Source organism: Larimichthys crocea, chromosome XIII, assembly GCF_000972845.2.
Source record: "Larimichthys crocea isolate SSNF chromosome XIII, L_crocea_2.0, whole genome shotgun sequence".
Classification (NCBI taxonomy): domain Eukaryota; kingdom Metazoa; phylum Chordata; class Actinopteri; family Sciaenidae; genus Larimichthys; species Larimichthys crocea.
Window position 1 is genome coordinate 34,376,994 of NC_040023.1, and position 71,699 is coordinate 34,448,692.

General features: G+C 41.5%; 4 protein-coding genes across 7 annotated transcripts in view; 2 read left to right on the forward strand and 2 right to left on the reverse strand.

The window, feature by feature from the left end:
- The first annotated feature begins 24,454 nt into the window (after positions 1–24,454).
- On the forward strand, positions 24,455–29,551 carry si:dkey-82o10.4 (m-AAA protease-interacting protein 1, mitochondrial). 2 transcript variants are annotated; one of them, XM_027286238.1, is made up of 5 exons: positions 24,457–24,988; positions 25,589–25,660; positions 25,916–26,042; positions 26,509–26,650; positions 28,835–29,551. In XM_027286238.1, exons 1-5 carry the CDS (start codon positions 24,575–24,577, stop codon positions 28,917–28,919), a joined length of 840 nt encoding a protein of 279 aa, XP_027142039.1. In that variant the 5' UTR covers positions 24,457–24,574; the 3' UTR covers positions 28,920–29,551. The 2 variants fall into 2 exon arrangements, with proteins under 2 accessions (XP_027142040.1, XP_027142039.1); XM_027286239.1 differs by lacking the exon at positions 25,589–25,660 and having other exon boundaries at positions 24,455–24,988.
- Positions 29,552–32,613: 3,062 nt separating this feature from the next.
- Positions 32,614–37,135, reverse strand: efhb (EF-hand domain family, member B). Its single transcript, XM_019279096.2, has 13 exons — positions 36,935–37,135; positions 36,790–36,849; positions 36,557–36,700; positions 36,027–36,204; positions 35,742–35,852; positions 35,491–35,620; positions 35,325–35,399; positions 35,169–35,236; positions 34,908–35,062; positions 34,278–34,485; positions 33,924–34,145; positions 33,524–33,705; positions 32,614–32,765 (listed from the first exon to the last, which is right to left on the reverse strand). The coding sequence occupies exons 1-13, from the start codon at positions 36,998–37,000 to the stop codon at positions 32,619–32,621; spliced, it is 1,746 nt and encodes a 581-aa protein (XP_019134641.2). The 5' UTR covers positions 37,001–37,135; the 3' UTR covers positions 32,614–32,618.
- A 1,431-nt stretch (positions 37,136–38,566) lies between these two features.
- Positions 38,567–48,328, forward strand: rab5ab (RAB5A, member RAS oncogene family, b). 2 transcript variants are annotated; one of them, XM_019279073.2, is made up of 6 exons: positions 38,567–38,766; positions 41,598–41,814; positions 43,049–43,200; positions 44,442–44,564; positions 44,814–44,907; positions 46,333–48,328. In XM_019279073.2, the coding sequence occupies exons 2-6, from the start codon at positions 41,649–41,651 to the stop codon at positions 46,446–46,448; spliced, it is 651 nt and encodes a 216-aa protein (XP_019134618.2). In that variant the 5' UTR covers positions 38,567–38,766; positions 41,598–41,648; the 3' UTR covers positions 46,449–48,328.
- A 19,629-nt stretch (positions 48,329–67,957) lies between these two features.
- znf385d (zinc finger protein 385D) overlaps positions 67,958–71,699 on the reverse strand; it is an 82,826-nt gene continuing 79,084 nt past the window's right edge. For both annotated transcript variants that reach the window (XM_027287086.1, XM_019279130.2), the window contains exons 7-8: positions 71,322–71,423; positions 67,958–69,147 (exon numbers count right to left, since the gene is read on the reverse strand). In XM_027287086.1, the coding sequence (XP_027142887.1) occupies positions 68,893–69,147; positions 71,322–71,423 (357 nt within the window). In that variant the 3' untranslated portion in view covers positions 67,958–68,892. The remainder of the gene's footprint in view (positions 69,148–71,321; positions 71,424–71,699) is intronic.

The following is a 71,699-nucleotide window of genomic DNA, read 5'->3' on the forward strand; positions in this document are numbered from 1 at the left end:
TTATTTTTGTTAAATCTGCGAAAGTTTGAACTTTGAGAGTTTAAATAAGAGAGAAATGTGAGGAAATGTTAATGCCTGTCTGAGAAAAGTGTATAAAAGTGTGTGGTTAGGGGTTTTACGGCCTTAAAACATGTAGAATAATTGTAAAAAATAAAGCTGATAACTTCACGGATTTCGTGTATTGTGGGTTTTTTTAGAACGTATCCCCCGCGATAAACAAGGGACCACTGTAACCTTGAATTAATTAGCCAGCTACGTTACAGAGAAAAAATAGCTTCCTAGTAAAGATCAAATATCCATTGTTTTTAAAAAAAAATAAGAATTATAGACCTCTTTACCAGCAGTAAACAAACCAAACACATGAATTTTAAAAAGTCTTGAAATATGGCCAATGTAGAATTTAAGCGAACTTGTTATATTACAACTAAAATACACTGTATGCAGAACAACTGTACTCCGCCGTCCGCCAACTCACACCGTTTGTGATGCGCACTGGTGCGGCTCCACCAACCACCGAGCGTCGTGAGAACGCACGAGATCTCGCAAATTCACGCACAATTTATGAGCCGTGCTCCGGTGTCCGTGAAAAATATAAGGTCTGCGTATGTGTTGCGGAGGGCTGCCGGTTGCCACGGTCGTTCCGGAGACTGTGTGAGCTGACACATTGACTACAATCGAAAACGTATCGACTCCGTCGCCGCAGCGGAGCCGTTCCGTACACAGTGTATTTTAGGGGTTAGTTATGTCATACTGTTAACTATCTCCTCTATCTTACAACTTACTTACAACTCACTTCATTTGATAGCCTGATGAGACGAGTGGATGGCAGCAATCTACATTGTGCGGTACAGGTTTGTAGACTGGAGGTAGCTCGTAGCCTCGGCAGCAGTGACGAACACGTGATGGTGTAAACGTTATTTCCGAGACTTTTGCGCCTTGATGAAAATAAATCTGTGAAGGTAAACACAGATGTCTGCTGGTATTAATATCAACCACCCGTTTCTGCCTTCAGAAACCCATCACTGGTCAAAAAACCCCGATACCGAGGACCCCGTTACCAAAGATCCTCAACAACCCGTCAACCTCTCTGACCAAGACCGGGTGTGTGCACATTTTAGCAAACGTCCAAAAAACAAAACAAAAAAGAAAGCAAAAGATATTTTCCTGAGCTGAAACGAATAACATGACAAACCACAGACAAACAATATGATTTTGTTTTGCTAAAAGACAAACCACAGACAAACAATATGATTTTGTTTTGCTAAAAAAATCTTGAAGTTACTCCGCTGCTTGTAGATTAAGAGAAGACAAGTCGTCTCTTTTCCAATGAAGACGGCCAGAAACAAGACAAGACGGACGGAGGTTGTGTTTACACTACTTTGTTTTGCGTGTCATGTCACGGTATCCCACATAATTATATAGGGCAGGTGGGTATGACGTAACCATGGCGACATGTGTAGGCACCAAGGCGCACCTTTGTCGGAGTGACAGGGAGGGTGTGTATGTGTGTGTGTGTGTATGTGGACTGAACTACTTTGCAAACACGGTTTAAAGTTTAAGCTTCAGTGGAGACGTCAAAACACCGAGGTGCAGCATTGAGAAAAAAAGAAACGCTGCGTGGGGAATGTTAAGCACACAGATGTTGTTGTTAGGTATACAGTATGTTTGCACAAGAGGTTTAAATTATACTAACTAATTTCTCCTAATGTATGTTGACACCATAATCATGGACATCCATGAATACTGTCTGTCGTTATATACAGCTTTAATTAGAGTCTGCATCTATGGATGCCTCTGCAGATTTTTTTTCTTTTAATTCATATTAGAAACAAACAGAATATTTGTAATTTGACGTCACTTCATCAACCTGTAATTTACACTCTGGATAAGACCCACATTTCCTCACATTAACTGCGTTTATATTAACTACTGAGCCATTTATCCAGGTCTGCAATGCCATTTTGTACTGGTGCATCCATCACATCACCATTAAGAATTGCAATGCCTTTAAGCTTCTTATGCACATTTCCCTTATGTTGTTTTTTATTTTTTATTTCCTCTGCAAAGAGAGGAATCTCTAATTCTTTGCATAGATTTTTTTTTTTTTTAGCAAAGCTTGGCTAACCTAATTGTGTTCCTAATGTCTGTTGCTGCACAAGTAAAGATACAGCAGGTCTGGTGAGTTCAACAATGTGTGGTAATTCATTGTTGGGTGACTTAAGTTATAATGACACCTGTGCGTGAACTGAGAGTACGGTTTAAATGCTTAACGCCGCTGCAGCTGTTTTAATTCTGTCACAGAAGCCGTGAACAAAGCGAGCGCTACCATTGAGTTCCACTGAATGTGACCGGATAAGGTGGAACAAATGTTAAAAAATGTAACCGCTCGACCAATTACCAGATTTAAAAAAAAACAACAATGAGAAGTCAGTGTATCAGAGTGTTGGTTGCGTGTTCAATCACGTCTGACCCCAAATCGATGATGAGCGTTAAGTTTATGGGTCATTTAACCCAATTTACACAAATTATCTGTCTCTGTCACTCACGACACGACAAAGTCAATGGATTTTCAGCAAATTAAATGAACATTTAAGAACTTTACAGCAACATCTCCTTCCATAAACCTTGTTCTTGTTATTAAAGAAACTTCACAGACTTCAACGGACAGCTTTCATTTGAAATACTCCTGAAGAAAAAGTCCATTTACTTCCATTATATTGAGGTGGAGACGAAAAATCTCAAGATCTGACCAGTTAAATCCAAATCTATAATTACACTTGACAAGTTGGTGGAAAACAACTAAAATAAATAAACTAAAATAATTGCAGATGCAGCAAAGGCTGAAATTTCTAGATTTTTAGTCTGAAATTTGGTTCAGGCTCCCAATAAACACAACATGTCCTCATAATGCAACTAAGTAGTGTCTGGCGTTACTGGTAAATGCCTCCATGAGTGCATTAACTATGATGAGTCCAATAAAAATCTGTCCAACTTTGATATGTTTTTTTTTATTTGGGGTGACTCTTTAACAAACCCAGGAGAGAAATTCAGCTTTTTTGGTGACTCTTTAACAAACCCAGGAGAGAAATTCAGCTTTTTTTTTTAAAGAAAATCTGTCAAAAAAATCTAATTTACTGTGCATGGAAACCTTCCTTCATTTCTAAGTGTGCACGGAAGTGTCACCGGATCATCCGTCAATCCAGAGACATCTCCATACGCCGCGATGCATCACTTCATTTCCAACAATCACTCATACAGTAAACCTCTAATCCAGCTCGCACTCTTGAGTTGCCTTTGACAGCAGCTTAGCCACCCTGCCATCCAGAGTAACACAGCAGGGTGTGGAGAAGAAGCCCTCAGGGGTGAGATATCCTCCGTCTCCCCCCTCTCCACCCCACTCCTCTCCACCCACCTCCTCCACGATTGCCCCTGGTGACAGTGACAGAAGTCTGTAATTGCCACCTCGTCAGACGGCTTCATTAAGACGAGCATTGTCTGCGCAGCTGAACGGCGGCGGATGGGGAAGAGAGGGAGCGCGAGCCGAGGAGAGGAGAGAGCCCACAATGCAATTACTGCATTGCTGTGACAGGTGGGGCCTCCAATCCTCTGCGTCGATGGGGCCCTGATGCATGTTGGGGAGCCACGGTGGGCTCGCATCATTTTTCAACCCCACCCCACCACCTCCCCCTGTCATTAGTTGGTAATGATTGGATTATTTTGCAGATGAATCGCAGTATATGTCTTGCTCACAAACATTTCCTGGCTGTATTAATCAAAACCATCAAGGCAGAGCAGTCAGAGCGAATTAAAAAAACAACACGTCTAGATTAAAAATTACCGTAATCCTTCATCAGTGTGCCTTTAACCCTTTGATTGGGAAGGGGGTGTTTTGGTGTGTGGCATCTTTTAGCTGATTGATTAACTGTAAAGCAGAAATTATTGATAATGTTTAATACAGAAATAATAGATTATTACATTTCTGTGCAGCGTTATAAGGGAATTCTGCTCATAACAGACGATCCTTTCATCCCTTCTTATTCTATAGCACGCATTTTTTAATTAAATGAATTTAATTGAATGTTAACGCTCAGTGCCAGGGCAGGAAGTAAAGTGCCATTCATGCAGCAGAACTCTCAATGGACCACTATGATCCATAAGGCGAGGTTCACATGATCAACGGGGGGTAGCCCAGCTGTTTGCGGTCTAGTCTGCTACCATGTTCACAAACCACTAATGGCTGTGCGAGCTCTGATTATCTGATTACATTATCAGATAGAAACTCTAAACAGAGCTGCTGGAAGTCTTTTTCTGGGCGACAGAACCCGCACTCTAAAGAACTTGAGGGAAAACTCTGTGCCAACAGAAAGAAATATCTGATTTTCAAGGGAATACTCGTGCAGATATTCTTATCGTACAAGAAAACGAACTGCAGAGGCTACAAGAAGGACTTCAGGTGTCTCAGTACGTCACGTGGACTTTGCCTTGCAGGTTGTAGCGTAGAAAAGTTAGTAAGAATGTGGAGATGAGACCTCTGACCTTTAGACAGATTAAGTAAGTAAGTAGCTTTATTTATATAGAACCTTTCGGGATGAGGAAATAAATACATAAAAAAGTCTTTACTCGGCATATTATAGTCACCTTGCATTGATATTATTAACAATATTCTTATCAGCAATGTCAGCTGATCCCAGCTGGTATTGGGCGAGAGACGGTGTACACCCTGGACAAGTCGCCGGTTCATCACAGGGCTGACACGCACAGACATTCACACCTATGAGTCACCAATTGATCTGCATGTCTTTGGACTGTGGGAGGAAGCGAAGGAACCCACGCAGACATGGGGAGAACATGCAGAAAGGTCCAAGCACACGGCTGGGTTCAAGCCCAGAACCTTCTTGATTCAGTTGGCCTAATCTGAGGATGACCATATGGAGTGATACTAAGTTAGATGCATATATTGATATTCAACTTGGACCCTTTTTATTAGTTGTTTCCTCTATCATTTATAATTATGAAAAATGGCATGGTAGAAAAAGAACCACAGTCTAATCCTCATACTCTGTATGTAAAAGACGATATGCAGATGATGCTGTTATTGTAGTCGAAAAAGAAAACAACAACAACAGCTACTAAAACATGCCATGTTTTAGTATGGCAATTGTGCCATGAAACAAACTGTCAACGATTTTCTTGGGAACTACTTGACCTGGATGACCCGAGGTAAAGAGGCCACTGTTTGAAAGAGAAGTTGCTATTGAATTTTTGTAAATGTAGTTTCTGGGTTTGGCAACAGAAATCTCAGAATCAAATAAAACCAAAAATATTTGCATGGCAACATTATAGTAGATATATATGTGAGAGATGAGCAAAAAAAGCTTCTTTGTAATTTAGGTGGATGACCTTTAATTATGAATTATTTTTTTAAATCATGTTTCAGCCCCAGATTCACTCTCATTTCAGTGAAGTACACCTTCTTACTTCTTCTTTCTGCTATGTGACGGAGGGGGATGTGTGAAAGCAGCAGCCTGACTCGCTCTCGTTCGGTCCACCCCCAGCGAAACACATTCCTTTCATCCATCGAAATTCCACATGATTGAAATTGCCCTCGGTGGAAACATATCATAGCCATCCACGGCTCTTGGACGGCTCCCATTGGGCGGTTCGGTCCATGCCAAGTGTCTGGGTTGGCCGAGAGCCTCCAGGGAGGCCGGGGCTTATGTCTCCATGGGCCAGTAAGCCTAGAGGCCCCGTAGCCCTGGGAAATGTAGCAAATCAGGGGAGTACCTTGGCAATGCTGCCCCCCCCCTACCCTCCCCTTAGCCTTAGGACTGCCATAGCTAAAAGAAGGCTAATGATGGCCAACTGTGCAGCGAGTGGGTCTGGGGTGTTGGGGAAGCGTGTCTGTAGGTTCATCTGGATTGGCGTCGATAAGGATGTGCGCTCTTCGTCCTCTGCCTATCACTGCCATGCACAGGGTGGGAGCCGAGTGTGACGCGTTTATGTTTCTGTGTGTGTGTGTGTGTGTGTGTGTGTGCAGCAGTGGCACAATGATGAGGGACTGGCAGACCATCTCCAGAATGCCAGCAGTGACTGATGCCACACCAGACATTCCTTTCAGAGGAAACGCCGGCGTGGTCAACACCATGCCAGCTTCCACAGGCCCTTAGGACACAACCTCCCCTCTCCACGCTCCCCCCCATCCCTCCTTTAAGCAAGGACCACGGCAGTGATGGCACGAGCTTCCAATGGATGTGTGGAACTGTGCAGATGGGAAAACAAACAAAGTGGGAAGATGTGTTTGGTCTCAACTTTTCTTTTTTTCTGTATAATTTGAGTTGAGCTTCACTTTTGTTTTTCATTCGACTTTGATGGAGCACATTATATCACATGTACACTGCAGATTTCAAGGAGGAGGCTTGAAGGAAACCTCAGTATTTAGAGATTCGTCCACTCTATAAATGGTGATATTCAAAGGGTCTGTGGTAAAATATTATTTAGCTTTTTTAGCGTTCCCAATTTCCCCCAAACCTGCTTCATCTTCTGTTTGAATTAAGGGACAGACCCCATGTACAGTTATGATTTGTTGACCGAGCTTCCTTAGAGATTACACCAAAACTGCACCAAAAAGAGCTCCATCTTTCCAAATATTTCATTATCTTAGTGCTTAATACACTTTTGTCTTTATTTGGTAACATTCGGGAACATTGTAGGTACGGACGGGAAACATGGGACAAAGAAAGAGATGACTGTGACGTGCAACAAAGGACGTTACGGTCAAAAGTTATTCATCTTAACCAACAGGCCGGGGAAAACCCAGTCCAAGGTAATGCAATGACTTATCTGTGAATGAAAAAATCCATTAAATACTTAAAATAATTGTAATATGGTAGCATTTACATCAGCTACTGAGTTTCTAAAATATTTTTCTCCGCGATACAGACCTGAGACCTGTGGTGGTAAAACCTACGTGGCACGATAAGACTAAGGTCTACTGGGTTCGAGTTCCACATGACAGATCACAGATTTCTATATTTAGACTATGAAGGCGTCAAACAATTAACCCATAAGCCTAAGTTGTCCGACTAACCTTAACCCCCATTTTTATTTCTTACCTTATATAATTACCTTATATAATTTCACCTGTGTGAATTTCGGCACGTTATGATGGCACCATGTTGGACAGGCCTGGACTAGTTCATGTTCAGATGTGTTTATGGATTATTTTCCTGGATGAATAAAATATATAAGATAATATTTTGAATATTGGTAATTAAAATAACTGGAATTTGGACTATCCACATGACATCTGGATCTGTAGTGTTGTTTTTTCACTTTCTTTACTTGTTTTTCTTTTTTTTTTTTGGACTGCAAACTGCAACATGAAATATGAATATTATAATGTTATTTGAGTTCCCACTGGATTCGGAGGGGGTTTGACTTGTGCCAGATCTGTAATCATATTGCACCTACTGTTCGGCGCTGTCTACTGTAATTATTTGCTTCTTCAAAATGTGCTTTTTCACGACTGTCAAGATTAAAAACATTTGGTGTATTTTAGGGGAAACTCATTGTTTGCATCCTGGCTTTAGAGATTCACTGAAATATGTTTAGAACATCGTGTTCTGTGTGGCAGTGAAAACTCTTTACTTTACTCTTGAGGTAGATTTTTCGCTGTTCCCCTTAAAAAATAAAAAATAAAAAGCAGAAGATATCATGAGCCACCCGGCACTCTTCCTGTCAGACGAGCCTCTCCATCTCGTATCTCAAATTATTTCAGAGGTTAGGAGGGTATTCAATCGCCAGAGCCCCTCGTGCTCCACTAGGGCTTAAGTGATGACACAGAATGATTATAGCACAGTTAAATACCTGGTCTAATGAGCCAATTAGCCCTATTGACATCCATGGCTGTCTCGGAGGTGGAGCGAGTACCACGTACATGCTCCTTAATCAGAACCGATAACACCATTTAGCCTTCAAACGTTAATCCTGACTCCCGGGCTCTCTCTCTGGAATCCACTGTGATTTCTCTGTACTCACGCTGAGAAACTTCACGCCTGATTCATTTTCAATTCCGCTCTTCCTGCACAGTTGTACAACTTCGCTGTGGTTTTACAACCATTATGACTGGTGAGTTCTGATATGATTTTTGTTTGCACAGGATGTCTCTTTGCTCAATATCTTTTGAAGCGATTCTTGCAGAGAGGATCCCTTTTGCACCTCATCGTCTAACAAGTGTTCACGCTATATATATTTCTCTATATATACATAAATATAGTTTTTTTTTTGAAGATGTTTTGAAGACGTCAGAGCAGACAGTGGAAAACTGTATTCTCAGGTCGTTTTTTCCGTTTGATGGTCTACAAAAAATGAAACTGAAAAAGTGATGAAAGCACTTCAGGTAAATTTGGGGCATTTCATTAAAAACACGTGCCACAACAAAGAGACTGAGAAGACATAGTTGTAGCCGCGGGGCACTTGTTGAGTCACAGCGGTGTGGATGTTTTTGGATATTATTCAGGTTACTGTAAAAATTATGCATCCTCAGCCTTTTAGGACCGTGAGAATATCTCAGCATATGCATACGAAACTTTTGTCTTTTCTCGGTATTGCAGATTTATCTTAAAAAGTGTGAATAGAAAATCCGTTTGTCCGGAGGCAGACACACACACACACACACACACAAAAAAAAACTCCACTGCCTTCCAGCTCCGTCACAAAAGTTTACCCAAAAAGATTTAAATGTCATATTCGAGGAAACGTGCTGGTTTTGATATCGAGCGTACACACACACAGGATGCACAGAGTGAGTGAATGTCAGTTTGATAGGGAATAAACGGAAAATCATGTGTGTGTTTGTGGTTGAAGGGAAGCGAGAGAGAGAGAGAGAGAAAGAACAACCGGGGTGAATGTCTGCTGCCTATCTGCTCATCTTCACTTCTGAGTAAGACACATCAAGGTCAGTTGCACAAACACGCACGAATGTCCTATCACACACACACACACACACATTGCACGAGCGCACACCAATAAAAAGACATTTTTTTTATTTTGCCACGTGTGACAGACACTAAACACCAATTCACACTTCCTCTACAAACTTAAAACTTGAGTGAGCCAACAACCCTAATGACACCTCACTGTCATACACCTACATGAGCAGTCGCCATGGCCACAATACACATGACCTTTAAATCATCCCATATACACCCACACTCTCTCTCTGTACTTTTTTTCTATTCTCTCTCACACACACACACTTTTGTTCTCAACCCCAAACTTCAACCTATACCTATGTTAACCCTTCAAAGCAATTCTCCAACCCTTTGTCTGGCCTCCGCTTTCCAATAACAGTGCTCCGTTTTCAAAGAAAAATGTCTTCCATTTCCGAAATTGTTTGCGCTTTTCTAAAAAAAATGTCCACACCTTTTCGAAAGTGTCCTGATCTCGCTAAAAATAAAAATGTTTTACTCGTTTTACAAAGATGTCTTCAACCCCCCAAAAACGTCCCAATCACAAATCAACACCATCAACGCTTTCCAAAAAACATCCTCATCCTCTTTTACACTCACTCCCGAACTCTAACACCGGGCTTCACGAGGACAGGAGTGCACAAACACACGAACACACCAGGCTGAACATGCAGAGGTGTTTGAAAATCACGTTCAGTCTCGCCGGTCTCAATCGGTTTGTCAGTAAATCTGGTGTCCAGATGGTGAAGGAGGGAGACATCAGACTGTCGTCCCCAAAGAAGCAGATCCACAGAGCCGCGTAGTCGACATGAATCTCTTATCTGTGCCGCCGTCCCAGTGGACCGGCAGAAGTGTCTACCGGGCCACGTCTGCCTGCTTCTCCAAGTGGCCACTGGGGACGGCCAATTAGCAGTTCCCATGGAGAGGCGCTGTGGCCCTAATAAGAGACGGAGGGAGAAGGAGAATCAATTAAACCTGCGCTGACCCCCCAGAAACAACACGAGAGGATCCGTCTACACAGAACCTCGGCAGCTCGGCTGAATTTTTTAACTCTTGTCCCGCTGAATTTGACGACAGTGGCCTGAAATCAGAAATCAGTTGGAGGGGGAAAGAAAGATGAAATAGTGCAGTGGAAAGTAAGAGAGTGGAAGTGATACACATAAGTTTGGAGCACTTTTGATGCTTTGAAGAACCTTTTTATGTTTGATAATCTTTATTTTCCTTGGAAAAGGTTCTTTGGGAATGCTGATCACTGGTTCTTTAAGTCACATTTTGCAGCAACGTGACTCGAGTTTGTGACCCGGTATAGCTTTAACTAACGGCTGCTATATAACCTACTGACTAACTTGTGGTTATGTGTAGAAATTATTATTGTGGTGCCATTTATAATTGTTATTCTACAATCGAGCAGTTAGTAATGTGATCATAGTTTATATAAAGCAATCCATAACTTTACTGTATTATTTATGAAGTAATTTATTAAATGTTGCATTTAAAATTAAATATTTCCATTCAGATTATTATATATAGCACCACTAGATAATATAAAAAGTTCCCTTATGGCTTCGCCATGAAGACCGACTTCAGGTTCTAACTAGAACCTTTATAACTGGACTGTAGGATCCATAAAATAAAGATCCATAAAGAGGATTCCACTTGGATTTAAGTTTTAGCGTACAGACGTGTTTTGTTTTTTTCAAATGTATCAGTTGAAGAGAAATGCCCTCACTTTCAGAAAACTGTTAAAAAATGCTCTCGCTTTCGAAAAAAAAAATGTTTTCACTTTCCAAAAAAATGCTCTCGTTTTCAAGAACGTCACGCCGCTCGTAAAAACTCAGAATCTTGTTTTTAAAGTCGATGAGGTTCAGGGCGTATTGATTTATCCGGGGCGTGTTACGATGATCACGGAGTAAATGAAAAGTTTCTGACACGTCAGTGGAATTTAAAATATCACCCTGATGGCAACAACACTTTTGAGACAGTTATCTGCTCCAGACAGAGGGGGGGGGCCGCAAATGGAAGCTTTTGTTTGTTAAACACACACACACACACACACACACACACAAAAGAGGGAAGTTGATGTATGAGAGAAAACTTGTAGATACGCGGTGCATTGTGGGTAGCTTCCTCTCATTTATGTTTTGGGAGTCGTCAACAAAGAAAGCAGCGGCGGCTCCTCAGGAGGGAAGAGAGGATAATGAAAAGTTTGATTATCTGAGTTGCACTCTGTTTTCCACAATAATTCATACCAGAAATTAAATTCCGCGTACAGTTCTCTTAATTTGACTTTAATTAAACAATACTCCTTAAATGGTACTTTCAATGACCAAATGTTCCCACGTAGCCAGGCAGTGGGTCCCCCGCCAATAAGACCGATACACAGTCGGTCTCGCGGGGGCGGGGCGGCGGAGGGCGGACCGGAGTCTGATTTGCGGGAATGACAGCTGATGACTTCAGAAAGTTAATTAACTTTTCAATTAGGAACTGCGTCTGACAGTGCAGTCGTGTCTGCTATAGAGCAACTAGACTGCTGCTCGGGGAGGAGGGAAAAAAAAGACTCGTGCAATAGATTGATGCACTTCACTGTCTTTGAGCACACGTAATGTGAGCACGCGGCATTAAAAGTGGTTAGACGGCGTGTTTGTTATTAGATGGTTGTTATCGTTAAGTTTGAAGTGGTTTGTTTGGTTTGAGATCACGCCGAGTTACATTTCACGCCGTAAAGATACAGAAGTTTGTATAAGTGATGAGTTTTGTTCACTGAAATGTTCAACAGGATAAGTATGATCTGTTCGATAGGTGCATTTATGATAGAAATAAGTCAAAGTTTATCCTAAATTTATTAAAGAATCATAATTAACGTCATCTTTGTATGGCGTTCATTCATTATCGGCACAAAATGCAGAAACTATTTATGTCTGAATACATATGACAGCATGAAAATATCCTCATTCTTTTAATAGTATTTTAACTTTAACACTTGGTGCAGATATAGGGACATTATAAAGAGATATGAATGACTCCAAATGTTTATAAATCTGTTGGCTGTTAAGAGGCGAAGCAGACTCTTAATGTGACTCGTTCAAACCAAGAAATGTTTGAACAGTTTGTCACGTCGGATGTTTTATGGCGCTTATTGAACAACTTGTCATAACGCAATGAGACGGACAGCAGGAAAAATTCGAGCCCTACTCACCACCGATTACCAGAAGAAACCAACATGTGTGACCTAAACATATATATAATATATATATATAGAAATAAGTATATATAGTATCAGAATTATATATATTTATATATACACCACAGACATATAGCCTCTACGACGTTGAGCGGTCATTCATGATCTTAACTTAAAGGTCCACGCACCAGAGTTCTTCCAGAGCTTTCAGAGTTTGCTCAGTTGTCACAGAAAGTGAGGACATCTTAAATAAATAAAAACTAATTAATTAATAAATATAATAAATGAATATTTCATAGAATTTTGAATGTCATTATCAATCATTCATTAAGGTTAGATCTCGACAAACGCATCAATAAAAACTAAAAAAATAAAAACTGTCCTTACGTCTGCTCACATATGTGTTCTGAACATATTTACTTATAATACCTACAAATACTAAACGATAGAAAGCATCAAAACTCTGCATCATACTCTATATTTAATAACCATTTGTGCCTCCTTCAGGGTATTAGTTTGGATATCTCCATCATTTGCTCACGGCCTCTGTCTCTCTTCTTGAATGCAATGTTTTCAATTAGCGCACGATCCCTTCACTTTCCAGCTAATATTAAAGCCTCTAATTGAAGTGGCTCGGGCTCGTCCGTGTGCGGTGACGTGTGGGGACGACGCGCCATGCGGCGGCGGCGGCGCTTACTCATTAGCCCGACGGTGCCTTACACCTGGGGTTCATTCAGAGCACGGGTCAGAGGGCAGGAATTTGTACGATAATTATTGACAAGCAGATGTTATAAAATCATTTATGGTAATGCAATCATAATAAATGGGCTTTGTGTGGCTCGGGCAGATGAGCGGAGGAGGGGGGAAAAGTTGATGTGAGAAGGAGAGAGGAGGGAAATTTACACCAAGCTTTACTAGAGTGATTGCATTAAAGCCTGTGTGGATGATGGGAAAATATATAGTGTGAAGAGCACCTGCACACATACACACATTCATAATTTTTGTAAAGAATGGGGCTTCAATGTCGTCGTCTTTGTCGCCTGTAAATTCAGAGGGCAGGATTGGCGGCTGTTTAGCACAGACACTTTTAGACGTGCTCTGTAAAAGAGGCATCATTTTCCTGATGTCTGCAGAACTACGGCCAGACCCGAAAAATGTGTGTTTGCCGCACGTCGAGTCGCTTTTGATCAAAACGAAGCATTATAAAAATAACCTCGATCCCCGGCGTGAAGAGGCTCCTCACAAATAAAATATTAGGAACTAAAAAGGGGGGGGGGGAAGCTAGGTGTCTTTACATATATTGTCATTTGCTATAAGACACCCTATCTGTCTCTCGAAATGTGTCAGGAATTACCGCCAATTCCAAAAACATGCATTAGCCCCCACCTTAGGTGCAATAGTTCTTTTTACGGCGGGCAAATATCGCAGCGAAACACGGGGCTGTGCGAGGCAGCTAACCTGGCAGCTGGCGGAGAATAACCCTGCACGGGAAGAAAGCAACCATGTTATCATGCACACACATGTGGCCTGGGTAAAGATTAAGCCGTATTCATCCCTGGCTGCTTCGCTCCTCTCCTGCCTCAGTCCATCACAAGATATGGCAGCCGTTCAGCCAGGAAGCCAGGAAAAGAGGTGCCACGGATTTCACGGGCGTTCCCAAATCAGGGGCCGTCTGGAGACTCGGAGCGAGGTTGCTCCACCGCTCCCGCAACTCAGCCTCAGCTTTCCCACAGATCATAAGCTCTGTACTGATGCCGGGGGTTTGGAATTTTGTTGGATGGGAGCGTCGGTGCTAACAGAGGCTCCCATCCACCCAGCCTAACCTAACACACACACTAACACACACATGGACTCAGTACAATCCCCTGTTGTGTGCATGGATTTGGGAATCATGCTGCTGATTCATGATTTCTGGGGACTATTGTTCGACAGCGTGTTAATATTTTCGGGGAGTTTTGTGTGTGAGGTGGATTTAACTTGAATGAAAGACAGAACGTAAAGAAAGAAAACGATCATTTAGCATGGAGAAGTGAGGGATCATTGCATGTCCCTGCTGACATGTACATTATCACTGACAGAGGGGTGGAGGTGGGCTCAGAGTGCTGTTGGCCTTGACTTGAGGGAGAGAGAGGCTTACACCCTGAGAGCTACTTAGGGGGCCTCTCGGTGCTTAAGCCGCTAATAATTCCTGCAGTTCCCTTAAAAAAAAAAAAGAAAAAAAAGGGAGAACACAAAAGGGGGAAACAAAGTGATGAATGCAGGGTGTATGGTAATACATCGGGCCGGTGTTCAGGCGCTTTTCACGGTGGAGGTGAGAGCGCTGGGGGGCAGCAAGACGGGTCGACATTAACGACAATGGGAAACACATTCAGCGGGCAGTTTGCTGAACGAGGTACAAAATATAGATGAGCAATCAAAAGAATATTTAAGATCGTTTTGTTTAGTGATTTCTGATTAATTTTCTGACTTTGAAGTAATCGATTAATCTGTTAATTATTCAAGAGCCTTTAATAACTGCTTATAATGCTCATTTATGTATTTATTTATTTTTTTGGCCTTTTATGCCTTTATTGATAGTACAGCTGAAGATAGACAGGAAGCAGAGAGGGGGGGAGCGACACGCAGTAAATTAGCCGTCCGATGTGGGGTTCGAACCGGAGCCAGCTGCAGCGAGGACTATAGCCTCCACACACGGGGCGGCCGCTTAACCCACTACGCTACCGACCGCCCCATAATGCTCATTTATTTGAGTTAAACGTATTTATCTTGTCATTTTTATTCCATTTTTGTTGCTATACGTCCTAAAAATGCCTTATATCGACTGACAAATGACAGCTGTGTCATTAAAACCTAAGAAAAAGGGGCCAAAATCGTGATTTAAAGCTAATTAAATCAAGTTTTTAAGTTAATCAAAGAGGCACGTTCGCAGTAGTAGCGCAGCGTTGGTGTAGAAGTCACTGAAATCTTGCTCATTTGCACCAGCTGTTAGGTGGTAAAAAAAAAAAAATCATCTCCCTCTTCTTTTGTCATTTGAGACTCACGCTCCTCACCGAGGGTGTTGGCCACAAAAAACAAAAAAGTGGAGACTGGTTTTGCACTTTGCACGGTAATCACAGGTTGTTAAAGCAAAAAGAAAGAAAAGAAAAATTACATTTATTGGCGTGCGTTTATGGCGTGAACTCGGCGATGGGAGTCTCGTTGTGTGGTCTAAACTTTTTAATGGAAGCGGATGAAAAACAAAAGGCACTCTGCGTCGCCTTGAGAGAAGCTCAGGAGATGATGCCAAAGGAGCCAGGTAATCACAATGGTGTATCCAGGCATAAACGATTAGCTTACCCATCTGAATATTCAAGGTGATGCCCGAGCCATTTGTGTTGTGCTTCCTACATCCTCGCTTCAGCACACACAGATGAGGAGGAGGCGGAGGAGGAGGGAGGTGCACGGCGCTGCAGTGGCGAATCCAAAGTGGTTTCCCTGTGTCAGTAATTTTTTATTTTCGTAAAAGCCACTGGTGCAGTGTATTAGTCATAATTTATGTTTATCATCGCTTGTACCCCGGCTGACTTCAACAAACCGTTTAACGCTCCGAGCATATGTGCATATGGCTGCTTTAATAGCTATTCTGCATGGAGGAGCACTTTAAAGACTCTAAATCATTTCTTTGGACAAACACTAATGAATTATGTCACCACCAAGTGCAATTCAAAAGTGCAGAGGGGGGGGAACCAGTGGTAATTATTGAGGAGGCTTGGAGATTTTAATTATAAGGAGTGGGCTCCTTTTTTAAAGTGTAACTAACAGGATTCGGAGGGACGCGTCAGTCACGAGGTGGACCGTGAACGCGTGCGAGTTTCACTCCAAACTGAGACGTAAACTGTCTGAAAAGAAGCCGGAGATTCTACTTATGAGACCAAATATATGATTTTAACCCCGTCAACACGCCTAACAAGTGTTTGTTCATCTGCGTTTCTCTGAGGTAAACACAAGTCTTTCCTTTTGGTTAGTTAAAGCTCCATTGTTTCTCCCCCTCCGTCATGAATTATTTAAATGTTTTGTTTGTTTCTTGCGTGCGGCGAAGGCCTCGTGTCTCAGGACGAACAGTAGTTTAAGCGTCCTCTTGTATGTCGTCTATTAATAAATCATTACCTTTACTCCGGGTTTGAAGCTGGCGTGTGTTTCTCTGTTACACAAAACAAAACAATAAACCTTTTTTTTTTGGATTTTACCTTTAAAATGTGAGAGGAAACATAACTCCACAGCAGCAGACATGTTAATATGTTAATGAGGAGACTTCTATTATTGTATGTGGACACATTTCTGCTGATTTTTAAGCGCCTTCTCTTGATATAGTAACTTGTCAGGAGCAGCGCCTGATTTTTTTTTGTTGTGCTTAATGCATTAAATTCTGCTATAATTTCACCTCCTAATTATTATTTTTTTCTTCCATCATATTTACATTTTATCAAGTTTGTTTATGAAGCTAGTGACAGCTCGGATGGCTCTTCACGCCGCCTATTTATGTCTGAATACGTAAGCGGGAGCCATTATGAATGTCCTGAAATCAGATTTATTCCAGTAAAAATATCCTCATTTCAAATCATTAAAAAAAAAAAATGGCAACAAGCTGTGTTTTTTTTTTTTTTTCACACAAAAAATAGCTGAAATATGGCATGTGAGAAATGTGCAAGGTGGCCGTCTTACAGAAGGTGTAGAGGTGGGATAAATTTAATTACAGCTTCAAATATTCATTTGGCAAATATATCAAGGTTGGAAACACAGGCCCAGAAATGGCAAGCCAGCCTGGCAGCCGCTCACAATAGCGGATGGCAAATGACAGTAATCCATGAAAAGAGACCAGACATTTATAGAATTTATAGAGAAGGACTCGCCATCCCAGATCTCTGATGTTTGTGGGATTTGCTCACTGGCGTGTTAAATGTGGGGAAATATATATATATAATAATCCCAACATGTTTTTTCTTCACTGCTAAGTTCTAAATTTCCTAAATTGATTAAGATTCATTATTGAGCCACGGTTTGTGACAACTTACCCGACTCCTTTCTTTCTTAATCGACATGAATTCATGCCGTTTGAATGTCTTCTGAGATGTAAATATTTTAAGTACGTTTTTTTTGGATTGACTTCTGTAAAGTGAGTTTATTTCAGTGTGACGAACACAGCAGCGAACTTTCAAAGAGCCGGTTTGTCGTTTCAGTTAAGGCACAGCCATCTTTCCTTCTCTGTCTCTCTTTTGTTTTCCGAGGCCTCAGATGGTCACTCAAACACAGGAAACACAAGACGTGAGCGCCGCTGCTCTCTGATCTGAACGCGCTCGCTGTCTCGTCTCCAGCTGTGCAACACATTGTGTAGCGGCGGCAGCAGCAGCAGCTCCAGCGAGGCACCAGGCACAGGTGAAGGTACACCAAGGCACTTCCTCTTCCTGTGACAGCGAGTGAAGGCGGCCTACTTTGCCTCTGTTATCGCGCTTTGCCCTGCATAGGGTTGATTTAATCAGTATGTTTGGAAGGGGTGGTGGTGGTGGCGGTGGGGGGGTGGATGTGTAAGGGTGAAGGTGGGGCTGAGCCTGCCTCACCTTCCCGAGCTTGGAACTGGAGGAGAGCACGGGGGCGGTAAAGTGGTTCTCCGAAGACCACACAGTCGCAGAGAGTCCCGGTACTGATGCCAAACAACTCCCCGTCTGCCGTCTCCTCCTCCCACCGACAACCAGATTAGAGTAAATCAAACCCCTCACTTCCACCTCCAGGGGGCTCCCTCCCCCAGCTCCGAGCAGGAATCGCCGTCGGGAGCTCAGGTGCCGGTTCGGTTGAAGTCTAATAGCAAACGGGTACAAAACAGTTAAGTCAAAAGGTGGAAACTGACACTGACCTACATTGCCAAAGCCACAAGCCGTCTTCAGTTCACACTTTTCCGGCACGCATCATTGTTATTTCATACTATGGGCACGCAGTGGGTGTAGAGCTCGGTGGTGTGAAGAAACAAACACAGAGAAGTGTTGTGTTCTTCTTTTTACCTGACTGATGTGAGCGAACTTCATGACTGGATTTTACATCACGGCGTGTAAGAGCTAAACCTGTTTCCTAATAAGGCAGACGTGGAATATGAATATTCATGTTTCATGTTAACTATGTTTTCATGCACCTGAAAATAAGAAGTTTTTATTTTTGTTACTTCTCCTTTTATATCTACAGTGGGAGAAACACCATGTTTCTACAGTAGCCCAGAACAGACAAACTAAACGCTGACTCTATACGAGGCCTTTCAAGCATTGCTTCTCCTTTACACCGGGAAGGTGAGGGTGATGTGAGGAGATTGCAATGCACGGATTGTCACCAATAGATGCAAATAAATCCAACACACACACACCGGACCTTTAAATTGTGTCAGCGAGTGCAACAAAGCAAAGGTTTGTGCTCAGGTTGCACGGACGACACAATACGGGAGACTACAGTCCGTTTCTGTAACCTTGTGTTTGTTATTGTAACCACGACAACCCGAATCATGAACTTTCCCCAAACCAAAGTTAAGTTGATTTCATGCTTCGTTATCCGTCACATCACCAAACTCATTTTTCATCGTTGATTTGTGGCGGTTTTGGACGGCGCAGACAAACGTCAGATCACAGAGCTCTTCTCTGCGTCGTCCTGCAGGGCGGACGAACAACGCGCTTTAATCATGTACGTTTAATTGGGACGACTTGTTAATTATCGTGGCTGAGCACCACCTACGGACACTTCGATCGAAAGAAAAGGACGTAAAAGTGTTGGACACCGTGGTTTGATTGGCACATCAATGAGTCCTTCAACACCAAAAGAAAAAGCTAAATTAAAGACGCACATGCTGAAATCGTGGCGTCAAACCGCTCCTTCTGCTGCTCGAACTTTCCGACGAATGCCTGCACCTGTACGTCACGTCTGCACGCGTTCACAGCGGCAGATGTAGCTGAGCTCGTCACACCTCTGGAATCAAAGTAAGAACTGAGAGAAACGCGTCCGCAAACAGGAGCCAGATCATCAAAGGGGGGCCTTCAAAACACCTCTCGCTGCATGAGAGCGGTCCGTGTGGAGGTATGGGAGACGCTGGCGGCAGGAGTGGGACGGGCGGGGTGGAGGTGGTGTACTAATCGGGGAGGGAAGGAGGGATGGATGGATGTAGGAGGAGGAGGAAGGGAGGGATGATAAAGCCTGATCTGTGCCACGGGGCATTTATGGCTGTTGGGGAGGCAGGGGGACGGGGATAGGGGGAAAACGGGTGGGAGGAGGCATTGTCTGCTGTGTCCGCGCGTTTATAGGATTGAGCTCAAGTTTCCTTTGTGTTTCCATTTTGTTGAGGGATTATGTTCTTTGAGAGAGTTGTGCAAGCAGGCAGGCGCACAGAGTGGAGGCGGAGAGAGAGAAGATGGGTGAGGAGGGTGGAGGGGGGGGGGACACGAGCAGGGAGGGAGGATGTCTTTGTTCAGAGCGTTGATCATGAACAAGACAGATAGCAGAGGGTGTGTGTCTGCATGTGTGTGTGTGTATGTTTTTAACACCAGAGAGAGTGTGTGTGTGTGTGTGTGTGTGTGTGTGTGTGTTTGAGAGAGTGTGAGAGCGAGCAAAGCGAGATGTCAGGACATGTAACCAGCCATGTAACAATTTAAAATCAATTTGCCTCCCAAGAAGGAATTGCTCCGCGAGACATTTTTCCCCCTCCGAGCGTTCGCAGGACTTTCATTCTATCTAAATAGATATCAATTACATAATCGCTTTTCTTCTCTCTCTCCGCCCGCCCCGGCCGCTGCCGCCGCCGCCGCCAACTGCAAAGTTTGTCACACACACCGAGCTGCTGCAGCGTAATTGTTCCCCCCCTCCCTCCGCAGCGTAATGTTGTGTGATTGCTCGTGACATTTGCAGTGTCATTGATCAAACGGGGCAGAGTTGTAATGAAGACACACACACACACACACACACACAGAAAAAAAACTCTGACTTGAATCGAGGAGGGGTGGAGGTGGAGGTGGTGGTGCTGCTTGGAGAAGGGAGGTGTGAGAGTGTGAATTGTGTCAACTGAAGCAACAGTTTCATGTTGGAAACCGCCTCCTTTTACCCTCAAACAACCGACTCCCAAGTCACATCCAAAAGCAGTGTCTGTCTCTCTCTCTTTAATTGATTGGTGGTGGATGAAAGTCGGAGCCTCTCCATAATTCATCAAGAAATTCAAAAAACTGGAAGTCTTAACTGGTGATAATCTGAGCGCTGAAAGTTTTCCAACTCCTCTCATTTAAAAAAACACAAACACACACACCCTTTACCTTGTTCCAACCCCGCTGGGTAACCGTGCGCCCATTGTGTTTTCCACCACATGGTACATTTGCATAGGATAACCAACATATAGCAAATCATTTGCATGCCTGAAAGTGCACTTGAGTAACCGTAATTACACGTGACACCAATTACTCTGTTACTTTGTATTAAATTATAATGGAAAATTCCACTAGAGAATTGGAGCCTAATTGCATCTTAATTTGCATAATTTTGCATATTAATCACATCTCAGATGAATAATAAATTTCAGCAGATTTTTTAATTTATGCGCAGATATAAAAACAAGTTGAAAAATAATTTGAGTGAGTGTGAGAAAAAAAAAAATCAGGAACTATTACTTAGAGCATTTGTGATAATTTCTCTCATTACCCCACGCTCGAGTCAAAGATATCTGTACTCTTGATCAACAAGCTTCTCCAAAAGTTTAAAACCTTCAGCGAAGAAATAAAGAAGAAGAAATGGAGAAAACATGAATTTTTTTTGGGAAATATCCATGCATCAATTTTACATAAAACTTTGTGGCTCTTTCATTGCCGAGATGCCAAATACATCCTACGATGATAATTCAAATTTTCTCTTTTCTTTCTTTCTTTTTCTTTCTGTTTTTTTTTTTTCCTGGTCAACACCTGTGCCTGCTATTGTGCGTGGCTCCCTGCCAACAGACACAAAATCCAAAACCTGTAGCCCAGATTAAATTCAAATTCACAAAACAACATTTCCTTTCTTTCTTTTTTTTTTAAAAAACAGATTTAACATGCCATGTCTTTGCAGCGGGAAGTTATTTTATAAAAAACCTGATAAAAAACAAATAATATCTGCTCCTCACTGTGGAAGATTTGAAAAAGAAACTGGAATCAGGACAAACAAAGTTACGGGAAAACAAGAAAAATGCATTAATCAGTTTTATATTATGCACGTTGTCGCGATCTTTCCCAACCTTTTGTGGCGTCTGACCCGTAAAATAAAAAAAAAAGAAGAAAGAAGTGTCTACCTGTGACTTGAGTTCTACAATTTTGTTTTTGGGGGGGAAAAAATTACAATAATTTAAAAAATAAAACAAAAATTTAAGGAAAATATGGAAAAATGTCATTCATGTATTCACTACAGTATAATACACACTCCAGATTCCATCTCATAGAGAGAAATAAATGGAGTTTTCAGACACTTTGACAGATGTAGACGTCGTGCTACACAACTGTAATTTTTGCATCTATAAATGCATTATGGGATTATTACTGTTCATGCCACAGAGACTACTTTTCCACTTTATTAGGGGAATTTTGGAGGGCAAGAATTCCCCCATTAGACTCACAATCGTACATATTGTGCACTATATATTAAACAGGGATTTATTTTAACCCTGTGAAGCTCTTTCTTATCCTCCACCTCCATCTGATGTATTCATTTTCAAACATTTCCCTTAAAGCAGCAGAAAAAAAACATAAAATGAGATATTCCAGAGCAGCGTGTCTTATTGATGAGTTAGCCTCATACACTATTGATAAAGCAGGCTCCATATTTAACCCATGCTCCACTAGTGACCTGCCTCACACACTCTGGAGGTTTGCCTCGACACGACATCTTCATCTGGATGTTACCCAGGAGTTCACCCGTGGACAACAGTGCCTTTTAGTGGCACAGCAGAGGAAGATGAAGCTCGGTGAAGACGAGACGCGCCGTCTCCACGACGCTGAGTCACATTCGTGTGTGAGACCGGTGACGCTCTGGGCAGGAGAGTCCAACAGCGTGCAGGCAGGATGTTTCAGAAAATAAAGAATTAATAAAAATCTGTAAATTCAACATTTTTAAAGTCATTTATTTGGACATGTGTTAATTTCATCTGTAGATTAATGTTCTAACTGCTACGTCAAGGAATTTTCCAAACTGCTGTGTGTCTAATTGTTGTTGTTGTTATTCTTAATTTGAATTGAACTTAATTGATTTGCCAAAATAAAGTTACATTTAAAGAAAAAGCCTGTGAACACAAAGGGATGGGATGGGAGCCACACTGCTGTTTCCAATGATACTAATTAAGGTTCAGTTCCATTTATTGCAGCGGAGACAGGGGCCACTCTGTTTGACCTGAATGGAACGGAGCCTTAACACCTGTGTTGACCCTGCTGCTGTGGAAAAGGTTCCTGGGTTGGGAAAAGCTCTGATAAAGTGAAAACTTTGTCCGTCTCTGCAGGATGTGAACTCGTCTCACCAAAGAGACGCAGAGGACGTGACCTCAGAGCAGAAACTGACCCGACAGGCTTGGATGAACTGTTTTAAAGGAGGTTTATCTGCTTAATTCTACATTAAAAGGACACAAACATCTATTTTCTGACAGTTTAGAGGCTGTTTCATGACACGGATCACGTATTAATCATTCACACATGATGTTTCATGACACGGATCACGTATTAATCATTCACACATGACAACAATCATCATTCCTGACTCCACTCTTTCATATTTTTCCTTCGCTCTGCTGAGGGTGTATCTGCACATTCTACCCCAACAATTAATCCCAGCCGGTGTGGAGTAATATTAATATTCTGCTCCATCCGACCAGCAGATGTAAAAAGACACACATAATTGCTGCTGAAGGTTTCCGTGTCTGAGCACAGTTTCATATAAAGCCAAAGTGCTGCGCTGCTAATTACTGATCAATAAAATTAGTTTGAGGGAGAACTTCAGGTGGGCGGGGCCGCGCGCAGGTGTGTGCCGCGTGCGTGTGAGCGCGCGTAGAGAGAGAGAGAGAGAGAGAGACGCGGGAAAACAAACCGGGAGCTGACCTGTAATCACCGGGAACAGCGGGGATTTAATGATGTTTTGGTCTGCTGATCAAATTTCACATTTTCGCACAATCATTTTTGGGCACCTGCGCAGAAAACAAAGCCTGGGCGGGAACCGGCGGCCCGCAGGAACAACTGTGCGTGTGTGTGTGTGTGTGTGTGTGTGTATGCACTGCCTTTTTACATGTTCTCATTTATTGTGCTAATAATTCATGCACTTAAAGTTTGTTTTCTGTTCATACTTCACAAACACACTCATGGCACGAGGCTGATAAATGGATATGTGTCTCCCTCTACCGGCGTCTGTCCGGAAAAACACTTTGCTGCCTTTAGGTGCTCCCTGTAAGTTTCGATTCTCAGTCATAAAGAGGGAAAATCAGCACAAATATCAGTATTTGAAAACCTGCTACTACTGCTGCATGGAACAGCACACGATAAACAAAATAAATCAGTTCCAAATAAAAGTTTCTCAAACTTTTTTACACCGTGTATCACCTCAGAAAATATTTTAAAGAACCAGCATTATGACCTTACAGAGCTGCAGACAGTCTACACAGGAGGCAGGTTCATGTTGTTCATTGTTGACTGTTGAATCCTGAATGAAACCGGTTCAAGAACCAGAGCTGAACTGTTGGAAAGCAGCACTCCTGATCCTGATCCTGATATTTCCAGTTTGGAGCCACGATCTGCAGTTTTTGAACTTACTACCTACTATCATTCACAGTCGATCACATCTGAGCTCATGTGTGCGTTCAACGGGTAAGAACGTGACTATGTTTTGCTTTGCAGGATGTTGATCATAAGATATGTTTTTAAATTAATTTATTTCATTTAAACTATATCTTTCAGAAGTTCCTCCAAGTACCACTGCAAGCAGGCCACGTACCACTACTAGTACTCGTAACATAGTCTGAGAAACTGTTCTAGAAGATATTTGTTGGTAAATCATAAGTCGTCCTGTTGTATCTGACAGATAATATTACATTTTGAATGTTTCAAACTTCAGTTGATAGATGAAGTAATGAGCAGCAGCAATCTGATAGTTATTAAATCATATAAAATATATTCAGATACATTAAACAGAAATGAATGATAATTAAAAACAGCAGCAGAAAAGAAGCAATCCTGCAGTCTGGCTGCATTTAATGTGCTACCACTGATTATTCCGGCTTTTCTAACGGTACCTGAAGGCAGCAGTCATGTGTGTACGTCCTAGGCATTGTGGGTACAGCATTGGGTGAGGAGGTGTCTGTGCGCATGGTGGCTGGTCCAGCTCCGGTCAGCGCTCCAAACGGCTTTTACGCAGCGTCCTCTCCGCTCCGATGCAGCGCGTCTTCAGCCGCGCTTCATGCCGGGAGCTCGGCGGCCTCGCGGCTTGCTCGCCCGGGCTCTGCGGCTGGAAGAACGGCCTGACCTGCAGGAAGCAGCCGGTGCTGCACCGGCAGTGGTCGGGGGTGTGCGTGCGTCCTGCGCGTCCTGCGCGTCCTTTCACCGGGGAGCAGGGCCGGAAGCTGTGCAGGGCCAGGCTCGTGTTGGCCGGGCAGAAACACAGACTGTTCGGCTCACAGCCTGGAGACAGCGACCCGCCGAGGAGCTCCAAGGACGAGCCGCGTATCGCCGTGGTCGGCATCACGAATCCGATCACATGGCTCCGGTGTAAACTCCTCATATTTCTCATCAATCTACACTTTGACTTAGACATCGGCTCTGTTGAGTTTGGCAGAGGGGTGAAGCAGGTAAATACTGCCACAGGTACCAACAGGCCTCCTACCAACTGCTCCTGCATCAGTAATAAACAGCTGGTAACATTTGTCCATATGTGGCCGATGAAAGGATTCATATCTCCAAAACAGTGCCCTCTATTCTCCCAGTCAATGAGGCAAACATGATGTGACATGAGCATGAAAACATTCCACAAACAAACACGACATCAGGTTGAAAAGCTGAGCTCGAGCTTTAGTAATCCAAAAGGATGAAGACATCCCAAAATGTGTGATATATAAGTTAATATCAAAATAAATCATTCCTGTTTAGAAAGCAAGCTCAAAGCTGAGATCCAGGTCCTTAAATCACTCTGGAAAAATGGAAATTTTAACTTCTTAGCTGCTCAATAGACGATTGTTTCCTCAACCGTTCTTCTAATGTCAAGAATTAACTTGTGACCTCATTGGAAAACTAATTTTAAAGTCTATGAAGAGTGTCTGATTTGAAAAAAGCTTGGTTTGAACACGAGGTGACACGGTTTAACAGTCGCGGGCGAGGAATAGGTGCGATGACGTGAGGCGCTCGACATGACGCAGCAGAATAAATCACCTTGTTGTATCTCGTCCGTCCAGGCTTTGGTCCACATCTCCAAGTTGATGTCCAGTGGCCAATACCACAGGATGGTGGGGATAGTGTCCACAGAGGTAACACACCATGCACACAAAGTAGAGATATATTCAACTGACTTCATAGAGCTTTCACAGCCTGCTGAACCTGTATGTGTTAATAAATTGAACTGTTTCATCCACGTTCGATGTCGGACAGTCCGACAATGTCATGAGTCCTCCAAAAGTGTAGGTCCACATTCACCTTGAGTGTCTTCCAATCAAATGTAGTCCATTTGTTTTGGTTATACGTGTCCGTTTTCTTAGTTTTGATAATGTCTTTTGTCATTTCAGATGATCGAGCACATTGAGAAGCAGTGCAGCTCTCTCAGCGACGCTCAGAGGCAACAGTTAGCCGTCACCATGGACGACATTTTAGTTACGCTTCCGGAAGACGTGTCTGTCGCCTTCGATCAACGCGGTGAGTTCGGACCATTAAAGTCACGTTTGAGTTGCAGCTTGCATTACATCAAGGGTTCCCCTGTTGGTCAGTCTAGTTCTTTCACCACTTGGGCCAACCGGCTGACCTCTACGGCAAAGTTAGAGTGTACTTCTCGAAACGGATTTGATTAGTCGAAGGTCGTAAAGCTGTCCAAGGATGAACTTGTGACCTCAGTTTCAGAGCTGGAGCCTCATTGTCGAGTTCTTTTTTTATTTATCATCAGTGCCCCTTCAGATCTTGAGGTCACGCTCACAAATGTGTGTCTTGCATTTGAGCAGAAGCACTATATATCTTCTCAGAAACTACTTTTAAAGGTGCACTCGACCTTTGGCTGCTGCTCACTGCCCACTCTCAGGTGTAACTGAAGAATGTTGCTTTCAAGACTTTATCTCCACTGCTAACTCGTCCGCTGGACGCTCTCTGGTTTCTGTCTTTTTCTTTGCAGGTAGAAAGTTCTGCTCCATAGTTTTGAGGTTTTGGTTCCTGTCAACATCCGAAGGCCCCGATGACCCCAAGGCCAGGATCTTGAAAGTGGCCCCTCGTGAAGATGGCGCCCCGCAGAGGAAAGTCGCGACAGCAGTCTTTGAGTAAGCGCTCAGTCTGTCGTGCACACATCTCAAATGTGGCGATACATCCAAAAAGTATGGATTACGATCAAATCTTCCCTCGTTCAGCTTGGACATGTTCAAATCTATTTCATGCAGTGTGTGGTGACTCTTTTTTTGCCTAAAGCTCATTTCTGATCATTAATTTGCTCCGGCGTTTGGTTTATTTCTCTCATATAGAGCATGTTAAATCACAATTAAAGGGTACAGATATTTACTTAGAGAGATAATTATATGTTGGCATAAGCTCAAAGTTACCTGCAGGCTTTCCAACATATGGCATGTCTGTTTTTGTCGGATCCACAGCTGATGGTGGTGAGTTAAATGTTTTTTGGGGGGGTTTTTTCTTCAAATTTATGTGGATAAATTTGGATAAATGTTCCTAAGTGTTATGTGTGGGTGGATGAGAGTTCATCTTTAAAGCCTCGTTTGAGGAAACGGTGAAAGTGACTTAAAAATTCACTTTCAAGTGAGAAATACAGGACGATCCTTTGACTGTATTCACTGTAACTTCAGTGAGACATGCTGGCACACTTTCCAGGTGGTCAGTGTACCGTGAAGCTCAAGTAGTGACTTATTAAGTCCTTTTTCAGACATGCACCTTGTTACGTGAATGTAGTGGCAATGTAACATGTTGATGTTAAGCTAAAGAAACCCCCAAAATCAATAAAGCAATCTCACCAGGTCGGCCAGATTTACTAACATGTTTGTGTCACTTTCAGTAAGTCTGAGTTGAATGTTGTCAGATTAATGTAAAACCTCAGACCGCCTTTTTCTATCTTATCCAGCAAAACATTTCACATTCAGCTCGTGAGAAACCTCAAGTCCTGTCATGACAGCTTATCTGACTTTAGAAAATAGGCTGTCATCCTGTGTGAGAACAAAAAGCAGCTTCTATCCTCTACTATTTAACTCATGGCTACTCTCAGCGGTGCTACTGCTTGTTCCAACAGCCCATTATTCTAAAACCCCAATGGTCTGAAAAATGTCCCATTGGACCAAAAGCCCATCTGTCTGACAGTCAACAAAAACAACAACCAAAACCACTGCTCAGGCCAGTATCTCACCAAAGAGTGTAACACGCATGCTGGTTCACCATGTGCTTTTCATGCCAAGGCGAGTCAAAATATGACATTGACACAGCATCCTCAGGTTAGTCTTTGAAAATTACGCTTTTTAGACTTACTTTGTTTAGGTTCTGGCACCAAAAATACTTTGGTTTAGGTAAAGGTAAACACAGCCAACGACTCTGGTGATGGGGTACGCACCAACTCAGGTAAAACTTTGCACCAACTCTGCGTTTGTCATCTGGTGGAAGGCAGGAAAGATAGACTACATGGGGAAAACCCCCTTCGGGTTTAGCACCACAGGCAAAAGGCAGGAAAGGCAGCTGCAGGGAGAGTGGGCATTTCTTTTCGGGATAACAGGATGTGGGACAAATGAGCTTTTGGTCCAATGGGACATTTGTTTTTTAGACTGTTGGGGTTTTAGAATAATGTGCCGTTGGAACAATGGCATGGCACCCATTGTCGTGACTCTTCACTGAAATGTCTCATGTCATGAGGAAAATTAACGTAACATTCACCACGGTCATCACTTTGGCAGAGAGCAATGTTATGTGTTCCATGTCTGAAAAGGGCCCCATGACCGAGTCCAGTTCTGATTAGATAAAATTCTGTTACTGCATCACTTCAGTTGTTCTAATTTGGGTCTAAAGAACCGCTAATATGATTTGCCGCTGAAACAGAAAGGGGAAATGATTTCACTCCCAGTGCATGTAACAGTGAAAGCCTCTTTCCATTTCCAATCAGTAATCCAGTTAGTTGCGGGACCACATGGTGTGGCTATTCTACCTAATGCCCACCTATCTAGTTAGCCAGATTCTCTTTCCTATTGTTTCAGGTCTTAGAATCCCCTCCGAGAAAGCCTGTTACACTTCAAATGTTATCCCAAAGGCTAGCAAACCGGCAGTTTGGCAGGATAGGAAAGCTCATTGTTTTCAAGGTGAGACAAGAAGAAGAACTTAGTTTGAGTTGAGCTTTTTCCTCCAGGATTTTTAGTACTACTAAGAAGAAAACACAGGGTCTGCATGATGTACTGGGGAGCTGTTCATGTTTATAATGAGAATAAACCATCATAGCTCCTGTTTGTCTGTTTTTTGTCCAGGTTCCACGGCGAGCTGTTGAAGGGAACCTCGCCTGACTGGACGGTCACAACTGTTTGGCACTGGCATTGGAATCAAGCTGAGTGATTTGACTTGACACCACGAGGCCATTTGTCAGACATCGGGCCTCAACAGGGGAGTCGTGATTGGCTCGATTTACTTGAAACTGGACCACAGGCAAAGTGAGATGAAGACTGATTGTTACACAGTTTGACTGTCTATCAGGATGACATGAAAGAAGAAAGAAAGGAACCCTACTTGAATCATCCTCAGACCCTCAGATAGATGCCTTTTTAAAGCCTCCTTTGAATCACCTGTTCAACACAGTCAGGTGTTTTTTTTTTTTAGCTGTGATGTGAACAGAGTGATGAGAAAGACTGTTATCCAAAGTGTGTGCTGCCAAAAAAAAAAACACCACTTCAGGTACGTGTACTGGCTTTTTCAAGTTTCTCAGTTGTCATGGTGATGGCTCAGGTGTTGATGCCTTGGTCATGTGACAACGGGTGCTTGTGTATATATATATGGTCACTGTTTTCCAAAGTTCCGTACTTACTGTAGGTCATCTCCATCACAACTGAGAAAGACCATGACGCAGCTGAAAGTTCCAGAAAAAGGTGGTAGGTGGACCTGGATTCCAAGGTCAAGTCCATTAAGTTGTTTTTTTAAACCAGTACTATATATTTCTTTAATAAACTGCCTGATCATTGCACCAAACTGAACTCTTTGATTTACTCACAATCTCATCAACAGTACACCTCTCTGACAGCGCACTGATAAACTAAGGGACTGATGAAATAAAGGATAAACTAAGGGTCTGAAAAAAAAAAGAAACGCTCTCTCAATAATTTCCATACAGTCCCTAACTTTGACTTAAACATCAACAGGATAATGGAACGGCTGACTCTGCATTAAAGGTAAAATCCTTAATTTTCCACATGTGGTTCATGAAACATACGTATCTGTTTTATGTAACCTCTTATCCGGATTGGGGTCATAGGTGGTGCTGGAGCCAGCTGACTTAGGGCGAGAGGCGGGGTACACCCTGGACAAGTCGCCAGTCCATGACAGGACACAGCCTAGATATTAACCTCTAAAGTTCATGTCTTTGGACTGTGGGAGGAAGCCGGAGTACTCTGTAAGAACCTACACAGACACGGGGAAAACATGCAAACTCCAGCTGAGGTTTAAACCAGAAACCTTCTTGCTGTGAGGCAACAACACCAAACCACTGACATGAAACGTGTAAACAACCAAACATATTAGTGTTGAGCAACAGGAAACAAGATAATCCATTTTCCATCGTAAGCAGGGGGACGCGCATGTTCTGGTACACGGCTGTCAAGAAAGTACTTAATGGATCAACAAGAGATCACAACACGAGTCTCGCACCAAATGAAAAAAAAAAGTTGTATTGCATCGCTGCGAGCGAGACTGACAAATTCTAGCAGGAGATTCTCCACCCTTTTAACTAAAACTCAGACGCAGGCCTGCGTCTGAGCCCGCGGTCATTGCCAAGGAACATGTCGCTTGTCAAAAACATCACGTCTGACAGGCTCTCGAATGCCGCGTGTCATCCCATTCTGTTAAAAGCTCGCTTGCAATATTATTAATGTTGACAACGTATCTGACAAACAGAGGATTCTGTCATTAGCGGACGCTAATTCATGCATAATGAAACACGCAGAGGATTATTCTAATTTTTGCTGCATAGTAATATGTGGTCTGTGGAAGTTTGCGTGGGGGGTTTTTCTGGTTCCAGTGGAGCATCTCGCGGAGTCGTAATGAGATTAAGTGAGTGTGGTTAGCTCAGCACATGTCAATATGCTCGTGGATATGGTGAGAGCACATTAAACAATTTACCACGCCTGTGCATCACTCAGTTTAATGGAAATTAACAAGAAAACAAAAGCGAGTGGTGAATGTACAAAAAGCTAATGGTTTTTTTATTAGTTATTTTACTGTTTTGTGATGTTCTGACATGTGGATCAGTCGAGGCTGCGTGCCAACCTGTTTTCATTAATCTCGTTAGCGAAGCAGATTGCAAACAATTCCTCATACCTCTCTGCATCTGTATATCTGCATGAGTCTCGGCTCTGGGAAGCCATAAATTAATTGCGGTATCTCTGTCAGACTCCCATTTTAAGGCTGATTAATAGAATTACAAGATAAATATGCTTGGAAATCAAATGTGATACTCTGACAGAACAAATGATAAGGTGCGGAGGAGGTACCTCTCAGAGTCTTCCACCATCACAGAGACAGTCACACCGGGTTTAGTCCAAAGCAATCAACTGAAGATTTAACACCGCTCACAGCAGCTTAGGTGTACTAACAACAGATGACGTGTCCCCCCCAACAGAAGAAAGGTGACATGTTGACATGACAAATGAGCTGCTTCTGTGCATGAAATTCTATTTTTCATTTTAATAGAGGAACTGATCTCTGGGTCTTTTGTTTGTTGACATGTTTATCTCTGAATATGTGGCCGTGTTAATATTGTGTCCTGTGCTGACTGCTGAACACTTCGACTTGACAGCGATACAAATCCTCTTAAAGTACATGTATATTGTTTTTCTGTGCAGGGAGGTTAAATAAAACGAAAACTCGCTTACTTTGAGTCAGTCAGTTTCATATTCAGAAGATTTGGACTTTGTTCCTTTGTTTTCTTTTCTCCTTTGTTCATTTTTTTTTTTTATGATTTGAGACCGGAAACCAGTCTTTATAATCAGGCCAGAACAAACAAGTCGAGACTGAGACTACTTCAAAACAATCACAGCAACATTAATGATGATGGTAAACACATTCTGCTTTCTAACACCAATACATGTTTGTCTCAGTTCCCTGCATGCTGATGTGCCCCCTGCTGGGCAAGAAAATATGAACCTGGACAGTGTCAGAAAAGCATTTCTATATAAGAAGAAAACCCTGAGTATGTCCTCTTTAAGGGATTCTGAGGACACCAAAGACGAAGTTTTCTTTGGTGTAAAATGTGCTCCGTGGTGCATTCATGGCTGCATGTAATACTGCATCAAACAAGTTGTTTGTTGCTTTTTCCATTAAAGAAGATACAGCATGATGAAAGTCAACATGTTCAGTGCAGCGGGTACAGTGTGTTTCTTCACATAACCCTCTTTTGGTCGAGCTGCTCTGCCAGGAACTGTGAACTGGCTTCCAGTGAATTCATGAAATAACGGGAACACTCCGAAAGAAAAACGGGTCAAGAGGATGCTCAGATAAAGACTCATGGTGAAACACATGGGTTCGTTTTGTGTGTTCCCTCTCTGTATTTACTTAAACCACAGTCGTGATATGGTAACTGTGAAATGAAGGGTTAAGTCAGCTGAATAGAAGAGCAATGGAATACGTGACAGCACAAATGAATCACGTGCAGAGGGTGTTGTTCTTAGTATTTAGTTAGGTCACCTACCAACTCAAACAAACTCTACTGGCACAAAAAGAGAATGAAATGGACATATTCACTGGGAGAACTCTTGTTAATACAGTGAGTGAATAATTTACAAGAAAGCAAAGCTCAAATATGTCTCCATATAAACAATAATGTAATGACAAAAAGTGTTATATTGGTCTAAAAGTATAAAAAATAACCTGATTTTGTGGTTACGGAGAAAAAGTGTAAAGATTTTTGCATTATGGTTGTCTTTGTAACAGCTCAGCTGCCACGTGCTCGATGATTGTTTACTATGTGGCTTGAAATCCACGACGGTCATTATCAAACATGCACTCATATTAAACTAAAACAGTCTGAAGTTTACTGCGATGAGTGTTTTACATTACTTTTATTTCCATGAGTACGTTACGGAAAGCCTCGACACAAACTTCCCCTGCCGGATGCTTCATGGACGCCAGCCTCCAGGCCTCCTCGAATACTTCCTCAGAAATGTTCACGCCCACATTCCTGAAGATCTCTGCAATCTGTGAAGACCAGGGGGGAAGACGAGTGTCGGTATCAGACACCAAGTCATGCTATAACTGTGAGATTTATGTATTTTTGACTTGTACTGTTTTAGGCCGTGCTGCAGCACCTATGATGATTAATCAGGAAAAAATAACTGAATGAAAATGAAACTGTCTGTGTTGGAAAAGATAAAAAAAAGAAAAACACCTTCTCTTGACAAACATTTAAAGAAAACAACAAATAGAAAAGAATGAAAGAGTGACACAGAGAGTGCTCTGCGGGTTTTAACAAAACAAGTCTCATACCTTATTTGTCATAAGCTGACTCTGTTTTTAAAAATAGAAACTGAAATTTAAATAAAGTCAATGAAGTTCGGATGTTTTTCTGAATATGTAATAGAGCATAAAAACAGGAAAGACTGCCTGCTATATTCAGCGTTTGTCAAGTACCCAACAGTGCATTCAGCTGTGAACATCATTTCTGCCAAGATGTTTCATATCTTGCTTCTCGTATAGAAATAAAACATTTTCAATAAACAGGAAATTAAAAAAAAACGTATGGGAAGAATGAACAGATTCTATCTTTCTGGTGTCAGAGAGGCTTAAAACTAAAGATGCACACACTGCATTGAAAGCTGCTTTGAATAAAAGTGTGTGCCAAACGAATGATGTGTATGGAATGGAATGAAACGATGTGATTGGTCGTAAAAACTGGATTAACTACACTAATATTCAGGGTTCACTGTAGCTACACTGATCTATCTAAAGTCGCGTACCTCCTTTTTGGTGCGGGGACAGAAGAAGTGTTTCTCATGAACACCCCTGAGTGTGTGAACTGATGGATGCAGAAGGTCCCCAGCCGTGGATGTATCGCCGTAGTTGGTGGTGTCACTGACTCTCCTCAGGCGTGGAGCTGGAAGGTCGGAGCGCACGGACGGGATGCCGTAGGCGCGGCTGCCTAAAGTAACGAGCGAGAGAGACCACGTGGTGAGTAAGGACTGAATATAAGTTCAATTAACACAGATAAAACTATTGCATTAGTAAAACAGAACTAGAATATGAAAAAATGTATTTAGTATTTTGCTGTTCTTGGTTATTTCAGCCTTGTTGTGTGTCACTGTGTATGCTTTTCTATTGCACAGCACACTTATCATCACATTTCTATTTCTGTCTCACCTGATGGACGATCACTGGCGGCCCCGATGAGGGAAGAGGAGGTCACGAAGTGGTTCGGGGCTGCTTTGGGTCGCCTCAGGGTTCTGATGGTCTTCAACGAGCTGCCTGGCTCAACAGGCTCCAGGTCATCAGGCTTAATCAAGGCCTGAGAGGCAGGAAGCTGTGCCGACTCTGACGAAGGTTTCCTCTCTACGTTGGCTGGAGCCGTGCTGGTATGGCGCTCTGCAGGAGACAAAGTGAACAGAAAATGCCTTCACACACAAAACCACATCACCCTGAAATCTCAACGAAGTCGTTTTAACTCTCCTGACTTGAAACCTAATTCTGATGTCAGTGTTTTCCCATTTAACTGACCATTCGTCATAAGGAGTTGCTCTCGGCTCTTGATGGGCATCTTGCCCTTCCAGTTGAGAAAGTTAGCAAACTCCAAGAAGTTAATGAGTCCGTCCTTGTCCGCGTCGCAGTAGTCCATCAGGTCATCCAAGACCGGCCCGCTCACATCCAGCTGGACTTGTCGGCACACTGCCTGCAGGTCCTCTCTGTCAATCATCCCCTTGCCTTTCTAGTGTTTACATGAACAGAAATACACAAAAAGGCTCAATGACTTGTGTTTTGTTACATTATCACATGACACTGTGTCACATCTCTGGCCTTATCTTGACAGGTGTAGCCAATAACGTGACAGCTGTCAGGGTCTAAACGGGAATTTCATTCTGGAGAAAGACTGCTGATATTTGAAAATATACGCCGCCCACCGACGCTCCTTCAGAAGCTCTGACCCCCAAATTCACAACCTGCCAACCCTAAAAACAAGCAGGCTAACATGGTGTGGAAGTGGGTGTCTCTTTCTCATAGCTGTAGTAAAACAAACGTCATCAAGCATGCAAAATGGAGCAAAAACTAGTGTGTTAATCGTTAGATTGTTTTTGCGAAACAACAGTGACTGAAAAGTGAAATGTTGCTTTGTACACTTTGTCGTCGTACCTTGTCATAATGTTTGAAGGCCTGCAGCAGGGAGGGGAAGTTGTGGAAGTTGACCTTCTTGAGGTGGTGTTGCACTGCGTTAACAAGACTGCGCTGTCGGTCTCTGCCTCTCACGAACTGGCCCGGCTCAGTGGAGTGAATTACTTCTCCAACACCTGCCCAGGAAGCAGGGGGAAAAAAAACGTCTGATGACTTGAACAAAACAAAAAAAGAAGCCACACCATGACACACCATATCTGCTGATACGTATTCAAACTCTACCGAATTCATCTGCAGACAAGACAATTCCAAAGGTGTGGTCTGGAGGAAACTTCAAGGTATTTCCTCTCCTGAAAACATTAAATTAAAACATATAAGAAAATAAAGTACAGAGAGACTTCACAGAATAAGGTCAGAGTTAGTGTGACAGAAACTTACAATCTGCCATGTTGTGGCAGCATCTTTTCCCTGTGGTCCCCAGATCTCTTCCAAACTGCCTTTGGATTGTAAAACCTGTGGCAAAATAACAAATATCGCAGAGTATAGCAGCTACGTCGCATAGTATTGTGGAAAAACACGCGTTCCCACTTATTGCGGCGCTTACTTCTGCGGTTCCCCGAGCCAGTGGAGAGTTTTGCAGAGATCACGGCCGTCGTTGTGATGAGGTGTGAGGATCCCAAACCTGCTGTCTTTACTATAGCGACTCCAGTCGTACTTCCTGTCGATGCGCTCGCCTGGATTTGGAGAAATCATATTTGTAAATGATAAACAACAACTTCAGAGCTACATTGATAGGTCGCTGGTATTAACAGTAAAGACCTTATGCATGCATAACATATATTTCTCCATACTTACCAACAAAATAGGCGTTGTGGCTTCGAATGTAAGCCTCGTGTTGATCCTGAGCCTCCCTCTCCAGCTCCTCTGCTGTTTTTGAAGGGTTAAGAAGCTCACGCACATCAAACCCTGCACAAAAAGGAACATATTACTATAATTATTACAAATATTCTTTAAAAATTGGAACATTTCGAGCAACATAAGTACACGGGTGACTTCCTTTTCTAAATATAGTAGAAATATTTGCATATTTACGTTACCGTTATCTTTTTTTCGTCTTTTTGATGATGATTCGACACCTACCTCTAACTGTTTTCACACCATGCGTTGTGTCGTCGTCATAACAGGCGGGAAGTCCATCACGCTGATCATGGGACCTGCCCAACGGTGCTTTTTTACTGGAGGCGTACACCGCTTCATTGAGCTCTTGTAACTTCGCTTCGAACAAGGTCTTTTGTGGAGGATTTAGTGCGCCTCCACCCTGTGGGGAATCATGCAGAAACTGTATCCACGTGTGTGTGTGTGTGCATCATCAAGATTTGTAATGTTTAAAAGTGTGTATGCAAAGTCAGCATGTTCCACTGCCACTGATCTTTTCTCAAACTGATCCATTGGCTATTCCCAAAAATAACACGTGAATTAGGCGTTGAGTAATTAATCAGGAGCATGAAGAATTACAGATTTAGGTGAGACATAAATCTGCAAGCAGAGTCATAGATGATTCATCATCAGCGATCTAAATATATATCAACCCACCAAATCTGGGGTAGTAAACCGCCGTTAATGCCCCCTTTGAACCAGGGGAAGTGGGTTTTCTTGTGTGTGGTACTCACAGTGAGGGAGGATTTGGTGCTGATGCCATGCACGAGCGTGCTGGCAACATCTGGATCATATTCCTTCCAGTTGTGCACTTTGACAGCTCCCGGCTCTGGTTGGTGTCTGTTACGAAAATTCTTTACCACAGGTGGTGTGGGTGCCTGAGAAGTAAAACTCAGATATGAAACATATAATGCATTTATTAGAAATGAGTCGAAATGCTCAGACAAACACATAAAACTGGACTTACCCTTGCCTCTTCTTGTAAGCAGGTCTTAGCTCTGTCTCCTTTAGGTTTTAGTTTACCAGCCTGGTGTTAAACAGAAACACAGTAAGACAAACATGCATTTAAAGGCCACACAGCTAACTTGACGTTATCTAACAACTTGACTTACCGTCGGTATGTCTGGACTTCTGTCAAAAACATTAACGCTTTGTGTATTTCCGTCGGTCATGTTCATCTTGAATTCACATGCAGCATCAAAACAAGTCAAATAATGTCCCAATTATGATTATTTCTGCCTGGAACAAGTTTTCTTTCTTCAGCTGAGACGTTGAGTGGCGCAGCTGTTTGAGTTCCGTTGCCTAGCAACAGCACTAAACGTGTAAAGAAAATACTTTGTTTTCAGGTGAATATAAAATAGTTTTAGTCAATGTAACTCTGATATTTGTGTGTTTAAGTTATTTCAATTAAGAATTTATCACTAATGTGAGAAAATAAACGTTTTTGGTGTTTCTTTATGGTTTTTTGAATTCATAAATATTAACGTTTAATTCCCCCTTTTTCCTTCTGAGACTCTTCTAAGTATTTTTTTTGCAAAGATATATACGAGTAAATCTGAAATTTACCTGTATATATACGAGTAGACGTTGAGTGGTGCACCTGTTTGAGTTCCGTTGCCTAGCAACAGCACTTTATACTACTATAATACTTTATTTTCAGGTGAATATAAAATTGTTTTAGCTAATGTAAAATGTGATATTTGTATGTTTATGTTATGTAAATTAAGAATGAATCAATAATATAAGATAATAGACGTTTTGGGTGTTTCTTTATGGGGTTTTAAACTCATAAATATTAACGTTTAAGTCCCCTTTATGCAGCCTAGTATCCTTCTGAGAGTCTTTTTATTGATTTTTTTTTTTTATTGATCCCTCTGAGAGTCTTGTTAGTGAGTGAGTGAGTGAGTGAGTGAGTTAGTTAGTTAGTTAGTTAGTTAGTTAGTTAGTTAGTTAGTTAGTTAGTTAGTTAGTTTTATTGCTTTTTTCCAAAGATATATACGAGTAAATCTGAAATTTACTAGTATACAGTATATACGAGTAGACATTGAGTGGTGCACCTGTTTGAGTTCCGTTGCCTAGCAACAGCACTACAAGGGTAAAAAAAATACTTTATTTTGAGGACAATTTTTTTGTTTGTTTGTTTTAGCTCATGTAAATGTGATATTTGTACGTTTATGTTATTTGAAATTAAGAAAAAAAAACAATAATATAAGAAAATATACGTTTTGGTGTTTCTTTATGGGGGTTTTAAAATATTAAATATTAACGTTTAAGTCCCCTTTTTGCAGCCTAGTATCCTTCTGAGAGTCTTGTTAGTTAGTTACTTAGTTAGTGAGTGACTGAGTGAGTGAGTGAGTGAGTGAGTGAGTGAGTGAGTGAGTGAGTGAGTGAGTGAGTGAGTTAGTTAGTTAGTTAGTTAGTTAGTTAGTTAGTTAGTTAGTTAGTTAGTTAGTTAGTTAGTTAGTTAGTTGGTTAGTTAGTTAGTTTTAGCTCATGTAAATGTGATATTTGAACATTTACGTTTATGTTATTTGAAATTAAGAAAAAAATGAATAATATAAGAAAATATACGTTTTTGGTATTTTTAAACTTCCCTTTTTTTCAGGCTAGTTTCCTTCTGAAGGTCTCGTTTTTATCTTTTACAAAGATATTTACGAGTAGATTATTAGAATAAAGCCTGATACATAACAAACACACAGGATTGGTCCGCGGGGCGGATTGTCAGCTCCAGTCATACGATCTGTCATCATCGCTCGTACAATGCGAAAAGGGAAGTTAGAGAGAGAGAGAGAGAGAGAGAGAGAGAGACCTAACGTTACAGCTGGCTGTGTAGCTACTCGATCACACAAAGTGAGCCAGCATAATATCATTAATCCCGGAGAGAGAGAGAGAGAGAGACAGCGCTCACAGTTTGAAGCTTCCTCCTGTTTTCCTGGAGGTGGTGGTAGGTGAGTAGCAGCTAACAGATCCGGGAAAGGCTCCTCCCGATGCGGCCAGCAGCGTTAGCCCGCTGCGTTAGCCGCTGGAAGGGCCACAGCTAGTTAGTTAGCACACACACACACACACAGTTTAAGTCGGACCTTGTTCCTGCTGCTGAATCCGCCTTGTCACTGTTTTTTAAAACGCTAATATAAATAAATATTTAAAATAAAACGTGAGTGATTTTAAAGTAACGTCACGGCAGCTGTAGCCGAGGCTAGCTGTCACTTTAGCTCGTACACACCCAAAACTGCATCATCTCTGCTGGCCTCCTTTAAAACGTTTAGGTCAGATTTTTAATGTTTGTACACGATGTTAACCTTAATTACAACTAATTATTACTGGAGTGTACTTTGATAAAAGTAGAGGTTTGTTTAATGGACGTTTTTTTTTCTTAAACTTAAGGTGAGCTATGCGGCTAACTGCTAAGCTAACGAGCCCAGTCAACAAAAACAACATGACAGGTTATTTGTGTCTGACTGTGTTTGTGTCGTAATGCGATTTCGACAAAAGTTTGACAGCGGTTTTTGTGTCGTAATGCGATTTCGACAAAAGTTTGACAGCGGTTATATTCGTCTGTGTCGGTTTTTAAACAGAGGGGGAGTGTGTTGTGGTTCTTGGTGTTTTTTTTATTCACCACGAATCAGCAGGAAAGTGTCTGAACTGACTTTGAAGCTACAATCAGGGAGGTTTGTGTTGTTGTTGTTGTTGTTGTTGTACAATCAGGGAGGTTTGTGTTGTTGTTGTTGTTGTTGTTGTTGTTGCAGACTTACAGATGTGTTAAAGCATTTTTAAAATTGGCACAGGTGAGAAACTTCCCTCAGCTGCCAAAGTGTTAGTCAGGTGGACTGAGTCATACCTGTTACACTTATTTGATCAGCCTGGTTATGGCAAACACCCAACTATTGTTTGGAGAGGAAATAAAAGTGTGGCTCGGTAATGTGAAACTCTTGTTACTACAGTAAATTTCCATCCACGGTCATTTATTGTCTATGATACTTTGGCCTCCGGGGTTTGGACTGTTCATTTTGCAAAATGTGTCTAAATATTTCAGTGTTTTGCTTTTTAGTCTGTGATTTCTGAATGCACGTACGTCATTTTGTCAGAAAAAAGTTATGGTATAATATATTTATGTGCTCTGAATTACAGCACACAAATATGAGTTGCAAGAACTACAACATAAACTAGGTTCAGTGCTTAATACTCTAGTACTTTTTGTAAGTATGTACACTTGTGTTTCCCTCCTTGGTTTCTATTTTTCGCTGCTGTAATAAGTGAATTTCCCCGTTGTGGGATCAATAATAATAAGTATTATGTTATCTTATCTTAATTTAAGGGTTGATTGTAACCGTGATTTGGAGTATTCTGCTTAATAATAGACACATAAAGCAAGGCAAGTTTGTTTGTATAGCACAATTCGTACACAAGGCGATTCATAGGGCTTTACAGAGGCGAGGAAAAACATTGGACATTAAGACAAGCAATCAAAATAAAAAAGAGAAGAATGTAATTTAAAAACATCAGAATGTCATTTAAAATCATTAAAACAGCAAATTTTAAAACATTAAAGCAGTGGTTCTTAACCTTGTTGGAGGTACTGAACCCCACCAGTTTCATATGCTCATTCACCGAACCCTTCTTTAGTAAAAAATAAAATGATTTTTTTACTGGTGCACAAAATGAACCGTGCATTAACATCACCTTGTTCAAATAACAAAACCAACACAGTGCATGAACTCACAACAACTTACCTCAGTGTGACTTCTGCTGTTGCCTTTGAGAGACCAGTTCAGATATGCGTGGCTTCACCTTGGCAAGTGCCAGTCTCATGTCATTTTCACAGCAAAGTCTGTTCCTTTTCTTAGTTTTTATGTCCAGCATCCTCAAAAAACGATTGCTCACAAAGATATGTTGTAACAAATGGTATAAAAAATTCCAGGGCGGAGGCTCCACCGAACCCCTGAGACCGACTCACCGAACCCCCAGGGTTCGATCGAACCCAGGTTAAGAACCACTGGTCTAAATATTTCAGTGTATCAGGCGTTTTTTGCTTTTTAGTCCGGGATTTCTGAATGCACGTACGTCATTTTGCCAGAAAAACTTATGTTATAATATATTTAAATCTCTGAATTACAGCACACAAATTTAAGTTGCAAGAACTACAACATAAACTAGGTTCAGTGCTTAATTTGGGGTTGATTTGTAAGCATGATTTGGACTATTCTGCTTAATAATAGACACATAAAGCAAGGCAAGTTTGTTTGTATAGCACAATTCGTACACAAGGCGATTCATAGTGCTTTACAGAGGCAAGGAAAAACATTGGACATTAAGACAAGCAATAAAAATAAAAAGAAGAAAATGTAATTTAAAAACATCAGAATGTCATTTAAAATCATTAAAACAGCAAATTTGAAAACAGGATTATGATTCAAAATTCTTTAAAGCATTGTGGTACGTCTCCATCAAGTCCTGTGCATGCATCTTCTCTTAATAATCTCATAAATAGTTAAAACAGGACAGATTTTTTGTTCTCCGTGCTATGGCCACAATGTTTTTTTTAGGCTTATTTATGTAGCTGTAAATCACAAGATAGCTATGTGCCCGTTGCCAAAAAAGCGTCAGCTGATTAAGTTCAGGAATCCTCACGTAGCGTTTTTGCTTTTTGAAATCATGATTTGTAGCTGCGAACAATAAATTGTCAAATTGTACGCTGTGATTTTCTAATAAACACATTTCAGTTTGAACAAACACTGATTGAATCATTTAGATTCTCTCTCTCTCTCTCCTGCTCAGGTATTTCCGACAGCACATCAGCGTCCAGAGGAAGAGACCGGACAGTGTGACATGGCAAGTAGAGGCGGAGCTACGCGACCCAATGGGCCAAACGCCGGCAACAAGATCTGCCAGTTCAAACTTGTGCTTTTAGGAGAGTCGGCCGTGGGGAAGTCAAGTCTTGTTCTTCGTTTTGTCAAGGGCCAGTTTCACGAATTCCAAGAGAGCACAATCGGAGGTATGTGTCCTGCAGAACTGTGTATGTTTGATCACAATGACATACTTAACTTGCATGCTTGCAATGAATCACACAGTAGCAAAAAGCATCAAATATCATCATCATAACCACAAATAAATACAAACAAAAAGTCATAGCTCCCGGTCTGTAAACTGATTACAAAATGTGAGAATGAAATCAGCATTTGTGGTGTCAGATTATATTGTATTTTATATATATGACACACAATATCTGATTCAACTGAGAAGAAGAGGAAATGATGCGATGAGTTTACTTGTGAGCGTGTGATTATGGCCGATAAAAACAGAACTGTAGGACTAACGAGGTGAATTCCTGATCGCCTGCCAATAGTTCCTCCTGTGTCAAGTAGCTCGCGTGAGGTTACAGCCGCCTGTTATCAACAATATAATCATGCACTCATTTCCCTTAGGCAAACACACTGTGTCCCGGACATCGTATTATAAAATTACATCAAACTCGTTGCAATTGACTCACCTTACTTCAACTTTATTTATTTATATAGCACCTTTCATACTGAACTGTAGCCCAAAGTGCTTCACAGAGCAGAGTAAAAACAGCTAACAACAGTTCCATGAAAAACTAGAGATTAGAAGACGAGTAAAAAGCATAAAACTGCAACAACAAAACAGATAAGAAGTAAAATTAAGAGCTATAGGGTACAAAGCATCATTTAAGAACAGTTGCAGTAAGAGTAGATAAGACCTGTACAGTAAATACGCACCAGAGAGAAAAGTAACAGGGAGTGTTCAGGACCTTTTAAAAAATAAAAGCACCTGTACATGTGTAAAATTTGCCATTAAATGCAGAGTAAAGTGACAAATAACATTAAAGGAGTTTGGGTAACTCAGTGGACGGTGATGACCCTGAAGGTTCGTCCATTCGATCCCTCAGACTGGTGAAAGTGAAGTTTCCAGGTGTGAATGTGTGTACCTGTCAGTGAAGGTTAAAAGTGTGTTTGTGTCGACTCCCCTCGACTCACTGCTTCAGCACGAATCCAGATTTGTTTTTGGTTTGTTCTGTCTAAAACATGTTTGATATTATCGAGGCTTCGTTTTCCAAATGTGAAAATGTGGACTGAGTCAAGCAGATAATCCTCCTGTGTGTGTGTTTCCAACATTGGTCTTAAATTATCACCTTCACAGAAACACATTTCGTGTAGCTCGGTAGCGACAGGCCTCATTGTCATCGGTTTGTCTGCTTTGTGCCCCCGCAGCTGCTTTTCTGACTCAGACGGTATGTTTGGACGACACAACAGTCAAGTTTGAAATCTGGGACACAGCTGGTCAGGAGCGCTACCACAGTCTGGCTCCCATGTACTACAGAGGTGCCCAGGCAGCCATTGTGGTGTATGACATAACAAATGAGGTGAGTCAGGTGCCAGGTTTGCTGTTATCCACAGAGCTTTCACTAACCCGAGCTGGAACAACATTGTTGTCTGTGATGAGGAGATAGTGGTGATTTCCGTCTTAAATTTTGTGCAGGCAAGTCAAAAAAAAAAAAAAAGGACTTTATTTTGGTCTCTTGACAAATTTAGATGTGAGTCATAACTTGACACAGTCTTTTATAGACAGTGTGTATATATAGACCTAATATCTACACATATATGACTCAGAAATCTGTATTTATACAGCACGTGCTGATGAATTTTCAACTTCCACATACTTAGTATGTACTTAATGTAGTCTTTCTACTATCGCCTGCACAGGGACTACAGATGCAAACTGGTTTTCAGTAATTATTAATATCTACTGTCTCTTTTTATTGAAGTAATGAGCTAAACTCTACACAGCCACTTCATTCTTGTATAATCCAGTATGATCAAGTACAGCAGCTCTGCCATAAACTCTACTTTTATGGAGCTTATAATGTTTCTGTTTTTGTTGACGCTTTTCTGTTTATTACTGAGGTTTGCAGTCGTGTTAAACTGAACTGAATTATATTCAGAGGTGTTTTTTAATATTTTGTTGACATACATCAGAGGGTCACAATATTAGAAACACCTCTCACACCAACTTACAACCTCGATAATAAACATGAAGTAGAATCATGACCTCTCTGATAGTGTCAACAAGAACTGAAACATTAGCTTCATAAAAGTAGAGTTTATGGCAGAGTTGTTGTGACATTGGATTGTACAATTGTACCTAATGAAGTGGCTGCTTGGTGTCTATGAAACAGCTAGTGTCCACACACAGAATATGAACTGTGTTCACGTCTGTGAAACGCTAAACATTCCTCAGTGACAGCAGCAATCTAGTTTAACTGCAGTTATGAAATACCTCCTCTGGTCAGCTCGCTAGAGGAATTTACTTTAAGACTTTAACAAAGAGAGTCTCAAAGGACAGACGCAGCCTACACTTAAAGACAAACACGTATTGTGTCTGTCTGCGTGACAGTGTAACACGCTGTACAACACGCTGCCTTCACTGTACCTGAGCCGAGGATGTTTTAGTTTGTTTCATATCCTTCAGACTCTCTATTCAAGGCCTTGAGCAGAAGATGAGCAAAGGCTTTGTCCTCATCTTTCCATCACATGGATCTTACTGTTATTTTTCACTGACTGACTCACCCCCATCCCCTCCACCCCTCCCTGTTTTGTTTGCCAGGAGTCATTTGTACGGGCGAAGAACTGGGTTAAAGAGCTTCAGAGACAAGCCAGTCCAAATATTGTAATAGCTCTGGCTGGGAACAAGGCTGATCTCGCAAACAAGAGAGCACTGGACTTCCAGGTTTGTGTTCTTGGAGTCCTTATGAATTAACTGGAGGATGCTGTGTCAAGGTTCCACGAAACATTCACAGAGCTGATTATTATTTATGACACATGTCGACAGGATAACACAGTGTCTCTGTCTAGCACTTGGGACACACTGTACCTACATTGCTTCCTGCACATTTATTTACTTTTCATCAGTGCAAACTGTGAAGTGCTTAAAGTCATTTGAATAAATGATTTCCCGATGTCTGTCTCACTTTCATAGGACGCACAGTCGTACGCAGATGATAACAGCTTGCTTTTTATGGAAACATCAGCAAAGACCTCTATGAACGTGAACGAGATATTCATGGCCATTGGTAAGTGTCTCTTATATCCTCAGCTGCCCTAATAATTGTATCCGAATAGAGATTTTAACAATTATCATATGAAACAAATAGATTATGTTCGACGTGCCTTTGAGCAACAGACTGTGATTGTGTTAGTAGCCTCCAGTTGGAGTTAATTAACGCCCATGATTGTACTTACTGCTCTTTTTGGAAACCTCATGGTGATTGTGTTGGAAATAACAGTGAACGTGGTCAGACCTTCTCCGAACGCAGCTGTGGTTTCGTGAAGTAAGACTCAGCCGAGCCCTTAAAGCCGAGTCACAACCCCTCAGAATAATCAGACCAGTGCCTGAATTTGCCGTTAATTAGTGCTTTTAGATTGATTGAAATTACGGCACATTCACAGTCAACATGATTCAGGCCTAAAACAACAATCATAGATAGAATTACATTCTCATATTACTGAGGTAAGTGTTTCGAGTAGACAAAGAGACTCAATCAGTCGACCAATCAATCAGTTAATCCTGAGGGAAAATCAAGCATCCAGCAGCATGACACGCAGGAAACACACCTATAACCTATATTACAGTGAACATTTGTTAAAGTCAACCTATAAGATAGATGTACAAAGAAATTAAACATGTGGTAGGAGAAAACTATAAAAACAGAAATATTTCTTTTTATAAAAATAAGAAACTATATCAAATTAAATCAGGCTGTAGACACTGAATGAGTAGAAGTCACGGCATTAGCAGAGGTAGTGCAGATTGATAACAGAATGACAGATTGTCAATAGTCTGTTGTCCTCTGCGTCCCACCGGCCGTGGCTGAGAGCTGTCGTACAGTCTCGTGCGTCAGCGGGGCGAATCAGTTCTCGAGTCTATTGGTGGAGCAGGAAAGAGACACGCACTCCTCTGGCTGGTGATGACAGACGGTGGACGTCTTACACTCCCTGTCTCTCACTCTGCACTGCTTGCCACAATACATTGTGAACAGCAGAAATCATCTCACATCCCCCCCTTTGAGTCCCGACCCCGATTTGGTTGAGAAGCGCTGGTCTAAAGGACGCTGCGGCCTTTTGTAGTAGGAAGCCTCTGAAAGCTTTAGCCCCATTATCACACACAGACTTCACGGTCGATATCTTGGCCACATTCAAACCTCTGCACACCCACACATCTGTTTTCATTTAGGCTGACTGATTCCTTATCACTTAAGACTGTATTTAAAAACCCTGCCTGTGTGGGCGTGCAGGGCCGGAAGACGGACAGGTGTGCGTGTTGTGTAATTCCTTTCTTTTGTTATTTTATTTGTATCTTTACTAAAAATGCAACAACCATGACAGGTTTAACTGTTAGTTTAGCAGGTGCAGCAGAAGCAGTGGATTCATGGTAAGGTTATCTGATTTAATAATGCGGATGTCATCACTGATCTTATCTTATCGTTGCGTCACTGCAGCAAAGAAGCTACCCAAGAACGAGCCTCAGGCGGCCGGAGCGAACAGCGGACGGAACCGGGGAGTGGACCTGACAGAGACGCCTCAGCCCAGCAGCCGTCCCTGCTGCAGTAACTAACCCCAGCTCTTCCTGCTCATCCTCCCCCCTATACACACATACACACACCTACACATACCCCCCCTACACACACACACAAACCTTTCACCTGAACAACATCTGGACATCGGGCTCCTCGGCTTCTTGACATCAGACCTGACCGTCAACCTCACTCCCCCCTGGAATAGCTAAAAGACTCTGTATAGCTGCATTTCTAATACCTTTTTTTTTTTTGGTTTATGTTTTTTTTTTTTTTTTTAACTTTTTTTAAGAAGTGTATATCAGTATAATGGATGCATGTATCACTACAACGCCTAAAAAACAAAAACAAAAAAAACACATTTTTATCTTATTCAGTTGGAAGACTAACCCCATTTAAGTAAGATGAGCGAGAGAGAGCGAGAAACCTGTGAACGTGTGATTGTGTCGTTTGTGAATTTCCACGTGTGATTTGCTGATGATGAGAAGGTGTAGCCTCATTTGTCACTTCACAGGGTCGACTGGATGCGAATGATGTTGCCTGTAATACTGTAATTTTTTTTTTGTCTGTTTTTCTTTTCTTTGCGGATTAAGTTATGCTCACAATCAGAAGAAGAAAAACCAAAATTGTTCCCATCTCGAGATGCCTGGCTTCTCAGACTCTCTGTTGCGAGGCATCGACGTATTGAGATAGTGCCAGGAAAAGACTTGTGCAGGAACCTAGAATCTGTCCCTCCACACACATCTGTTACGAAAGAAGACATCTTCATCCAAGGCTCTTAATGGAAAGTGCGGAAAATAAATTTGGTACTGTCCAGTCTTTGGAAAACACAAAAAATGTCTTTTTTTTTTTTTTTTTGAGAGTATAGAAGACAAAAACCCATCGATACACATCTGGCTTCCCATTATGTGCAACCATCTGTAGAGCGATATGAGCTTGTCACTTTGCCATACATCACATTGAACAAGTTTTTTGGAAGTGCGGGAACATCAGGAACCGACAGCTTCGGGGGCCGGCGTGACAGGATTTTAAAATTCGGCTTTTTGCTATTTAAGAAATACTTTTCAAGTTTGCGGCATCAAGTGCACCACAGAGGTCTTGTGTTAAATTTTTGACACATGGAAGTGAAAATCAACGGGAAACTTGAAGACTGTCGAACATCCTGCTTTGTGAGTTGTCTTGCAAAGACTTCAAACATACGACTTAGTTCTCTGTCAAACTCTTGTCTTTGTTAATCCGCTCCGCTTTCTGTTCAGGCCAGTAGTCAGCCTACATCAATTTGGGTCAATCAAAGTTGGGGGATTGTTTTTTTGTTTTTTTAGAATAGAGTTCAGACGGCACACAAACAGAAAATTGGACTACTACCCATTGTCACGAGTCTGTGGAAAAAAAATATACTCTAATGTTGTTATAGGGTGCAATGTTGTCTTCTTCCTCCTTTAGTACAGCTTGCAGAGCTCACCAGAAAATTATCTAGAGATTCCGAACAATTGTACAGTTCAACCTAGGTCTGCTTTTTATCTTTATTTTTTAAATTTTCATCCTAGACCTTGTCACAAACTGGTCAAATGTTAAGCAGTGGTGGTCTTTTTAGGTATATGTAGTGTTATTAACAAAATCCCTCTCTGGTGTCTTGTTACTTTTCTCAGAAATGGTCCATGGTCATGTTTGAAAGGAACTTTTATTGCATTGCACAGTGTTGATCATGTTTTAATTAATGACTGCCCTTCAATTTTATATGACGGACTGTATTGGACTTGCTAACCTACGGCTATAAGCAGGTAGCATAATTAACCTTACTGGTGGTCTCTCATACAGCTCAATGAATTTTAATGATGTAAAACAGCATTACTAGTGATGGGCTGATCAGTTTTGAGTGTCTGAATACAACTTAATAAATTCAATAAAGAGGTCTCTTGTACGCCTTTTTGCTCTGAATATGTCACACGTCAGGGAAGTTTTGAAATATGATACAAGATTCTGCTTTTATTGAAAGTAGAGTTCATGTTGAACGACAAAGTCCAAACCCTTTACCCTCAACCCTCTTGAATGCGCAAAATGTGTACAGATCTGAACTTTAAGGTTCTCGTAATCATCAAGAGGATTGTGAAGATTTCTAACCAGAGCTACAGTGTTGAGCAAATTGAACAGTTTCATCCACCAACCAACTACATCTTTCCTAATCAAGAAATGTCACGGATACAACAACCTTTCTTTATACAGTCAGTGTGTTAAGCAGGTCTTTTTGCCATGTTCGTCATAGTTTAGCATGATAACTTGATGATAGTGCTAAGTCGAGTTGTATCACATGACCAGAAACTTTCACGGTCATGGTCGGTGGGCCTCATCTCCAGGAATTGCACGTTCTGCATCATATCATTGGAAAAATCTTGATTGGAAAACACAAGCAATTTGAAGACAATTAGAAATCGTGATCTGCATGTTAAGACATTGACCCGTAATGCAACTTGATAGCATCTTTTCATTAAACCTTACTTGCCTGGGAACCACCCACATCTCTCAAGGTCTTCAATGCAGTCTTTCCATTAAAGTTGGACTGTGAGCCCGAGCCCAGAAAAACACAGAAGACGTTTTAGAGCTGTTTAACATGTTGAGTTAAAGCTCTCGCCTTGATGATTACAGTCATGTTTGAGTGTAGAGTCAACATGTTCGTCAACAATGAAAATAAATGCCCTACTTCTGACCGCATTTTTCATTTTATTGGTTGACCTCTGTTGCCAGCTCTAGGTCCCATGTTTCTCATGTATATCCACCATCTGCCTCCTCTTTCAGCTCTTGGCTGTCTTCCATCCTGACACTTAACACACTCCCTGTCCTCAAAGATGACTCCTCTGAACTCTGAACCAGCCTGATCGCATGTTCGGCCAGGACTCATATCTCTACAGAAATGACCTCCTGCTCCTGTCAATTACAGTCCTTAAAACCTCATTTACAGCCTGTTCGTCCAGCACCGCCCACACTCCACTGGAGGCAAGAGATAGCGAGAAGAGTCATGAGGGTGATCAATAACCGATTATAGTCTTCAAAGTGGCCAAGACCTCTGGTAGTTTTGATGAGATCCCTCGACTACCCAACAGCGTTATGCATTAAAAGGTGGTCTGTCCAGGTTTTGAGATTTTTACCGTCACCCCAATGTAATGGAGAATGAAATTTGTTTTGGGGCGCTCACAGCATTGAAAAATAATACCGAAGAATTCAACTGGAACATCTATTTCTACAAATAGTGCAACTGTTACTCTGGACAATCAACCCTACACGCTGTCAAACGTTGTTAACTCAGAGGGACTATTTCTTTAGAAGACGCTGAAAACTGTTCACATTGCGTCCGTGGATTATCTTGAGTAACGAGGACAATGTTTCTGATAAAAATTTGTGTTACAAATGGGATACAGTTTTCATTCTGATGGTGACGGTGCCGATGAAGGGATATGATCAGAATCCATAGGACTGCTACGAAATGGACCTTGTGGTTGGACTACTGTTTCCAAGGGAGCAAATTAACTTTGAACCTTAATACCGAGACTATCTGTATGAATAAATGTCACTGTATGTGAGAAATATCCATTCATTATTCATTCATTTTCCATTTTTAGTTATTTCAGTGTGCAAATGTGTTTTAATATGTTTAATTTGTGGGTAGACGCTTTATGGCCGACCATTCAAACGACAGCGTCCGTGGTTATGAAGTGAATGCCACAAACTGCATTCTCTTGAATGACCACTTGAGGCTGGCTACAGGATAAGTCAGTCTCCATAAGCCCCCATATTAAAAAGCCCAACTTCACAGCAGAAATAAACATGTTTTGCTATTGTCTCTTGAGGTTTAAAGTTGTATTAAAGGTAATCTCTGCAACACAATGCACAGGCATATTTGACGTACCATCAAACTGTATTTCATTTTTGTTAATATAGCCACATGTAGCTGGTTAAATGACATTTACAGAGTCATTTATGTGGTTATGTGGCACTCTGCTTTCCCACAATGTGCCCTTTCTTCATGTCGACAACCGCCACTAACCACAGAGAGGCACAAGGCAACTTTTAGCACGAGTCAGATGGCACTTTGCTTTCATCACAGTGAAGCATGTTGCCAGTGAAGCTAAAAACAAACGTTGGACTAAATGAATCACTATGTCGCATGCTGCTTTACTGGGAGAGCTGCCCGATCGACTTTGTCCAGAAAGTTAAATCACAGCCCTTTGATGAAAAGTTCAAATATAAAATGAATACCGACCACAGTTTTGTGATCGCAATCTTTCCACTGAGAGATTCTGCCTCCTGATCTTTCCCACATTACTGTGCAGCCACTCAAACAGATCCTGGAAATTTAATTTCTGCCTAGTGAAAGAATGTGGTTCATCCTGTGGAAGGCAGTAGCAAAGGCTTCACTCACTGTGGTTGAATTATCATGGAGAAGCGTTCTCCCTGTGAAAGAGCCCTTTACAGATCAGGAAAGTGGGACTCTCGGGTGTTTTTCCAGGTCCGTGCATGGTTTGAAAAGCAGCAGTTTGCTGGATGTATCAGATACCAAGCTGCTTTTGTGCCAAACATCCCAAAAAAACTTTCTGTTCATACATATTGATAACGTATAACATCTTTTCTACGTCGTCTGTGTCTTTTATCTGTTCCAAGCTATAATCAGTCATTGTATATTAACAATAGATCATCCTCCCCTCAGTGTTTATCTTCCTGCTTGTTGTTTTTGGTTTTACAGCTGCCCTCTTTACTCGGTCAACCTCTATGTCAACGAAAGTTTGAGTTCCTCATGGCTCCAGAACAAGTCAATCATAAGTCCCCAATGTTAAAATACCCAACTGCCAAGGGCTGCCAAGATGGTGACGGCTAGAAACACCACACAACCAGACATAGTATGTCCATGTTTTATACTGTCTATGGGTCACTCTCGCTGCTCTTATCAACCTGTTACCAGCTGCAATAGTCTGATGGTACTCTACCTGCACCATCAAATAGCAGACAGACAAGAGGTGATGGAGATCAGAAAGAGACTGAACATTGGACTTCTGGTTGTCTGGTAACCAGAACACCAACTCCAATCGATGTGATAATACTTTATGTTAATGTTGTGGCCAAACATAGACAGAAGAATTAATGCAGGTCTTGTTTCACAAACTACACCTCTATATCCTGAGTGTATTGTCTGCTGTAGAGAAGGGTTAGTTTGTCTCTTAATGCTCTCCGGAAATGATCCGTAGATGTGTCGGTATGCTCGAAAATGAGCTGGTTCATACGGCTTGTTGTCAACCACATCTAAAGGCAAATCTGATTGTGGTGTTACCAACTCAACACGCGACAGTGGGTTGAAAAGCTCAAGCAGGGATAGCGGCGTACACTTTCAGACGGTCTCTCTTCATTGTGGTGCACCACCTCAAAACATTTTGATTTGCTGCATAAAGATGTCGGTTTTGGAAAGTTATATATATAAATATAAAAAGAAAGTTGGACACAGCCCTCTGCTATGATTCAGACGTTGGAATGGTTTGACGGGAGACGGGGACAAACGCTTTGTTTAAAGCACACTGACAGCACATTTTCATCAAAGGTGTAAGAGGAGCACTTCAGAAGAGCCACTTTGAAAGCCGATGGGTAGATGGGTTTCTGGATGGACGGACAGTTATATTATCCACTTCTCAGACTCTGCAGCAGCCCATAATTCTATAACGGAGGAGCCCATCTCTGTTTGTCTGAAGATATCAAAGTCTTTTAAGCTGAATTCAGCTGTTTGTCAACCTTTTCCACAGCTTCCCTGGTAAAAAAAAAAAAATCACTTTTTGAACTGTGCAGGATGCGACTGTCTGCAGCCTGTCAAAGAAGAGGATAAAGTGGGAACAAAATTGTTTAGTGGTTATAAGCCTTTAAACAAATTGAATTAAAGTTTGCACATGCAGAGTGTGAAAACTGTGCTCTGAAGTTCTTGACGTGTTAAAACATTTCATAACTCAAACTGGACTCTCGCTGTGGTCGAGACTGATCGTATTATTCGGCGCTTGTCTGTCTGTCATAGCTAGAGTTGATGGTGATTGTTTCGCTTCCAAATCTGGCTCTTCACACTCTCTGGCAGAGCTTTTGAGGTGGAATTGGAAAATACTCAAAAATGTGAATTCAACTTTCCGACAAACGTGACAGACACTAAGATAAGAAGCTGCCAGACAAGTAGAGCGTGAAACAAAAGGCTGAAAGACAGGTGACAAAATGAGCCTTTGCAGTTGGACTAGTGTGCAATATTAGCTGGCTGCTGTCGTGTTGTTGTTGTTGTTGCACTTGCTTGGTTCATGTAGTCTTAACGGGCTCTAAAACACATTTCACATTTTGAAATGTCACCATAAGAAAAGCACAGGTGTACATAATAATAGTTATCCAATTCAGGGTCCTTGTATTGTGCACAATGGCTCACTGTCACGCTGTCGTGACGTACTGGGACGCTTGAATAGAACAGAGGATTAACGTTGGTAACACCTGGGCTTTTTTTCCTGCTTGGACAAAGTCAAACTGGGTGTGGTGAAAAAAGGCCTGCACATCAGCTGAACGTATGGGAAACACACCTGGGTCAATCAATTAGTTCAGACACAGGCTACCTAAAAATACTTGCAGGCAGGTGGTTTGCATTTCTGTTGATAAGCAAGTTGTCTTTCATGAAACAGTATTTGGGTGGTTTTATATACTTAGTAAAGGCTTTAAACCAGGCCAAACACATACTGCAAAATATATTTCCAATTGCTCTTTAAACCATGCATGCTTAACTTCTCATTACTGGCTCCTTAGACGCTTTGGGTTCATTACTTTTAACTGCATTTCACCCAGGTTTCCATGTGGGGGCAGCAGTGCACTGCATCTATATCATATTCCCATTAGTCCGACCATCTCTAGAGGAAGAAAAAGGGCCCAGAAAATAACATCATTCATCCTCTTACGAAACAGATGTATTTGCACTTAAAATGTCGACCTTCTGGATTGATATCAACATTTCACAGCTCATCAGTTTCATCAGCAGATACATCAAATGTCAAATCTTGAGTTGTGTGAATTGAAATGCAGCTTTAGAGACATATTAATTATATTTTTTTTTTTCCACAGGGTAGCTCGTGCTATCTATTTATTCATCAATGCTTTTCTCTTTTTTCACGTTCACATTACACCTGGAAGCTGTCCAGTGTAACCGCTGAGCTGCTCCACTGGAGCAGTTGGGGTTAAACACCCTGCTCAAGGGCACCTTAGTGGTAGTGATGAGGGGGTAAACGCTGCCTTTCACCCAGATTCATCCTGATGGGCTGGAGGGACTGAAACCTAAAAAAAAAAACTAAATGACCTTCTGGTTACACGCTTAGTTCTCTAAGTGTAGTAGCTCAGTCCATAGAGACTTGGCATGGGAAGTCCAGCATGGACCAAAAATATGGAAAGTGGACTGGTAGCTGGAGAGGTGCCACTTCACTGGGCACCTGGGCACTGCAGAGGTGCCCTTGAGCAAGGCACCAAACCCCCACCCAACTGCTCGCAGGGCGCCGCACTGGCTGGCTGCCCATCACCATCTCTCTCCACATTCGCATATCTATGAGCCTCTTCTTCTTCTTTAGGCCAACACTAGCACTGCAATGTTTACAACTGAAATAGAATTAAATCCTAAAGAAGAATCAATGAACATGTTTATATTGGGGAAAATGTGCAGATCAGTCTTAGCACTGAAGATGACCTGAGTTTTAGTCTTTGGTAATACTGGTGTGTCTGGGTGTGCACTGTCAGGAAAAGGGGGTGAAGTGGAGAGCAACTCCAGTTGGTACCATTCCCAAAGGAAATCAGTCATCAAATGAGTCACTGACTCATGTTTTAACAGGCAATTGTTCATCAGGTTTTGCAACAAGTGATCATCGGGGTGGTGTTTACACTGCACTTATCAGATATCACTTATTCCAAACACAACTGTTTTGTGTTGGAGCTGACACTGAGCTCGACTTTCTGTGAAATCACCACACTTAGAAATGTGAAAGAAAAACACATGAAGAACTGACGAGCTTATGTCAATATTTTTGAATCTAACAGAGAATAGAGCTGTGATCGCGTTATGAAGATGAGTTGTAATTTAAGGCAGACAACAGCCCTTTCCATCTTCTCCTGTCAGCGGACAGGAATCTTGGCAGACAGGTAACATCAAAGAGCCTGCATGTGAAAAACACAAGGTCAGACCTCCTGAAAGTCACGGCTGTTGCCCGCTGTGATCTCCAGAGCCGGCGGCACGCGTCACCTGTCCTGGCTGTCACCGCTAACCCTGGGACGTTGCCACAGTGACAGCCTCATTACAGTGATAACCGTGCCAGGCTGAAAATATTTCCGTTATGTTCCTCACAATGTTATGATGTGCAGCGTTCCAGCGCTGACTGCTAACTTCTAACTGCAGTCTGTGAGATATTTCATCCATGTGTGACCTGCAGGGCCAAAGAAAGGGGGCAGAGGAAGCGGTTACCACAGCGACAAGCCTCGCCTTAGAAGCTTCTGTGGTTTATCACTATGTGGCTGATGCTTATCTAATCCAGCCAGCTCTCCAGTGTCTCACACCTCAAGAACAAACAGGTCGTGGTGTCACACTATATGTCCATACGAAAAAATCAAGTTCAAAGACGAGGCTTAAGAGAGCTTAGGAAAGTTCAAGCACATGTGTGCTACTTATAGGTGAGAGGGGAAGTATTTAGATCCTTTACTAAAGTAAAACCACTGTGAAAATACTCCAAAAGTATGTGTATCATCACCAAAATGTACTTAAAGGCAAGGCAAGTTTATTTGTATAGCGCAATTCGTACACAAGGCGATTCATAGTGCTTTACAGAGGCAAGGAAAAACATTGGACATTAAGACAAGCAATAGAAATTAAAAAAGAGAATTTTTTAAAAATTTAATTAAAAACATCAGAATGTCATTTAAAATCATTAAAACAGCAAATTTGAAAAACATTAAAACGAATCACAGGATTATGATTAAAAAAGAGCTCATAAGCACGTGAAAATAGAAAAGTTTTTAACCTGGATTTAAAAGTGCTCAGAGTTGGGGCTGATTTTAGTCCTGCTGGTAGTTTGTTCCAGTTGTGAGCAGCATGGTTTGAACTCTGTGCTCCACTATCTGACCTGAGTCAGTAGATCTCAGAGCCCTACTGGGTCTATATTCTACTAGCATTTCGTTTATGTATTGTGGGCCTGAACCATTCAGTGATTTGTAAACTAGTAGCAGAACTTTAAAATCTATTCTGTGGCTAACTGGGAGCCAGTGTAAAGACTGTTCTGATCTCTTTGTTCTGGTCAAAACTCGAGCTGCTGCGTTCTGAATGAGCTGCAGCTGCTTGATACTTTTTTGGGGGAGTCCAGTCAAAAGACCATTACAGTAGTCAAGTCTACTGGAGATGAAAGCGTGGATCAGCTTCTCCTGATCTGTTTGGGACATAAAGCCCTTAACTCTGGATATGTTCTTAAGTTTGGTGACTGATTGTATGTGACTGTTGAAGGTCAGATCTGAGTCTATCAACACACCAAGGTTTCGGACTTGGTCTTTAGTTTCTAGTTTAGTTTTTAAAGTATCAAAAGCAGGGAAAGGAATTACCCCTGTTAGTTGTTTTACTACAACAATACTCTATATGATCCTTGTGGATTAATATTACTTCTGCATTTCCAGCTAATGTTTCTGATTTTTAAATAATGTATTTGTTTTAAGAAGTAGGAGACCCATAAAGTAACACTTCATCCTTAGGTTTATCAGAAAATATCAAACTTAAAGTCAACAGATATGGATTTATTTGTGTTATTTACCAGATAGGATGAGTATGAAAATCGTAATCTGAAAATAAAGATGTCAGACAAATGTCGCAGAGTAAAACATGCAATATTTAACTTTGACATGTCGAGGAGTAAAAGATGTAAATACTTATGTAAAGTACAAGTAATTTGTACTTAAATGAAGTTAACTACATTTCTATGTTTGACATATTCAACATTTTGTTGGCCAAAACCAAAGTTTAAACTTACAAGCACACACTGAACATAATCAGCAATAAATGACCTCATTGGCTGCAGGTGGTGCAAATGTGAACCGCACCACCTGCAGCTTGTCACATGTAAAACTGATCACATGCGACTGAACAGCTTCCCCATGCGGGGAAATGTTGCAGCTTTCAGCGTTTCAGCAGTATCCAGTCGGACGGTTAAATCACTGTTTCGAAGTGAAAAACTGTCCAGAATTCATTCGACTGCGTCGTCTAATCTACTTCATGGGATGTTTCAGCTCTTTAATTATATTTCAGCAGCTTCTCCACACTGCTCACAATATGAGCCTTCTGGATATATCATGACCTGGATGGATGAATCTTCACAGACAATATGACAAAGAGGAAATCTGAATATTTTAATTCCATTTCGTTTAGTTTTCATAATTAAATTTGAAGTTTGAAGTTTTGTGTTAGTTGATAGAAACAGGAGTGAACTGTGGAAGGGACTATTTTTAGCCGTGGAGTAACTGCATTTGGTGCTGCAGTGATAGTGCTGCATATGTGGGAGTGAGTCAAAATACAGTAAAATACAGTCCACGTTTTCACGATAATGAGCAGACTTGTCGCTCAGTGCAATGAAACGGTGTGACTCTTTTATTTGTGCGATCTCAGGCTTGGTTGTGGCGTCATTGGTCTTTTTATGGGACCATACTTATCACCATACTGGAATTATCTAACAATATATGTAAGATCCAATAATTCAGCATATATACCTTACACATACATTTTAAACAGACACTTTTATCCAGAGCTCCACAAGTGCGATGAATGAACATGCGTTGTCAGCCTCAGTGGCCCTAGAGGGAATAAAAGCTTGAACTCTGAGAGCTTTAGTGCAGCTCTCGACCAAGTGAACTGACTAAAATAAGCTCAATAAGCCCGAGCAGAAGATAAAATCACTCTCTAAGCTGAGCTTCTTTTTTTTTTTTTTCACTCTGCAGGGCTTCAGGAAGGTTATATTAAGAGATTGTGATCTTCCAGCCGCCGCCACCTTGCATAGCACCAGAGGATCCTTCATCCGGTATCTCCGGCTCTTTTACAGATACTTTCCCTCCATATGGCACAAATTAAATGCGTAAATGTCTTCTACTGGGATGCTTATTTGGTTCCTTGAGGTGAAATGGAGCAAAGTTGAGTATTTATGCCATCATACAGGCTGATATATGATCCAATCATTGTCAGAGAAGCTCTCCTTTTTTTTTTTACTAGTTCCCCGGCCTTGAAATTTATGGCACCTCTCAAATGTGTTCATACACGAGTGCTCATGGCTGAACGGTCACACGGGCTCGCTGTGTGTTTATAGCTCGGTGTTATTCATCAGGGTCAAAGTGTCCGTCTCACTTGATTGACATCTGTTCAAGCCAATAATTAATGGCTCAATAATTGATGTGCCCGTCATATGGGCGAGGAGATTACGGAGAGGTTAGGTCAGTCTGTAACGCATGCTAATGAGAGGTCACCAAACAAACCTCTGCAGTGCTGGATGCTGTAGCGCAGTGTCCATGATGTGATGAATATTTCACTATGAATCATTAATATTTCTGCTTTTAATACAGTCAACGCTCCTTTGTTGTTGTTTTTTTATGTATTGGCTGAAAGTTTTCAAGGACAAAAATGTATGGTGTCTGGAAAGAACATCTTATATAATAATTAATTTATCATTTCAATAATTGAAGCCCACAGATTACAATATATTACCTACATTTAACAAGGTATTTGTGTTTTCGACACTCATTTTGTTTCTATGCCCTGAAATTACTCCTATAATTAATCCTCAGTAAATGATGTCAAATAATCCATTTATTTGTTTACTCCTTGTCAGATTTAATTGTTTATTTTGACTGAGATATTTAATGTAGATCAGACTTTGATGGCTAATCACAATGTTTTTACATCTCTCGTCATTAAAGGAAAACTGTTTATGACGAAGTACCAATTAATCTGCCAGTTATTTTTCTTCCAAAATCGATCTATAAAATCGTTGGTCTGTCTGTCAGTCCACTTGTTCTGGTCGAGACTGTTTGACGGATTGTAGTGAAACTTCATAGAGATATTCCTGGTCCCCAGAGGATGTGACTTTGACCTTTGACCCTCAAAGGTTATATCTACAGCTGTTGCTGGTCCTGTTCCGTGTTGAACCACCATGTGGTTCAGAAGGACAAACCAGACACTTGTTTGCATGTTTTGCACCCTCTGTAGTTTGTCTTTCGTGCTACACAGCAGAAGATGAAGCGAGGGGAGTTGCAATAAGCACCTTCACTACTAAATCCGACACACTGGTCCTTTAACAGGCTGCTGCATCCCATGTGTAACTCTCCAGAAAGTGAATAAGTGTGCTTTCCAAACTGTCAAACAATCCCTGTAGTCTTGTTTTGAGAGACTTGACTTCAGGTCCAAGACTTGAGGGTTACTTGTGACTCCCAACACGATATCTTCATCCCACCTCTGGTTCGTGTCCACCGCGGTACAGTTAGTGGACTACAAAGAACGTCAGAATCTGAGGGAGACGAACTGCTTAGTGTGAGTCACGATAACAGGAGTAGGCTGTCTATATTCATGAGCGCTGTGATAACACAGCTGTCAGACAAAGTCCTTGAAATCTTTTTGGATTGCACTCGTACTGTTCATGTACCCGCGCTCTCAGTGAAGTCGCAGTTGGGTTTTCAAGAGTCAAACGCGAGCCAGTGTCTTGGAATCAGACACTTCACTAGCTTATTAAACTCAGTCACACAGAGGCAGAAATCCTCTGTCTGTTTTCTGTTATTTTTCCAAAAGGAAAAAAAAGGGTTGGAGACGGGGAGACATGGAGCTCCAATTTAGTTTGGATTAAAAGCAATGTGTTCAATATGTTTCACACTTTTCCTGTGCTTTATTTGAAGTTTGGTGTTCCATATAGTTTCACATCTTCTCTTTCACACTCTATCCAAACGGGCCGTGTGTGTTTTTTATGTCTCTTTTATATTAAAGAGCCTCTCTGATTGGACAACCGCTTGTATTTGTAATTTGGATCGTAGCCTACAAGGATGGTGCACCATGGTGGGGGCGTGACTGTAGAGCTGTGACATCATAACCTTGTTTAAAGGCACACTTACTGGCATTACTTAGCATTTCAATACTTTCATAGTATTTCTTTATCACCTAGACATGCAAGGAAATCTCACTTTCTACAATATGGGACCTTTTAAATCTTAAATGTCTTTCCCATATTTCCATGTCGTGGCAGTTGAAAGCTTCATGGAACCGGATGAGATAAGAGTTTGTTTGTTATGGGGGAACCTCGGATGTTGTCATGTCCTGGTCCCCGCGCATCACTAGTGTGGAGTCGAATCTTGGGAGTTCGCCCCGGAGAAACTACTTCGGCTCTGGAGAAGACGGATCTCCCCTGTGTTTCCCGACCACGGTCAGGAAACGAATAGCGGGAATGGTTAACAGAAGTCATCTCAACTAGCTAGCAGCAGCTAGGAACTTTCAGAGCTGGCCAGCTGGGATTCAAACACGGAACATTTTGGTTTATTAATTACATGGAACTTTTCTGCTGTTAGCTAAGTGTTACTACCAGCAGTGATGAATGCTTACTTTCTTGAAAAAGGCTCTAATGTCCATCCTTCACCCATGCGTTTGCGCTCTGCTCTTGCCGCTGTGAGGTTCGGCTCTGTGTACTTCAGAAGTAAACACGCAAGCGGCAGTGGCAGGGTCGCATGGAAAACATGGACTGGAATTTCAGTGATGTGGGCGTTCTCTATATGAAAAAGTGGAATGGATTGTATAATGACGGCTGAAGCCCCCCTAAAATAGGCCTAGTGACGCCACTGTTTAAGAGTCTCTCTGATTGGATGTATTTGTAATTTGGATTGTAGCCTACAAGGATGGTGCACCATGGTGGGGGTGTGACTGTACAGTTGTGACATCATAACCTTGTTTAAAGGCACCCTTACTGGCATTACTTAGCATTTCAATACTTTCATAGTATTTGTTTATGCACACACATGCAAGGAAATCTCACTTTCTACAATATGGGACCTTTAAAATCTTAAATGTCTTTCCCATATTTCCATGTCGTGGCAGTTGAAAGCTTCATGGGACCGGATGAGATAAGAGTTTGTTTGTTATGGGGGAACCTCGGATGTTGTCATGTCCTGGTCTTGGTACAGTGCAGAGTCTTCTCATGAACTCTTAACTTCAACAACTCCTCTTGAGAAAACACATTTGTACATTCTTTGGTTCTAAATGTTTACTGTATAACACTGGGGAACACAGTTTTTGTTGAGTTCGGTCTGACAGCTGTTTTTAACTAATTTCTGGGTGTGGAATCCAAAACTGATCTCAGTTTTTCTCTATCACGTCAAGTTTTTGAACTACAGGATCCCTGTTTTCCCTGTCTGTGCAATGATCTTTTTGGGGATACCAAACCATGGGGATACCGTAAACTCTCCACACACTGCTTGCACACTTTGTGAGGGGCCCATGTCTTGTTGTCTTGATCTCCGAGTTTTACTTTAAAATATGCAAAATATACTTGTTTGACAGATGCACTGATGTTTGCTTTCCTCTGACTGAATGGTGAAACTAGCACAAATACAGCAAAAGGAGTCCGGGTTGTTTAGGCGTTTACGACGAGGAGTAGCAAGAGCAGACGTGATCTGGAACAAAGGAAATATAAAACACTAAGATGGAATAGTTTGAGCTGTAGATGAGTCCAATCGTAATTCATTTTCAGATTATTATACACTAATGAAAACATAGTTGTACATATTATATTTATTTCTGCCATATTGTGGAAATAGGGCTGACACAGCGGACCTTTAAGTTGCTCTTTTAGGTAAACTAGGATAAGAAAGTCTTCTCCTCCATGATGATTGCATCTTAAACTTTCAAAACAAAGGCCCAGTGTTGGCGATCTTCACACAGATGATCTGACTTAGTGTTGATGGAACAACATGATTATTTTTGACAAATGGATCCGTACGTCTTCACCACAAATCTCCACATTTCACTGTGCACACTGTGCTACTAAATATACATTTATGAAAAATGATTTCAGTAGTGCGTGAGTGGATGAGTACTTTTGTGAGTGTATGTATTATGTACACTTGTGTGTGTGTCCTTTAAGTAAGTCTTCAGCTTCTGGCTTTGAAGCTCTCTTTGGCTTCAGTAAATCACTTGAACAAAGCTGCCAAGTTGTTTTGAGAGCGAGCGACGAGCGAACCTTTCAGCGACTCTCCTGCAGACCTTCCCCTCTCGTTAAATCTTTATCTTTCATTACTGGAGTCTAAAAGCACTCTGTAAAAAAAAAACACACAGGACACTAAAACCGGGGCCGCTTTTAATACAGGTGTTCTGTCAAATTCACAAGAGGGGCAGTGTTTCAAAAAAGGGATCGCTGCCCCTTGAGCGAGGCTTTTTCTAAAGCGTGAATGTCCCCGATAAAGTAAAAATGTCAAAGCCTTAATGGACCGGAATGTTAATTGAGGCGTTTATCACGTTGTTGAATCAAAGCTTTTACGCGGACATGGAAGTGGACTGCCTGGACCTGCACGGTCCTGCCAGGAATCCTGAGGGCATTGTCAGTGCAGCTCATGTCGAGTATCTGTTACAACATCCTGCCTGAGTGCTTTGGCCTTTAAGGGTTTCTCTCTCGTCAAGCCGGCTGCAAATGAAAAATGAAAAACGGCTCCATATAAGTAATGAAACGCAATTTCTTGTTACAGTGACGGAAAAGCACAAAATGATGGATTTGACACAGGAATTTGTTCAACGCGCACACACACACGCACACACACACACACACAGAGTCAAACTGTGCCAAGCAGGTAGCCTGCAGTAAATCAACTCCCTGTACAGTGAGATGATCGAGGCTGGGTTGCAGAAATGAAGACCACATGGAGGAATCTATAGCAACTGTTCATAACCGTTATTAATAATGTTAACGTAACTCTGTTTAACAATTCACCCACTTTCTACTCAGTTTTATGTGTAAACGTTGTACATCCCTTTGGAAATGTTAAAAACTCAGCCCAGTATTTCAAAAACAGATGTCCACATGCTCTTTAATGTTACTGTGTGGCTTGTAAGTTCAGTCCAGGGCTTGTAACTCTGCTAACAGTCACGAATAAGTTCAGATCATATGTTGTTATTGTTTATTGTAGGTTGAACAATGCGTACTGTAATTCAGTCATAACCAAGCAGATGATAAGCCGACGCTGTTATTCCATTGTTCTATTGTGCTCTCTGCACGTCAACGTGAACGAGGAAATGTCAAATGTATCCAAGGACGGTACTCTTTTAGATCACAGGAGCAGAAAATGCCACGTAATTACGACTCGTGATCCGTGACAACAGACTCGCTGGAAAAGAATCCTTTTTTTAAAAATCTTCTGATCGTAATGAGCTGTGTGTGTGTCTGTGTGTGTGTGTGTTTTGCTTACAGCTTCATCAGGCCTGATGATAATGACATACAGGTTTTGCCCATTAAAAACTAATGAAATGAAAAAATATTTTGCACCAGTTCAGTTTTTCCCAGGTTCTTAAACTATAAATAAGTTATTATAATAATAATGAAGCTTTTCTTCTCGTCCTTCCACAGTTTCCTCGCTGTTACCAGCACATCTCCACTGGCACGCATGTCCTGTTAATAAATGCATCCTCCCAGCTGCAGTGGAAAAAAAAGAGAATTACATTTATCTTTAACTTTTTGAAAAACTTTATTATTTCAATATTCAGACTGAATTACTCTGTTTGGAAGTTTGTTCTCAACAGATAACTACTTTAACTTCAAGGTTTTACAGAGAAATACTGTTATTTTACAGATGTATTATTCCTTCAGTACAGTACTAAATAAACATTTATATAATGAGCCGCTTATGTAATTACAACTAATTAATGTCATTTTACATACATTTAAAAAGAATACTGTCTAAATAATGTCGTATTTCTGAAAAAACGAGAAATTACTGTAAATTGTCATTATTGGCATAACAAAATATTGGTTTGTTTTTTAATTTACAGATAATGTCTGTAATATTGCAGAGACAGAAACAGAAAACTACTGTTAAGACAAAGATTTATTATTAATAAATTTACATTTTCAACATCTGTCTACACTGTTACACATGTGGGCTGCAATCACATAACTACAAACACATGAGGTCATGTCCTCCATATTTATTTATTTACTGTGAATCTGTGAGGGGAGTTGACATTCCTCTTTTATTGACCGATTGGGTAACACTATATCCGGATAGTCCACCTCCAGATAGTTTGTAACGTTTCAGCTGTTTCTCTTTGTGCCTGGATGTTTCACAGATCTAATGGACTGGTTGCACAGCAGACGTTTTGACATGTCAGGTGTACTGACGATAGCTGCATTAGGGAAGAGTTCTGCAATCGTGCGTGCCGGTTCACTGAAGGGAACTGAGCTGTCATTAGTGTTATTAAGTCCGCCTGTGTGTTTCTCCAGCTTTGACAGGTCAACATGTCGGCTGTGCAGCCGGTCCATTCCCACTCTAACCAACTCAACTTGAACAAACGTTAACCGCAGCATCAGAACGTGCTTTTACTTGAGAAACAGTTGAATTGTTGAATCTCAGCTAATAAGCTGCTGAAATGTCACAATCGTTCTGTAAACTGTGTGCAGGTGGACTATCCAAATAAAGAGTTACCGCTGATTTTTAGACTCAGTATGTTTATGTTTGAGATTTTAGAGCCAACTAAATATTTCAACATTTCTCCCACAGAATTTTATGATCTGGTGATGTAATTAGATTTTCATGTGAGAAGGTATTTATAGTAATGGTGTTCAATCATTGCCACTTTTTTATCTTTTTAATGTTTAACTGAATAAATCAACTGGTCCAAGACCAAACTACCTATCACTATCATTTAGCCTCGTAGGAGCCATGAAGGCATATATGATGTGTACATAGATCATTTTGTAGTTTATATTTGGGTTATTTTGTTTGTTTTGTTTTGTTTTGTTGTTTATTTTTGATATCATAGTAACTCGGTCACGGGAATATGGGCGGTAACATATAATGAATATATTCACCTGTGCTTAGTAGTAACAAAGAGAGAGAGGGTGAGTTATTGGGAGGCCGTATTTTTTGTTGACCGCTGTTTTTCCTTTTGATCGCTGAGATTGATTTTTTCATACAAAGTTCTTCTTTAATAAAATCCTTAAACGCATTTTTTGATCTCAGCAAATATTTTGTTAGTACACCGTGTCAGACAATCAGCAAACACCCCACGCTTCGCCTCTCAGCGACTGTTTTGTTTTTTAGTCGCTACAAGAATTTGGCAAATATTTTAGGCAGTGAACTGTAAATCCACTGTGAACAAAATACAAAAACAACCAAAAAATAAATAAAAAAAACACAGTGACCTGAGAAAAACTGAACATTTCACTTGCAGCTTGACTCATTTACACGACGGAGCTCAAAGATAAAGGTTCACCTTTCTTTGGAAAGATTTTTTATTCAGATTTTCTTAAAAATAATGAAATAAATAAATAAAACCTGGCAAAAAAAGGACCTGTTAATTGGATGTTTTCTTTTTTTATCATTATTTCTTATACATTATCCTTTTTTTTTTAGATTAGTTGTGGTATTCATAAATCATTTACTATCACACTGAATAAAGAATAAATATATGCTATAATAATGGGTGATTGGCACTGTATTTATTCATATTAACTGTTGGTGGAATAATCTCCACAGCTCGTGATCATGAGTATGAATAAACACTGAGTACGTCTTCTATTTACTGTCTGTTACTTGTCATGTCAGTGTTTTTTCATCATTATTGCATTCAGCGTCTTGAAACACGCCTTATCTAAGGTTCACTTGACTTCAGTATTAAGCTGGTCATCAACTCGAGCCAGAAAATGAGATTTTCTCTCTCTGACTCACGCTCAGGAATAATCTACATTCCAGCGCTCGCTTGGTTGGACATCCAGCTGTTCACAGCATTTTCCCTGATGATGGCAGGCAGTGTGTTTTTTTTTTTGTACTGATAGCTCCCCCCGAACAGCAGATAGCAGAGGCTCCGCATCCCACTTACAGATGTTTGTGATCATTGCTCCAGTGAGATTAAATGGAAGTGAGATGGTGGCCAGAGATTCAACACACAGTTCTCAAGCGGCCTGCTGTATTGGTTTTGGACAGTGAGCAGGAGCTTCGGTGGAAAGAAGCTCCCTCATCTGACTGCATGGCCAGCTTTCATGCGTCAGGGGGAGTTGGGGGCGGTGGTGGTAGATGTGCTACAAACGAGGGATGGATGAATCAGCTTTAGGGTTCATGGAAAAGTTCACAGACTCGAACAACGGAGTTTAATATGGAGCGTATGAGTTATGGTGTTGTGGTGAAATGGGGTCTCTCCAAAATGTCAGAGTTAAGGCGCTCAGAACTGCTTTTGTCAGTGATGTTATTTCCTGGATGGAAGAAATCCATCTGGGCTTTGAGATGTCAGATCATGGATGTATTTATGGCGTGTGCGTGTGCATGCATGCCTATCTAAAAGTTAATATATGAGCTGATGTTTGTCTGCCACGTGTACATCCTGTATTCGAACTCCTGCGTGCGTTTACCACAATATAACTTCTCTTTGTCCAATTTATTTGAGCAGAAACAGCTCCGCGGCTGCAGAAAAGTATCTTTTTTTGCGGTTATACCGATGAGTTGTACACGTGTTTGCTCGGTTTCAATGTGGTGCACACGTTCAAGACTGATTCATGGAACAAAGATAAAGAGAGGACTCGTCCAAAAAGAGGGAGAGAACTGACTTTTGTTTTACTTGTACAGAAGCAAATTAGCACGATATTGACATCTGTCTACATTATGTGCGATGTTGCTGACAATGAGAATGTTGCCTCATTACCGCGTAGCCGTGCCAAAAACTAATGCAACACACACACAGATCATTGAAGGATGAGGCTAATGATGTTCCATATTTTTCTTGCTGACAACAAATCCAGCGAAAAAGACCAAAATCAACAAGCGTCGTTTGTAAAGCCGGCGTATAATGTATTCTCAACAATGCATCTCCACTGTTTTGTATTAAAAACACAAATGTTGTACTGGGCGACATGTTGCTTCGTTTCCATGAAGACACACACACACACACACACTGTAGTTTATTTTCATTCAATCCCACACACACACACACACACCACATGTGTATTAATCCATTGCTTAAAACAACAAATGCACTATAAACCCCAGTTCATGTAGTGCCTGCTCGAAAACTGCAGCTGTTTTAGATTTGACTTTAAATTAGATATTTTCCGACTTGTTTCCAGATTTACATCTTCATTAGGAGTGATTAGGGCTGGAGCCACAGACAATGTAGGGTAATGTAATAACTTTCTACACAAACACACCCATTACTGCACCGAGTGGCTGGTCTAAATGGCTCAAAACCCGTGTATGTACAACAGCTTCAAACAAAGTTTGATTCGATGTGCTTTCATTATGTGTTTGTGCCTCTAATGTGTTAGCCATGTCGGATCCTTTCAAACTTTGAGTATCTTAAAATACACTCCCTCAAAATAAAATGTGCTAATATTGATCAGAGAGTGCTGAGAGATGCATTTACACATTGATTTTTGTGTCTTGTCATGGATTTGTTAACAATAAGAGAACTATAATTATCCTCTAAAGGAAAATGAAGTGGCTGTGGTGCAGATATCGTCTTACAAAGCCTCAAAGTTCATCAGTATTAAAAAATATTGCTGCATTGTTACTTCCAGCAGGTCATCTAAAGGTTTTGTTTCAACCCGCTTCTGTATTTATCTAGTCAAATACAAAATAATACTGTAAATAATTTAATAGAATCATAATTTTCCAGCAGGAATATTTACATCAGGATTATAGATCAGCTTCTGGATCGCAAACACACACACACTGTGACACAAACAAGGAGAGTAAACATCTTTCAGAAACATATTTTGTTAGTAGTGGAAATGGAGTCGTGTGAGGAGTTTTAAATTATTCATTCTGAATTTGAATTTTGTATTATGAAAGTGTGTGTGTGTGATATAATGTGTTGAAATTGATATCGAGCTCCGTAAATGTTACTAAAAAAAAAGATTATTTCATCTGGTCCGTTATTTCCGTATAACGGAACGCTGCTGTGAATAACAGACTGTCGTCATGGAAACAGTTCTGATGAGGACCACGGTGGATGCAATAAAACCATTTTTAAAATCAATCAAAACACTTTTTTAATTAAATCGTTTTCTCTAGTGAGAGTTGTGCAATAAGCTTCACGTCGGGTGGGTCCTGCCTGTCAGAGTTTATCACAAAATAACGACCAGCTGGCTGTACGTTATTAAAAAGTAAAGAGGGGTTAATCGCTATAAACTCCTCTTATGAGTCACCAGTGTCATTAACTTTCATACCCTGCTGGTAGATTTCACTTAGCCTCGTCGATGCTTTACGGACCCGTACGGCACAATAACTACGGAGCACCCACTGAACTACAACAGGATCACCAGCATTGACAAATTAGGACTCTTTTTATTTGAAATTGTTCACCTTTAACACACTGACAGTTAATATACACAAGCCTTTGTGGTCCCTCTGGCCTGAGACATGGTCAGTGACAATGTGTGCTGGATATCGACTAGGATGGCTTTATGGCGGATGGGAAGCTCTCTCTCTCTCACACACACACATATACAGGCACACATATCTAAATACACACACTCTCATACATGGACAAACATGCCGAAGTACACATTTGCACACACACACACACACACATACAGATATGCAAGGACAGATACAAAAAACGCACATTACGACACGTACTCTAACGATCTAACACAGTCTAGCCATCTAATGTAGACATCAACAGAGGAGGGGCTTAAAGTGCATACAGGAACAGAGGAGGGCCTTTGCTCGCTCTTATGATCAGTAACAGCCTTTTTTTAAATTAGGAGCGACAGTAATCCTCCACCAAAGCAATGATCTTAGTGCCACGCTGTATCTTTACAAAAAGCATATCCCTACCGTATTTTAGCTCAAACTGTGCCTTGCATCGTGAAGTAATGACACTGCATAGTTCACAGGGTTAGTCTTATACATTATTGCGGTACAATGTAGGTCCAAGTCTGGGGTCCGGGGTGTGAGTTATGGGCTGCAGTATGGCATGGGGAGCATGTGTAATGTGGCCCAGGTTTTCAGTGTGAATAGAGAAATAAATCTGTTTGGGAGAAAGCGCCCGATGCTTCTCTGCAGTCCGGTTTAGCTTTAAACGTGGGATAATCCATGACATGGTGAAGGTCCGATCACAGTATGAAGATGTTCAGTATCCCGGATGCATAAAAGGAGTACAAGACGTTGCCGTGACTCCTTGGCCTGGTCGTTGTGAAGCACATGGTTGTGGTCCTTGACAGGAGGCGGCGCAGAAACCACCCCAGGTCAAACAGGTCAATAAGGGGCAAATAGGACTTGTGGGTGGGAGGTCCTGACAGGCCCTGGGGCCGGGCGGAGCAATGCAGCTTGGAGGGTCTGTGTTTGGAAGAGGGCAGGGGTCGGGGCATGGTTAGGGACGTGGTTCGTTCGGTGTGCGAAAGAGTTGCCGAGGGTGGAGGCGGCGGCTGCTGCGATCGCAGCCAGGTGAGCGGGTATGATCTGCGCAGTCAGAGGCTGACACTGACGCTCCTTACCCAGGGATACCTTTATCTGGGACAGAGAGACAAAAGTCAATACAGTCCATTTGTACAAAATAAACACATCATGATACCTGACTGAAATCAGCTCTGCAAATTCTGCTACAAAGTGTAATGACATTAGTGATCTGGGACAGAAATCCATTTTATACTTTCTAGACTCCAGAAACAATATTTTTGTCCACGTCATTTAACAGAAGAGACCAAAACTCAAAACACCAGCTGTTATAAAGAAACTTTAATTTTCTAAAAAGTGGCAGATTCAAACCAGCAATTATCTGATCAAAGAATAAGTGCATACGATTGCCAATCTGACCAGACATTGGATACTACTTGGTTGGTATCAAATATTACTGAGGCTGGATAACAAGTCCAAGAAATGATTTGCCAACTGACTGATTATTAGATTGAAAGAAAGTTAATCAAAAGCAATTTTAGGTAGTTGAGTAATTCAAAGCCATACATTCAGGAATAACCCAAAACCTTTTCCTGTTTCCAGCTTTTCAAATGTCAGGATTTGCAGCTTTTTTCCTGTTTTACATCACTGCAAATTGAACAAAATTGAGTTTGGACCGCCGGTCGGACAAAATGAGCCGTCTGAGGACATCATGTTGGGGGGGACACATGGGTGGATTTTTTTTTTTACTGCTTTTATTTCTGACTCTTCTGTTTGACAGTCTGCTCTTTGTCAGTGCAGTTTATCTGTTTTGTTGTCATAGTTTTCCCCGTTACAACCCTAGCAACGCCGTGTTTAACGTGTAAATCGGACTCATTACGTGAAATGTGAACAGAACAGAACGCTTCGGGACTGAGGGGAATCAAACAGGTGTCGGAGATTAGCTGCTAATTGCTCTAAGTATTCCAGGTGAGCTGCAGGACTCCAGAGCTTACGCTGGAAACCGTGATAAACATTTTCCCTGCATTTTGGAGCTCTGTCATTGACTCAAACATAAAGCTTGCACCTTGAATCATGCGCCTAACCTCCAACCAAACCCCCCAAAAAAGAAAAACCAGCCTAACAGGGTGAAAAAGGTCACCAAAGTTATCTGGCTTAATCTTCTGTATCAGTAATGGAAAAGCTCCGGTCTCACAGCACCAGGATGGCAGCCGTTGTCATGGGTTATCAATCACTGACTCAGGCATCGAAACCCTATGGGAAGCATTCTTTACTCTCTGCTCATCAAAGAAGCTCCTCTCCGTTAACTCAGTCAATGATGGGTTTCAGAAAAAGTCATTTCCCCCACACTGGTAACCCCCTTTGCTTCGTCTCGGCAAACAGTGGGTGTGATGAATGTCGTTTTTCGAAAAAAGGGTTTCTGTGCGATGGAAAGTCAGCCTCTCCTTTATCTTTTTCCCCCACATTGAATCCATATGGCTCCTTTGTGCGTCCCAGCGATCCGGCGTCATGTGGCAACACCACTTTTAACATTTGTTTTAGCTCTCCTGGAGAGCGATGGAGGTTTGCCACGTAGGACAGCCAGTACCCGAAAGTTAAAAAAAAATAAAAAATCACCTCAGGAAAGTATTTGAAAGTTCAGTACACTTCTCCTATTCTGTGGTTTTGTCAATTTGCCTGACACTAATCTGAGCGGCCGTGATGCAGAAGACCACACTCTGAGGTGCTCCAAATAAGTTAAAACTGACATTTACAATTATCTATAAATAGTATTTCGACCCCATGTCTGCATCCTGCCTCCAGCCTGCTGGCTCTGAAAAGCCTTGATATGTGCCACTTTTGTCTATAAAATATCAAGTGTTTTAAATTAAATCACGCTGTTCCCCGCCACGGGTTTTTAATAAAAGCCAGGTAACAGGTGAACCTGTTATGAAAGTCGACAATTTACTGAATAAGGTGCAGTCAAGTGGATTAAAATCAAGAACACAACAACAACAAAAACACTTTAGAGGAGGTAGGTGAGATTTTTTGTTGTTAAACTCTCAAATTTCTGCACAAACTTTCAAACAGAGCAAAGAAAGAACAGGCTCAGGCTTTTTCTATTTGCTTTTTTTTCCAGGAAGTGAAATGAACATGGTCTCAGATATCAAGCTGTCTCTCACGAGTTGACACGTCTGTCTCCTCAGAGTCTATTTGAACTAAGTCACAATGATTGCTGTCTTGAATCCAGGACTTTTTTCTTTTTTTTGTTGTTGTTGCTGATAAGATGACAGAGCCCTGCAGTGACTCACCGGCTGCTTGGTCTGGCCTTTCTGCGGTTTGCTGTAGGGGCTGTATTTAGGTTTCGCTGGTTTACCTGCTGCTCTGTCTTTATGGCGCCGGCTGCTGATGTGCTGCAAAGGAGACAGAAAATAAGATTGAGAGAGGTCACAGCTGAAGGTTTCAGCATGCCGCTGTAGTGCGGTTAAAGCTGCATAACACACACAATAATCACGACTAAATGTATAAACATGACCAATATTCTGTAACTTGTGCATGCCTAGAACCCAGTGCCAGACTGACACAGTTTGCTGTTGGTGCGGCTTTAGATCCCAAGCCAAGTCAGGAACGTCAAGGCAGAGAAATTTAAGGCGGTAATTTAAGACATCAAGCGTTTATCGCTGCCGCCT

Coding starts and splice junctions, on each gene's coding strand:
- si:dkey-82o10.4 (XM_027286238.1), top strand. CDS start 24,575: ATGCAGCGCGTCTTCAGCCGCGCTTCATGCCGGGAGCTCGGCGGCCTC. Junction 24,989..25,588: donor TTGGCAGAGGGGTGAAGCAG/GTAAATACTGCC, acceptor TCGTCCGTCCAG/GCTTTGGTCCACATCTCCAA. Junction 26,043..26,508: donor TGTCGCCTTCGATCAACGCG/GTGAGTTCGGAC, acceptor TTTTCTTTGCAG/GTAGAAAGTTCTGCTCCATA.
- efhb (XM_019279096.2), bottom strand. CDS start 37,000: ATGAACATGACCGACGGAAATACACAAAGCGTTAATGTTTTTGACAGA. Junction 36,701..36,789: donor GCTTACAAGAAGAGGCAAGG/GTAAGTCCAGTT, acceptor TTTACTTCTCAG/GCACCCACACCACCTGTGGT. Junction 34,146..34,277: donor GCAACTCCTTATGACGAATG/GTCAGTTAAATG, acceptor TGTCTCCTGCAG/AGCGCCATACCAGCACGGCT.
- rab5ab (XM_019279073.2), top strand. CDS start 41,649: ATGGCAAGTAGAGGCGGAGCTACGCGACCCAATGGGCCAAACGCCGGC. Junction 41,815..43,048: donor CCAAGAGAGCACAATCGGAG/GTATGTGTCCTG, acceptor GTGCCCCCGCAG/CTGCTTTTCTGACTCAGACG. Junction 44,908..46,332: donor CGAGATATTCATGGCCATTG/GTAAGTGTCTCT, acceptor GCGTCACTGCAG/CAAAGAAGCTACCCAAGAAC.